This window comes from Hyperolius riggenbachi, chromosome 6 (assembly GCF_040937935.1).
Source record: "Hyperolius riggenbachi isolate aHypRig1 chromosome 6, aHypRig1.pri, whole genome shotgun sequence".
In the NCBI taxonomy this organism is placed as follows: Eukaryota; Metazoa; Chordata; class Amphibia; order Anura; family Hyperoliidae; genus Hyperolius; species Hyperolius riggenbachi.
The window spans coordinates 274713912-274786000 of record NC_090651.1 but is presented as its reverse complement, the minus strand read 5'-3'; the positions used below and the strand labels follow the sequence as shown (position 1 = coordinate 274786000).

At 45.9% G+C, this 72089-nt stretch overlaps 1 protein-coding gene across 2 annotated transcripts; it reads left to right on the top strand.

Moving 5' to 3' along the window:
- The first annotated feature begins 16255 nt into the window (after positions 1 to 16255).
- Positions 16256 to 61233, top strand: PAFAH1B2 (platelet activating factor acetylhydrolase 1b catalytic subunit 2). 2 transcript variants are annotated; one of them, XM_068240909.1, is made up of 6 exons: positions 16256 to 16356; positions 19315 to 19411; positions 35301 to 35390; positions 41965 to 42081; positions 44613 to 44735; positions 59009 to 61233. In XM_068240909.1, exons 2-6 carry the CDS (start codon positions 19331 to 19333, stop codon positions 59285 to 59287), a joined length of 690 nt encoding a protein of 229 aa, XP_068097010.1. In that variant the 5' UTR covers positions 16256 to 16356; positions 19315 to 19330; the 3' UTR covers positions 59288 to 61233. The 2 variants fall into 2 exon arrangements, with proteins under 2 accessions (XP_068097010.1, XP_068097011.1); XM_068240910.1 differs by lacking the exons at positions 16256 to 16356; positions 19315 to 19411 and adding an exon at positions 26095 to 26117.
- The last annotated feature ends 10856 nt before the right edge of the window (positions 61234 to 72089 follow it).

Genomic DNA, 72089 nt, shown 5'->3' with positions numbered 1-72089 from the left:
TTTTTAAATCTAGCAAAGAAGTTAAGTTCCTCTGCTAGGCTGGAGTTGTTATTGGCCAGAGAATACTATGGGCAAGCTGTCGCCACCATAGACCGTAATAGGAATTATGGCTATAGCGGCGGACAGTGAGTAACTTCGGCGCCGTCAGAAGACGGAGCTGAAATTACTTTTAAAACACTGTAATTAGGTATCCAGCAATAGCTGGAAGACGAAATGCATCATTCCCCACTATCCGCGTGGACTTAGAGGTTGAATAGTATTGAACGCCGCCGGGAACTTGTGCAGGAGCAGGATAAGCCATATACCTGCTGTATCCTGCGCCCAAGTCTCCCGGCGGCGAGATCACAGGGGCGCACTATGGGAGCCACTAAACTACCAGGGAACACGGGGGGGGGGGGGGGGGGGGAACACACCACTAAGCTAACAGGAAATACTTTATGGGAATGGGAAGCACACTAGACTAAGAGGGAATACTGTGTTAGTGTAACGATTGTGGAATTCTCGTGCGCTGACACTGCGGAAATCCTCCACGTGTATGATTTGAGGGAACCCAGCAAAAGGTGCAACGCACCTGTAGAGGGAAATTCCTGTCGGCAGGTGGAGCTGTGGAGTGCAGAGGAACAGCTCCTCTGCCCTGCAACAGATGCCAGACAGGAATTGTACGAAGGGAAGAAACGCAGGGCAAGATAGCCCTGAAAGAGAGAGATCAAAGCGAGAGAGGGTATGTGTGTCCACCAATCTAGTCGCCACCCTGCGACGATGAACACACAACCAGGAAGATAAAGTGAGAAGGCATTTGCCAGAGATGGCGATTGCTAACAGCGACACAAGACCGAATAAGCACAGATGAGAAATGTATGTATGTCCACCAATCTAGCCGCCAACCCGCGACGGTGCACACACACAACAGCAGAAACGAAGTAGGAAGGCAATCGCAAGAGAGGCGATTGCCAGAGGTGACACAAGGCTTAAGCAGGAAAGGGCATGAGAGTAGCAAAGGCACAGCAAATCATACAATGAGAAGATAAGGAAAATAACAAGCGCTAACTAAACGCGAACACCGCACTCATTCGCAACAGCGAACGCGTTTTACCACGCGGTCTCCGCGTGTTAAGCACAACAGAGACAAGCACGCCTAACTAACCACCGACAGACAAACACAAAACAAAGAACGCGAGCGCTTGCTTAACGGTTACCTCACCGAGCCTCCAGCAAGCGTTCGTATAAGACAAGACAGATACACGAAAACAGGAATAAGTGAGAGATACGATCCACTGCTCTTTCCGCCAGAGCGAGTGCGATCCAAGTATAGAAACAGAGCGAGCTGGATCCACTGCTCTTTCCGCCAGAGCAGGTGCAATCCGAGTACAGCAAGAGAGTAGGAGAGCAGGATCCACGGCCGCTAACCGCTAGAGGCTAGTGCGATCCAAGCACGACCGACAGATGAACAGAAGGGCCTACCAGTAACAACCGCTGCTCTGGTTAGTACCCCACAGACAGATAGAACAGGCAATACAATTAATACAATCCTGACTGCTCTAGCAAGGATGCCTAGTGCAGTCCCAGGAATTACTCTAAGCTAATCTTCAAACAATAAGCATGGCTGACACTCCAGGAGTGTTTCACAGGACAAACCGTTATGACCAGCGAAGGTCTGTGATATCACATGGTATATATATAGCAAGCCTACAAAGGATGTGGCTAGGCAATTTGCATGACAAACGTATGCAAATTCCTCAGCAGCAGCAAGCTGCAAAACTGACCAAAGGTCTATCTTCCAGAGACCTGCAGAATGCAGACCTGAACAGTGGTCAAAAAACTGCCTGCCTGTGCAGGCAGCTGAGCGGATCATTACAGTTAGTATGGGGGGACCATTAGACTACCAGGGAATACTGTGCGAGGATGGGGGTGGACTACCTGGACTACCAGGGAATATGGGGTGGGGACGAGGGGGGGCGCACTAGACTACCAGTGAATACTGTGTGAAGATGGTGGGACTGCCAGCCAACCTGGCATCAGGCCAGTCAGCCCACTATTAGGCCACCCAGCTGTTTTCTCAGCTGATTAGGAAATAGCGGTAGTAGTATAACGGTAAATTTACTGATATTCTCCTACTGGCTGGATAGTGCACTGGTTAAGGGCTCTGCCTCTGACACAGGAGACCTGGGTTTGAATCTCATCTCTTCCTGTTCTGTAAGCCAGCACCTATTCAGAGAGGAGACCTTGGGCAAGACTCCTTAAGGCCGGATCCACACTATAAGCACTTTTCGGAGTGCTTTGTGATTGATAGTCACTTTCATTATAATCGCGGTAAAAATCACATAAAAATCGACGCGATTGTATACGCAAAAAATTGTGGCGAATTTAATGAAAGTGAATTGGAGAAATTTTTAAAAAGCGCTAATCAATCACAAAGCGCCCAGAAAAGTGCTTATAGTGTGGATCCGGCCTAACACTGCTGCCTATAGAGCGTGCAATAATGGCTGCAGTTCTGGTGCTTTGAATCCATCAGAAAAAAAGCACAATATAAATGTTCTGTGTCTGTGATAAAGTGAAATATCAGTAATATTTGCTGATATTCATCTATGCCCAAACCTCTCCCTACTGTCACACAGAACCCCGCCCCTAGTGGTGCTTAACCTTAACCTTCCCCCTGATGGTGCCTAACCTTAAAGTGTAACTGTCGGGCATAAAATCAAAAATCAATTCTTTATTTTTATCTGTTAACATGTAATAAGGATGCTAATCAGGCAATCCAAAAGTTAAAATCTCTATTACTTTTCTTGTTTATAAATGATCATTCCCCAGTTTACCTGACTCATTTGGTACGTTGCCGCAAAAAGGAAGTTGCAGGGCATGCTGGGTTGCCCTTTTTGGCTTCTGTACATTAGTTAAGTCTGAAGGGAAATAAAGAAGCAAAAAAAGACAACCCAGCATGCCCTGCAACTTTCTTTGTGTGGCAACGTACCAAATAAGAGTCAGGTACACTGGTGAATGATCATTTATAAACAAGAAAAGTAATAGAGAGTTTAACTTTTGGATTGCCTGGTTAGCATCCTTATTACTTGTTTACCAGATAAAAAGAAAGAATTGATTTTTTATTTTATACCCGACAGTTACACTTTAACACCCCTGATGGTTCCTAATCTTAACATCCCCCCTGGTGGTGCCCTTAAACCTCCCTGGGATCCCTAAGCTTAAATGCTCCAAAGTAAACAACTAAACTTAACCCCTCTAACTTTAACCTTCCTGGCGGTCTATTAGAAACCGCCAGGGGGCAGCGCAACACTTACATTTTTAAAAAAAAAAAAATCATGTAGCGAGCCTAGGGCTCGCTACATGATAGCCGCTGTACAGCGGCATCCCCTGCCCGCTTCGATCGTCTCCGGCGATCTTTGATCAGGAAATCCCGTTCAAAGAACGGGATTTCCTGCAGGGCTTCCCCCGTCGCCATGGCGACGGGGCGGGATGACGTCTAAGGGAGTCCCGATCCACCCCTCAGCGCTGCCTGGCACTGATTGGCCAGGCAGCGCACGGGGTCTGGGGGGGCGGCACGGCGCGGCGATCTTGCGCAGAGCGGCGGCGATCGGAATGCACACGCAGCTAGCAAAGTGCTAGCTGCATGTTGCAAAAATAAAAATGATGCAAGTCGGCCCAGCAGGGCCTGAGAAATCCTCCTGCACGGCATAGCCTGAGCTCAGCTCGGGCTTACTGCCAGGAAGGTTAACCTCCCCCCCCCCTAAACAAATTTGGGCCACCACTAAATAGCAACACCAGGGCCGCCCACTATGTGAACTGCGGCTTCTTATAGCAGGCACTTAGCTGTTCTGTTTGCATCTGTTAGAGCCTTGTGTGTGTTCAGAGGCTAGTGTGTGTGTGGTGACTATGTGCCTTCTTTCTCATAGGACTTGGCTGCATAATACTTTTGACTCTCACTTTATACGTATGTTCGTTCTTTATACTTGGTGTGAGTCTTGGGGAAGTTGGTATCTAGATTTGTTGTGAGTAAGGGGCAGGGTGGACATGTCTCCCATGGGCTGGTTCTTTTCCTTTTCTGAAATAAGGGTGGGTTAGTTTGCAGAATGTTCCATGTACCCAGAAGTGACGTCAGATACCAAGGGAGGGCCAGCCAAAACCTTTTCACCTGCTCATTATTGCTATAAGTGGGGCAAAAGCAAAGTATGTCTGCCTACCTTTAATGGCAGGCTTTTAAAGGGACAGGCCTGCCTTGGTTCCCACCTTAAAAGGGACCTAAACCACTGCCTAATAGGGTATACTATTTCTCCCACAGGACTCACAGGAGCAGCAGTACCTGAAGTGGGGCGCAGCCCATGTCAGTAATTTTCAGGGGGTCTGTGCTTAGCAATGAGGGACCAGAGGACGGCACGGGTAGCCTATAGGATCCAGAGGATTCCCCCTTCCTAGGTAATTACTTTTTTCACGCCTCTAGTACACTTTAAATTAGAACTCCAGCTAAAGCATTTTCAGTTTTGTTTTGGCTAAAATGGGGAAGGGTTAAAGCCATGTTTTTACTGACAGTCCTCTCCACTGGGCAGACTTCCATGCACTTCCAGTCCTAGAGACACAACAGCATTCAATCTAAACTTTATAAGATTTACTGCACTTTTCATCGCAGTGCCAACTGGCGGAGAGGCTGGAAGTGAGGGGGAAATTTGACAGACATTTAATCCTTTCCCACTCTGTCTAAAAAAAGCAAATAAAGTAAATGTTTTGGCTGGAGTCAGAGTTCAACTTACGGATTCATTTTATTAAACATAACAAGCGAAATGCATATTTGGAAAGCAGGAGCATTTTTTTGTGACTATCTGTCTAAGGGCTGTCTCACAACGAAAGTACTTTTAAAGAAAACTTGTAACAAAAAAGGATCCTATTGAGGCTTCCCCCGGTTCTGCAGTGGTCTCGCTGTCCCCCTCCGAACAGCGAGCATGTAAATATTTCCTGCTCCAGCACAGGCGCAGTAGTGGCTCTCGGCTCGGGATAAGGCAAAAACAGCCGATCCCAGTCGGGTCCGCTCAACAGCGCAGGCACTGGGATCAGCTATTTCAGCCTTATCTCGAGCCGAGAGCCACTACTGCGTCTACGCTAGAGCCGGGAAAGGTAAATATTGCAGGCGCTACTGCGCCTGCGCCACAGCCTGACAAATTGTTGGCTGTGGCTTCAAAGGGGCCCAGCGAGACCACCGTGGGACGGAGGACGACGGGGGAAGCCTCGATAGAATCCAGTGGCTTCCTCCTCCCGAGGTAAATACCCCCCAGGGGGCACGTTTTTTTGTTATAAGGTCGATTTAAAGGAAACTAGAGACATTATAAAAAAAGGATTCAATACTCACTCGGGGCCAGTAGCGTTCCTACCATGGGGCGCAGGGGGGCGGGGCGCCCCGGGTGACTGACACCCAGGGGGGTGTCATCACGACCCCTGATGGAAGAGCAGCGGCTGCAGCGCTAGAAGGAGGGGGAGGACAGCGGCGGGGAGGGGGGACAGATTCCCCCCCCTCCCTCACCTGGGTCCCCTCCTTCTGCCTCTCTCCCCGGCCACTGCCCGCCCACTTCATCTCCCCGCAGCCCCGTGCGGGGACTGCCTCCCGGAGGCAGAGCAGGGCTACGGCAAGATGGCTGCCGAAGCCCTGCACTGGAGACTATTTGTGTCTCCAGTACAGGGCTTCGGGCGCCATCTTGCCGTAGCCCTGCACTCTGCCTGACTGTCAGCGCGGGAGATTTGGCTGGCTGCAGGAGAATCGTCGCTGGAGGATCGTCGGGGAGCTGCCTGCGCATGTGAGGTGAGTGAATTTTTTTTTTTTACAGGATTGTCTGGTGAATGCTCCCTGCATAACGATTATTTTCTGGTGATTGCTCCCTGCATAACGATTATCTTCTGGTGAATGCTCCCTGCATAACGATTATTTTCTGGTGATTGCTCCCTGCATAACGATTATTTTCTGGTGTTTGCTCCCCTCATAACGATTATTTCCTGGTGATTGCTCCCCGCATAGCGATTATCTTCTGGTGAATGCTCCCCGCATAACGATTATCTTCTGGTGAATGCTCCTGCATAACGATTATCTTCTGGTGAATGCTCCTGCATAACGATTATTTTCTGGTGATTGCGCCCTGCATAACGATTATCTTCTGGTGAATGCTCCCTGCATAACGATTATTTTCTGGTGATTGCTCCCTGCATAACGATTATCTTCTGGTGAATGCTCCTGCATAACGATTATTTTCTGGTGATTGCTCCCTGCATAACGATTATCTTCTGGTGAATGCTCCCTGCATAACGATTATCTTCTGGTGATTGCTCCCTGCATAACGATTATTTTCTGGTGATTGCTCCCCACATAGCGATTATTTTCTGGTGAATGCTCCCTGCATAACGATTATCTTCTGGTGAATGCTCCTGCATAACGATTATTTTCTGGTGATTGCTCCCTGCATAACGATTATCTTCTGGTGAATGCTCCTGCATAACGATTATTTTCTGGTGATTGCTCCCTGCATAACGATTATCTTCTGGTGAATGCTCCCTGCATAACGATTCTTTTCTGGTGATTGCTCCCTGCATAACGATTATCTTCTGGTGAATGCTCCCTGCATAACGATTATTTTCTGGTGATTGCTCCCTGCATAATGATTATCTTCTGGTGATTGCTCCCTGCATAACGATTATTTTCTGGTAAATGCTGCGCACATAACGATTATTTTCTGGTGAATGCTGCGCACATAACTATTATTTTCTGTTGAATGCTGCCCACATAACGATTATTTTCTGGTGAATGCTGCGTACATAATAGTTATTTTCTGGTGAATGCTGCGTACATAATAATTATTTTCTGGTGAATGCTTACCACATAGTGATTATTTTCTGGTGAATGCTGCCCACATAACGATTATTTGCTGGTGAAATGCTGCCCACTTTACGATTTCTGGTGAAATGCTGCTCTCTTTATGATTATTTTATGGTGAAATGCTGCCCACTTTACGATTATTTTATGGTGAAATGCTACTCTCTTTGCGATTATTTTATGGTGAAATGTTGCCCACTTTACGATTATATTATGGAGAAATGCTTCTCTCTTTACGATTATTTTCTGGTGAAATGCTGCTCTCTTTACGTTAATTTCTGGTGAAATGCTGTCCACTTTACGATTTCTGGTGAAATGCTGCCCACTTTACTATACAGGGAGCACCATAACCCACTGGTTAGAATGCCGCATTCACTTTTTTTTGGGGGGGGGGGGGGGAGGGAAGTGAGGGGGGGGGTGTCTTATAGTAACCAGCACCGGGTGTCAAACACCCTAGGTACGCCACTGCTCGGGGCTTCCTTCAGCCCCATAAGCACATGTGAGTCCCTCACCGTCCTCCCGCGGTCTGCCGTTCATCCGCAATCAGCTCCGGTAACTGGTTCAGTCGCATCAGTCAGGGTCTTCTGCACATGTGCAGCATGGAGCCACCTGTCTTTGGAAGCACTGGGCAACACAAGTGCTTTCAAAGCCTCCCAAGGGCTTACAGACGTGTAGGGGTGACAACGCTGGAATGAGGAAACCAAGAGATGCCGGGAAGGCTCTATAGGATCCAGAGCCTTCCCTATCCATAGGCAAGTATCTAACTTTTTTCAGCCTTTACTTTAAACGCTTTTCTTATTGCCAGGGTTTTAAAAAGCACTTAGACAAAGAAATCCTATGCACTATTTCACACTACAGAGAATGGCTTTTAGCAAAATTGCAAAAGCGCTGCATGTAGCATTTTTACAACGATTGCAATTCTGTTAAAAGTATAAAAAAGCAAATTTGCTGTGAGAAATGTTGTGGAAACACCTGGGCCCATATGCAAATAACTTTTTCTCATGAGTTTTCTCCTGGGTGATATTTTTTAATTTGTGAATAAAATGCATTTTAAGCCATCAGAAAGCAACAAAATGCTCAAAATAATTTTAATAGTCCTTTTTCATTAACGTTTTGGTACTTTTTTAGTTGAAAAGTGCTGGAAAGGTATTTTAATTTGAAGATGAAAAATTATCTCCTAGGAGAAAACTCAGGTGAAAAAGTGAATTGCGTTTGGCCCCTAGTATAAAAGTAAAAGTGTTTGTGATGTGACGCGATTAGTGAATTTTGGTGTAAATCAGCCCTTAAAGAGAGTCTGAAGCTTTAAAAAAATATCTATTTTTAAATTACAATTCCTATAGAGTAGTATGGCGCTAGCTGAGTCGCCGCTATCCCGCGGCTAATTGATGCTTCTTTGCCCTCTAAATCCCCAGGGCAAAATCCGGGGATCGCTTCCTGTTAGAGGCAGAGCTTTCCGCTTTAGCTCTGCCTCTGCTCTGTCAATCGGCGCTGATTGCCAGCGCCATACTACTCTATGGGAACTGTAAGTAAAAATAGATCTTTATTAAAGCATCAGAGTCTCTTTAACCTCCTTGGCACGCTGACGGACTTTTATAACTGTAACCCACAGTAGGGGAAGCAGTGTCAGGTAGTGTGAAAATAAGAGATGGTCTATTCCTTTGCCCTGCTCTCCCTAACTGACAAACTCATGCTGGGCAAACTCATGCGCTCCTCAGTTCCTCTGGCGTGGTTATATAAAAAAGCCCCTGCCACATTCTGTGCGCTGCAGGCATTGAAGGAGGCAGCTGTCAGCGCAGGCACATCTGCACAATGAGCCGCTCTCCCCCTTCGTCCGTTAGCTGCTGCTCTGCCTCCGTCTCCCCATTCATTCGCCGCTGCTCTTGATGACGAGGCTGCGTATTGAGGCTTCTCTGCTGCCCTGTAAGGATGCGCTTGCACAGTGCAGCTGAGTCGGCGTTACTGCAATGACAGATGCCTCCATCAATGCCTGCAAGAGCACAGAGTGTGGCGGGGGCTTTTTTATATAACCATGCCAGAGGAACTGAGGAGCACGTGAGTTTGCCCAGCTAGAGTTTGGTAGTTAGGGAGGAGAGCAGGGCAAAGGAATAAACCATTTGTTATTTATTCACACAACCTGACACTGCTTCCCCTACTATGGGTTACAGTTACAAAAGTCAGCCAGCGTTAATTCAGGGGACTGACAGATACAGGGAACAGTGACATGTGGATATTTAAAAGACCATGACAGAAAATAAAAAAAAAAATGCACTGTGAAGCTTCTGTGTGGTTTATAGAACTACTGTGGGGTTGCTTAAAAATGATATGTTTTGCGATAGTGGTCCTTTAAAGACATTAGTTAGCATGAGTCGGAGGAGAGGAGAGGAGGTGCTTCAGACGACTGCCTCGTTGCATCTCAGCATGGCAATTTCTGCTGTAAGTCTGGTAGTCTTATATACTAAAAGGCCGTAGTAATACGGTGTGGACGCAGTGCTGGGCACACATATTGCAACTGACTACTGTGCTCGCGGCGAACAGGGGCGCTCACGTGTGGCAGATTCTTTTTAACTGCTGGACATGAGAGTTGTGGCCATGGTTGCTACACCGCCATGACGTGAGGGTCAAGTCTGTGCACTGTGGCGGGTCAAACGCGTGTGCATGATCCCAATGGAGGCCATTGGGATCATGCACTCAGAGACAGAAGGGATTGGTGGAAGGGTACATACATGGTTTAAACGATCGTTCGCACCATTGTTACCGCTGTGGTGAAGATGGATCAGGGCACGATCGCTGGTGATCGCTGGTAATCGCTGATCCCCGATCCATCTGCATGTGGCTACTTATCCTGTACCTGAATGATGACTGTTACAGCCAGTAACAGTAATCATTCATAAAAACAAGTAACAATGTAAATAGTAAAGCTTTGTTGAAATGGTCATGCAAAATTGCACATAATGCTTCCTAATGGTGATGCACGTGCTCATTTGTTTTCCAGCCATGATTCACGCGCATAACAAAAAACTGATTTCACCATTGAATGAAATAGCAAGGCGTGTACGATTCCCATACATTGGTAGCAGGTGCTGGCAGTCTATGCTGGACGACGCACATGCGAAAAACGTGCAAAAAATTGTTCACGAGAAAACGTTGGTGTTTTTCGTAAACTTGGCCTCTCCCTTACTGTGCCTCTCTCACAGCAGTTCTGTGTTACCTTAGATTTGTGTTCTGAGGTGACAGAAGCTGCTTTGAGTGGGTTACATAAATTTGGGCACATTGCGCCATAGACACCCATGTAAAACGCCACTAATATTGAGATATTATAAGAGTATGTGCTAGCAGTTAAGTAGTGTCCTGAGTGAGAAAAGGTTGGATGCGAGATATATTTTTGAGTTGAAGATGACAGGAGCTGGTTAGGGAATGTGAGGAATAAAACAGAGAGGTGTCAAATGTTACCCCTAAGCACCGTGCCTTGGGAACTGACTTTATAGGGGTATTATTAACAATCATAAGTCCATAAGGTGAAAACAACCAACAGGATACATTGGTTATAGAATCGGGATTACTGGTGGTAAACTAAAAATCAGTAGGCTACAGGAAGATGCAATGAAGCACTACGTTCTCCTGTACACAAGAGTGTAATTGTAACAATGATATACCATGCAAATACTATGGGGCCCTGTATTGTTTGAATACACACAGTACATTTGATAAATAAAAAAAAATATGTTATATTTTAATTAAAGGAAACACCATAGCAGGAAGCAACAGGAAGAATGTATTTGTGATGGGAATAACTGAAAACATGCAGATTGTTCAACAGTGACCTCTGCTGGTCAATTCCAAAACAACAGGCAGCATCTAACATGCATAAATCTTATACTGTACAGTATATAGGGATGTTCAATGAGATGAAATAATTCCAGGTTGATGCAAGAAATTAGGCAAGTTCCATATGCAAATTTATGCAGCTTTAATTTTCACCATGGCAGGATATGATTGGTCCATTTTTCAAACTGTATATATTTGTTCATGGAATTAGCATAATCATGCATCAACTTGCAATTATTTGCATCTCATTGACCAGCCCCACTGGTAAACAGCTTTACACTAGTTAATCATTTCCAGCATTTTTCAAAATACTTGCTTAGTTGTTTTGTTTTCTTCATCCACCTACCCAGGTGTCCTTTCTTCAGTTTTGTAACTGCAAGCAGAGACTGGAGAATGTACCTTGTTACAGCTTTTTCGAATGAGCTAGCTCTGTACAGCGCAATTGGTAAGTGTGGCAGCACCAAAACATCTCCTCTTCCACATTCACTATGTAATTGCAAGGGCCTCTTGGGGCGGTTGGTCATGATCGCTGGTGTCTATTTTTTTTTATGACCTCCATAGTCTCTAGCCATCACAGATAATCCAATATTGGGCTGTCACTTACCTCCACTTACCTCCTTTTCTTCACAACTTTCAACCAGAGCCGTGACAAGGTCCTCCAGCACCCAAGGCTGAGTCTCAGAAGTGCACCCCTCCATCGCTCCTACCCCAGCCGTCACACACACCGATTGGTATTAGACTAAAAGGTACCCCAGGGTCCCAAACACCTTGCTCCCTGGTTATCTGGCTTGCAGTCACTGCCATGTATCCCCTTTTCTTATTTCTCTGTGCCTCAAACACAATGGGCTCTATTCATAAAACTTTACCGCAAGTTTTCCGCTCAAAACAACGGACTTTCCCGACCATTTAGCAAAGTGGGCATTCATAAAAGCTGTTCCCGCATGAAAATCTACAATCCCCCAGCAGAGCGAGAAATTTCCGCCTTCTGCAGTGTTTTTCTAGATTTATCTAGAAAAAAGTAACAAAATGGCCATTGATAAAGATTAGAGGAAGCGGTATGTGGACGGGAAATACCGCTTCCTCTGATGTAGTGAGAAGCCTGCGGATTACATACGAGTGAATGGGACAGACCTCCCTGAGAGAGCAGTGCACGGAGGGACTCTGTCGGCTTAAGTGTTTCCGCATGCCTTCCGGGGGAGATCTTTGCACTTGCATCGCAGCCGCCAACATTTTTATGAATGCCCACCAAAAAGTCTAAAATACCGATGCGGTATTTTCCCTCCACGAGTTTTTACGGCACAAATTTTTTTATGAATAGAGCCCAATAGAGGAATGATAGCTGAGAGAGTTGTGCACCTTCTCCTACACTGCGCTCTGAGCCTCTCTTGCCTCTGCCTCTACCCAGCCCCGTCTTCAACTACTGATTTCTTTACATGACAACTTTTATTAGACATGGTTTAAGTCAAACCTCAATTCTCAGGTTGTGGTCCAGGAATAACTATGCGGGTGTACAGCCACATGTACATAACAATGAGAACTGCCCACGTCATCAGTATGTCCTTTGCCTAACACAAACTTCCCTCACTCCATTGCCTAACACTGACCTGTAACCCTCTCTGATGCCTGACACCTCTACCCCTGCCTAAGGCCTAAACTCAATTTCCCCTCTGTAACCACTCAGCATGCGCAGAAGCCGCCACCCTTGCCGGGTCGGTGGATGCTACGGAGGGGACTCCAGGAGACTGGCAGAGTGCAGCCAAGGCAAGGGACACACAAGCTTCTAGGGCTGGAGGAAGCCCCTGGGAAGTAAATCTGATTTTATTTAATTTGCCTCATGCTTTAAGAATGGTCTCACCTGAGAACATCCATGGTAAAATCTATATATTACCTGAGCAGAACAAGAGTTTTGCTTTCTTAAAATAGAAAGAATATGCGATAATTCAGGTTGGAGTGAGCTTGAGACGTCTCCCAGTGCATCACTGCTGAATCAGAATCAGAATCAGCTTTATTCACCAAGTATGCCAGAGACATACCCAGAATTGTTTTTGGAGCACATGGTATGGCATTTGTACATACATACATAGACTTGCATACATATGGCATAGTGAGGGCTACATAAAGATGAACATTGTGAGGGGCATACAGTCAAGCGGGGGTTATATGCAGAAGGAGCAGAAACACAAGTTGTCATGTGGGGTTCGAATTCAGTTGGAGTACCACCTGGGGGAAGGTGCTCCGGCATCTGGAGGTTCTGGTGGGGACAGCCCTGTAGCGGCGGCCCAGTGGAAGGAGCTTGAAGAACCGGCTGCCCGGGTGGGAGGGGTCGGTCGAGATCTTGATGGCCCTCGTCCTCATTCTGGCCGTGTGGAGGAGATCGAGGGGTGGCAGTGGCAGTCCGATGATCTTTTCTGCAGTGCTGATTACTCGGTGGAGTTTGTACTTGTCGCTAGCAGATGCCCCTGCGTACCAGACGATGAGGGATGAGCAAAGGGTGGACTCCACGGTGGCAGTGTAGAAGCTCCTAAGCAGCTCGCGCGGGATGCCAAATTTTTTTTTTCAGTTGGCGCAAGAAAAATAACCTCTGCTGAGCCTTTTTCTGGGTAATAGTGGTGTTCTCCCCCCATTTTAGATCCTTAGTGATGGTTGTGCCGAGGAACCGAACGCAGGGGACCCTGGAGACTTCGGTATCCCTTATGAGAATAGGGTGGAGAAGGGGAGGGCGTCTCCTGAAGTCCACAACCAGTTCCACTGTCTTTGCTGCGTTTAATATATACAAATTAACCATTGTTGCCCTTAGAAGCTAAACACACCTCCAGAACCGCTGTAATGCAATGATGTGTCAGCTTGTTAATGTGTACAGAGCCATAATAATCCAACATGCATTCAGACTGTTTCGGATTGTTTGATCCTCATCAGTGCATGGCATGGACTAATTTGGCTCTATGGAGTAGGGCTTGTAACACCGAGAGGTACAGACTAACCAGCAAGCTCATGGTGAACCAGAACTCATTGGAGTGTGTGAGGGACTACAATGGTCCTAAAAGCCCCCTTACTAAAATACTAAGGAAAACAACAGTTTGCTTTCTTAAAACAGAAAGAATTTGCGATAATTCAGGTTGGAGTGAGCGTGAGATGTCTCCTAGTGCATCACTGCTGAATATGCAAATTAACCATTGTTGCCCTTAGAAGCTAAACACAACTTCAGATCCGTTGGAATGCAATGTGTCAGTTTGTTAATTTGTACAGAGCCATATTAATCCAACATGCATAAAGACTGTTTCGGATTGTTACTTGAGCATGTATTTTACAGGTGCGTACACACTCACTATTGCTCTACAAATTGTTGTTCAGTCCATAGGAATTGCACAATACAAGTGCTAACCGACACCTTGCTTGGCAAAAGGTAGGGCTGGTTCACACTCGGCACCTTGCCCGTGATTACGTTCAGCTCCACAATCGCGATTTGTGGCCAAAATTTCATGATTCAGCACAATTTGCGCTTGTGATTCCCGTTCAATGAAACGAGAATCAATGCGCCATAGCCCCTGAAATGCTGCATGCAGTACGTTTGCAATTACTCGAAATCGCAACCACTGCAGTGTGAATGTATCCATAGGTATACATTAGTAGCAGCTGAAGAATCGCCCCAGCAGGAGCTAGCCCAGTGGGGAGTAGGGTTGACAGAGCGGTGCACTAGAGAGTAGTGTCAATGCAGGTAAACAGAAGTGCAACGGGCTGATTCATTGCTTGCTGTTTAGCAATCTGGATATTTATCCCATGTGCAGATTCACAAAGAGGCAGTATAAGTACCCATTAACAGTATAATTTTTACTGATCGGTCATATTTTCAATCAGATAATTCAGATTGCATTGTAGGAAAACAGAGAAGCTGGTGTGCCCAGTTGATTCTAAATGGTCACATTATCAATCGTTTCATTAAAGAAATGGACAATCGGTGGATTTTTCATGCATGCAATAAGAACTGGTTTAGAGAAGTTTGCAAGATGTGGATCGAATAGATCCCAATATTTCCTTTTGATCTGAATGCTTTTGTAAAAAAATACGATCATTGGCTAAAATTCAAACTGCTAAGGGCAGCGGCGTAGCTAAGGAGCTATGGGCCCTGGTGCCGGGTTTACATTGGGGCCCCCCAAGCACTATATACATAACAATTGATATGACACACCAAAACCTGCTAAGGACAACCAAAGAGGCAGAGGAGCAAGGAGGGGATGGGGAACAGCTTGTTAGTGATTGCTACTAATTAAAGCACATATAGAAGTGATTATTTCCAGCACAGGACAAATAGAGAGCTAATTCTGTGCTTGAGGGTGGGCCCTACGGGGCCCCTCTGGCCCAAGGGCCCGATGCAGTCGCTACCTCTGCACCCCCTATTGCTACGCCACTCCACTGGCTAAGGGGTACCATAATACACCCATTAGCACTTTCTTAACTCTGTCCTTCTCTTCCATACAGTCACCCCATCAATCACCTGTGTAGAATAATTATGGTCTTCTCCACCTGCCGCAGCTATAGGTAGCCGAGCCTATGAAATGGTGCTGCAGTTTGGTTTAGCAAAAACTTTTTGGCCCGTTCACACTTGAAATCGCAAAATTTGATCGCTATCACCTAGCAATTTTGCACTGAGATGTTCCGAGATAATGGGCTCTATTCTCAAAGACTTCCCGCATGCGGTAAAGTGCATGCGGGAAGTTACCGACCAAAACAAAGCCACATTGAAATTCTCAAAATGTTCCGCATGTTTTTTCCGCATGCGGAAAAAGTGAGGTAAAAGTGCGGGATTCATGCGGAAAAATTTCCGCAAGTCGGTATTTTCCACAATAGAAGATCAATTCTCAAAAATGTTCAAGCGCATAATTTCGTCGTTAATTACCGATTTTTTATCACCTACAAGTAGTAGGTGATATATTCCGCATCCCATTGACTTTAATGAAGTCTGGAGGCTTGCTGGACTTTAACTTTTTTTGCATTAAACACTTTTTCATGCGACCTTTTTACCGCATGATTCCCGCATGAATAATGGCTGTTTCCGCATCTTTTTTTCCGCATGCGGCAAACATTAGAGAATGCTGAAAAAATGCGGAGTTTACCGCTGGCGGAAATATAGCGGTAAAATTTTGCGGAGGTTTGGTCTTTGAGAATTTGCTGCAATTGCATTTTGTTATTCTCCTTCCAGTAAATGAGAATAGCAATGCAATCACCCAGAAAATGCTGCATGCAGCGCATTTGCAATCAGCAGCAATCGCAATCGCTGTACTGTGAATAATCCCATAGGATTACATGTGCTGCAGCACTTTGCTGATTGCAAATGATCAGCAAACCGCTACCAGAAAGCGCACCACTGTGAACAGGGCCTTATCAAGCATACCTTTTTTTTAACCGCAAAGTTTTAAGCAATTAATTAAAATAAAGCGGCAATAATGCATGTAAAAGACTGTAATATCACTTAGGAATATGAATAACAGTTCCCACCCAGCACAGGAGTCCACTACTGCCATTCAGTCCTTCGCATCGTCACTTCCGTTAGCTGTCATTGGCCCAGCAGTCCATGAGCAGAGCAAACGGAAGTTGCGTAGAAGGAGACGGTCGCGCAAGCGAAAGCTGCACCGGGGTTTCTTTGACCGGAAGGGGTGGAGTTACCGGAGCACCGAGTGAGTCACGTTATGAGATTGCTAATGATGGTGATTGCTGCTGGGCTCGGAAGTATGAATGAGGAGCTGGTGTCCCGGCTGCCCCTCCCTCATGCTGCAGCGGGTGATGGCAGGAGGCTGAGCTGCAGGGGATGCGCTGCCTCGGTGTACATCACAGCTGGGCCGCCCCCATCTCCTGGCTGGCGGGCTGTGGATGGGATAGGAGACAAGGAAGTCATCTGCAAGGGGGAGATTATTCAGAGGGCTCCTGCTTATAGAGGAGTGATGCTCTGGTGCAGCTGGAGGAAAACGTGTCTGCTGTAGATGTGTATAGAAACCCAGTGCTCTTATCTGCAGTATACTATAGTAGAGGAGTCGCTGCATGAGGTCCCCTCCCCCTTGTGGTGACTGCTGTGGCCAAGATCTGAGGGGTCAAATAAGAAACCACCATGATTTCTCTCCTTGCAGCTACTATGACAGCCCCATTCCCCCAATAATGGCAGCTACTATGAGACCCTTCTTTCCTCTGCCTTAATAACAAGTGTATACATCATGACATCATTCTTCTCCCCCACCCCCCCCTTATAACAAGTGCAGACACCCTCAGGCCCATTTCCCACTTGATTACATTTTCAGCATCGCACAGTGTACGCGAGACACTGTTTCCAACCTTGCATTGCACTTTAGTGCAGTAATGCAAAGCATGGTTACAGTTCAAATCCCAGCCAGGTCAACATCTGCAAGGCGTTTATGTTCGTGTCTGCGTGGGTTTCCTCTGGGCACTCTGGTTTCCTTACACATCGCAAAAACATAATGATAAGTTAATTGGCGCACACACACACACACTCTGTACAGCGCTGTGGAAGATGTCTGCGCTGTATAAATAATAATGCAGTATGTTTCTATTTCTTACTAATGAATGGATTCTGCACTGCATTGGAGAGAATCCATGAACGTGGTGTGTGTTGCTACAGACACCTGGGTAGCCCTGCACAGAGTGGTGCAGTCCATTTTGTACATAAATGTAAGGCCAGCTGCAGTTTTTCTGCATTTGAAATTAGGTTAAATAAATGGTAGTTTATGGAAGTCGACCTGGAAAGTGGTCCCATTAAAAAAAAAAAAAATTGCATCATTGATGTACATTAAAGGGAACCTGAAACGATCAAATAAAAAAAGTTTTATACATTCCTGGGGCTTCCTCCAGCCCCCTTCTCGCTTAGTCCCTCCCCCTGTCTGCAGTCTCCGCAATCAGGCCCCGTAACTGCGGGAGTTGGGGGCTCACTGTGCATGCCACGCTCCCATTGCCTGAAGAGTGCAGAACACTCACAGCTGCGGGAGCGAGATGCGGGAGCGAACTTGACTGCACTGTGCCTGCGAAACTGGCCCCGAATTGCCAGGCCGGATTGCGGAGGCTGCAGGCGGCGGAGGAGCGTGATGAGGGAGTGATCAGGCTGGAGGAAGCCCCAGGTATGTATAAGACTTTTTTCTCCTTTGTCTCAGGTACACTTTAAATATCCACTAATGAAAGGTCCAATTGTGTATGTTACTGCTAAGCAGGAACCATTTTCCTGTGCTTCTTTTTTAAATCTCACCTCAGAGGCCTGGTGCACACCAAAAAACGCTAGCAGATCCGCAAAATGCTAGCAGATTTTGAAACGCTTTTTCTTCTTTTTCTGCAGCGTTTCAGCTAGCGTTTTGCGGTTTTGTGTAGCGGTTTTGGTATAGTAGATTTCATGTATTGTTACAGTAAAGCTGTTACTGAACAGCTACTGTAACAAAAAACGCCTAGCAAACCGCTCTGATCTGCCGTTTTTCAGAGCAGTTTGCGTTTTTCGTATACTTAACATTGAGGCAGAAACGCATCCGCAATCCAAAATCTGCAGCAGCCCGGGAGTATGCGTTTCTGCAAAACGCCTCCCGCTCTGGTGTGCACCAGCCCATTGAAATACATTACCCAAGCGTATCCGCAGCCGCAAGCGGATCGCAAACCGCAGCCGAACCGCTCTGGTGTGCACTAGGCCAGAGAGTTGTTTTTCAAATTTGTCTGATCCCTATAAGACACACCTAGGTTTAGAGGGCGAACACCAGGGAAAAAAAATATATAACAAACATGGTGCGCCTATGTTCCAGGAACATCTTGTAGATTTTCTCCCCCAATTGGTGTTGTCCTGTGTCCCCGGCTCCCCGTGTCTCTCCTGCTCGCCCCCCCCCCCCCCCCACCAGACTCTCCTGTTCCCCCTGTATAAGTAGAAGTGTAGCAGCAGCTGTCTTTCCTAATCCAGCAGCTCCTGTGGGGATCACAGACCTCTTATCTTCTGCACTTCTACTCTAGTGACAGCTTCTGCTGATCACGTCATCAGCAGAAGTCATTGTTAGGAGGAGCCGCGTGGGACAGGAGCTACTGGATTAGATAAGACAGCTGTCACTACACTTCAATTTAGATAGGGGAGTAGGAAACGGAGGGTGGCGGACACACACTGGGGACAGAGTGGACACACTTGGGACAGAAAGGACCATGCAGGGAGTCCCCGACATGTTTGGATTGGCGAGTGTTCATAAGTCGGGGACTCCCTGCATTCGCCCTATAAGATGCAGGGACTTTTTCTCCCCATTTTGGGGGGAGAAAAAAGTGTGTCTTATACGGCGGCAAATATGGTATTTAACTTCATGTGAAATTCACTTTTATTTACTTAAATTTCAGCAATGGTATTGAAAATATAAATGGTGCATGATATTTGTTACCATATACCTTTATTTATCACTGCAGTATTGTTAATGTGGAGCTCATACAGTATATCTGCATATTGAAAATGTATCAGCGTGGTATGCTTTTTCACGCAGCTGTATGGTTAAATCCTGTTGAATATACAGTCTGTTTTATGTCCTGAGCAGTAGAATCTACATTGGTGTTTTGTTTACTTATTACAGATTCTTCTGTAACTCGTACCTGTTGATATATATATTTTTTTGCATTTACAGGCAGAGTATCTGCATAATGAGTCACGGGGACACAAACAGTGCTGCTGTCCCTCATGCTGCTGAGGATATTCAGGGGGATGACCGCTGGCTGTGTCAGGTAATACACCACCTTACAGATACATGACTGTAACCAGTAATCTTTGGTCCAGGCTGGATAGTGTACTGGTCCTCTGACATAGGAGACCAGGGTTCATATCTCAGCTTTTACTCAGAAAGCCAGCACCTATGCAGTAAGGTGTCCTTGGGCATGACTGCATAACACTTTTTTGCAAAAAATGCGTGCAGCATGCGTTCCCGGACCACACAGGTCCGGAACGCATGTAGTGTGAACATGCACTGTCTGATGTAGTGCATGTCGGCCTCCTGCACGCGTTTCCAAAACGCAGCTGGAAACGCATGCAGTGTGAACGGGGCCTTAGTTGGAGACATTTCAGTAAAGGTTAAATCTTAATAAACCATTTGGCCTGCGACGTAGGCCATGTTTTAGATTTTGTCTCCTTACTTGATTGTGTTTGACACCCCTGCTTTCCAGTATAGAAACCAGGGGGAGAAAATTAAACCTGCAGGGGTGTCTTGTGGATCTTCTCCTCCAATCATTTTGTTCCACTTGTGCCTTATGTCCTCCTTGTACTTAGTGTGCCCTCCCTGTGTCCTCCTCTGTCCCCCTTATGGAAGGTCTCACTTGACAAAAGAATGTAGGCAAACTGGGCTTATTTAGCTTTGGAAAAGAGACAACTTAGCCTGAATTCCCATTAGTGTGATTCCGTCAGTTTCCCTGCATGCAAATTTGGATGCAGAATTACAACCCATTGAAATCAATAGGCTGTTTCCGAATTTGGGTGCAGGGGAAAAAAAAATCTTTTTAGACTTCACATCCGAATGCCATTAGCCGATTCACATCAGCACGGGTGTTGGAAACGGACATAGCACCCTAGTGGAAACTTGCTGAAGGTCTCTTTTCTCCCATCGTCCTCCAGGACGGCTGCTGCTGAGACATTGTATGTCTCCGGCGACACTGGAAACACCTGAAATAAATTTAAAATGTAAATGATGTGTGAGCCCATAAAGGAACTCCTCCCTCCTCAAGCCTTCAGTTTTTTGTTGTTTCCCATGCATGCTGGTCACCTGAATAGACAGGGAGTTTGTTATTTTGTTCGGATACAGGATTTTGCCTGGGGCACCTGTATTATAGATAGGTAGGTTACCTTATGGCGGTTGGGGTCGGTGACGGGATGTTGCGACCTTTTCAGGAGATTGTGCGGTATGTTTACCTGGCTTCCTGTATCTCTGAGGATAGGAGAAGCCGCCATGGCCGCCTACTCTGGGCGTTCGGGGAGCGTGCAGCCGGGAGTGGATCTGGCCGGATCAAGTCTCGCGCGATGAGACTGTACGCATGTCATTTCCGCTTCCGGGACTGGTGGAGGGCAGGGGGCGGCGCCTGAAACCAGGAAGGACGGCTATACAAGCCGCACTTCAGCGCACGAGGGACGCCGCTCAGCTGCATAATGGAGCGGGTGCAGTCCTCCAACAATGCAGAGGAGAATACCCCGGCGGCCATTCCGACAGATAAAGGCGCAAGTCCGCGGGTATGTAAGGAAGCTCAGCTTTCTATCTCTCCCCATGTGCTATCAATAGCTAGATTACTAAGCGCTGTTTGTTTTCTTTTGTGTTTTCTCCACAGAAAGCGGCAGCAAAGCAGAAAATTAGATGTAGGATTTGTAATGCTAGACTGCAGGAAGGAGCTACTAAAAATATATGTAGAGAATGTCATTTGGAATCAAAGAAGCCTTCGGGCCCTGGGGGGGAGGGATCCCAGGCTGCAAAAGCTTTATTAGATTTAATGAATACTGTTAAAGAAGAAATTTCAAACACGTTTACTGCTTTCAGGTCTGCCCTGTCTGTAAATCAGGAACAGAGCCAGACACTGGGACTGGATTCTCAGTCCTCAGCAACCATCTCAGAACCAGTGCAGGAGGTAGCTGGTCAGTCTTCAGTTATCCAAACACCTGGTCAGCAGTCTCTCATTCAGGTGTCTGATAACTCGGGGGAGGAAGGGGCAGTAGATTCAGATACGTCAGACAAATCGAAATCTGTAACATCGTCCCGATATTTGTTTTCGGCAGAGGACACAAATGAATTATTAAAAGCTATATATGACTCTGAACAGTTAAAGTCAGATTTGCCGATCACATCTGTTAGAGATGACATTTACAAGGGGTTAATTGTACAAACGATGAAGGTTTTTCCCATACACGACTCAATCAAGGAACTCATAAGATCCCAGTGGAGGGATCCGGAGAAACGGTTTTTTATTCCGAGATCTTTTAAAAGGAGATTCCCCTTTAAGGAGGAAGAGGAATCTCCTTGGACCAAGTGTCCGAAATTAGATGCTGCATTGGCGCAGTATTCAAAAAACTCTGACTTGTCTTTTGAAGATGCGGGATCCCTGAAGGATCCCATGGATAGAAAGGCAGAGGCGTTGTTAAAACGCGCATGGGACGCCGTATCCTTTTCATTTAAGCCAGCGATTGCTTCAATCTGCCTGGCTAGGAACTTGGTAAGATGGATTGATGGGTTGCAGAATCATCTTATTGCGGGGACTCCGCATGAGAAAATTCTCGAATCCTTGCCGGTTATTGCCAAGTCGGTGGCGTTCTTGGCTGACGCAGCCTCGGAAAACGTAAGGGCCTCGGCAAAAGCAGCAGCTCTCGTCAACTCCTCCAGACGAGCGGTTTGGTTAAACGCTTGGGAGGGAGACTCAGCTTCGAAACATAACTTGTGTTCCATGGAGTTCCAGGGCGAGTTGTTGTTTGGGAAGGACCTTGATTCGGTTTTAGAAAGATCCTCGGATAAGAATAAAAAATTTCCGGATAGAAGGAAAAAAATTCCTAAAAACCCTTTGTCAATAAAAGACCCCCGTCTCGATCAGAATCAACAACAAGGGGAGGTTTTCAGTCCAAAAGGTGGACATATAATGCAGGTAGGGGAAGGGGTTCATTTCTCTTTAACAAACCCCAAAACCCTACCAATAAGCAATCAAAGTGACTATCAGGCTGTGGGGGGAAGGCTGAGTTTCTTTCTTCCGGCTTGGAAGGAAATAACCAAAAGTCCGTACATTTTGGATTTAATTCAATTAGGTTACAGAATCGAATTCAGTTCAGTCCCTCCTCTCAGCAAGTTAGTAACAGGAGTCCCAAGGGACCCTCGGAGAGCGCAAGCTCTAAGAGATTCAATAATCTCGTTATTGGAAAAAAGAGTAATCGAAAGAGTCCCCCCCAGGAACATTTTCGGGGGTTTTATTCAAGAGTCTTTCTAGTTCCCAAACCCTCAGGAAAGTTCAGGATGATTTTGAACCTAAAATCCCTGAACCCTTACATTGTGGAGAAAAAGTTCCGCATGGAAAGCATCACCTCTGTAAGAAATTCGATGTTTCCAGATGCGTTTCTAGCAACATTGGACTTAGAGGATGCTTATCTTCATGTACCAATACACCCGTCGTGCCTAAAATACCTCAGATTTGCAGTTCAGATCGGAGAGTCAATTTGCCACTATCAATATCGTGCCCTGCCGTTCGGGATTACATCCGCCCCGAGAATCTTCACAAAGGTGATAGCAGAGGTGAGTGCTTTCCTACATCTCCACAATGTAAGGGTTCTGCCCTACTTGGACGATTTCCTGTTTCTGGCAGAAACAAAGGAAACTTTAAAGAAGCAGCTAGATTTTTCAATACAATGGTTAACAAAACTGGGCTGGATCATAAGCGAAGAAAAGTCCAAAATGATTCCAACCCAGAGGCTTGTATTTCTGGGATTGTTATGGGACACAGAGACTCAGAAGGTGGTCCTGCCCGAAGACAAGATCTCCAGATTAGTGCAGAAAGTACAAATATTCACGGGGGGAAAGAATGTGTCATTACGAGTCGTAATGTCTTTACTAGGGCAGATGTCCTCAACCTTCCCGGCAGTAGAATGGGCCCAGGCTCATTCAAGAGACACTCAGGCCTGGTTTCTGTCAGTTTGGGACAGGAATCAGAGGTCATTAGACGACTTGGTACAGGTGCCAGACCAAGTTCGAATGTCCCTCCAGTGGTGGACTTGTCGAGATCATTTGTCTCTAGGGAGACGTTGGTTTCAGACGGCCCCAATAAAAGTGTATACAGATGCCAGTTTAACAGGTTGGGGAGCTCATTGTTCAACATTTCAGGTCCAGGGTTATTGGGGTCAGGAAATGATGGACAGTTCTTCCAATTTCAAAGAACTAATGGCTGTGAGACTGGGGCTTCTACAGCTCCAGGACCAAGTAGTGGGAAAGGAAGTCCTGGTTTACTCAGACAATATAGTGACGGTATCTTACCTGAGGAAACGGGGGTACCAGAGTGGAAAATTTACGGGAACTTACGTTACAAATAATGTCCTGGGCGGAATCGAGCCTGATATCTCTGACAGCAGTACACATTCAGGGGATCAAGAACAGGTGGGCGGATTCACTGAGCAGAGGAATGACTATGGAGGCGGAGTGGCAGCTCAATCAAGAAGTCTTTTTACAGATAGTACAGAAATGGGGGTGGCCGGTAATAGATTTATTTGCGACCCCACAAAATGCGAAGGTAGAGGATTTCTGTTCCCTGTACCCCACAGTACCGGAAAATCGATTGGATGCCCTGATGGTGGATTGGCCTACGGGGCTCCTTTATGCCTTTCCCCCTTTTCATCTAATTCCCAGGGTACTGAGGAAGGTAGAAATATCAGATTGCAGTGTGATATTCATAGGTCCATGGTGGCCCAGAAGGACCTGGTTCCCACGTATACAACAGCTAGCGGTAAAGGGCCCATGGCATTTAGGCAGCAGAGTGGACCTGTTGATGCAGGAAGGCCAACTACATCCCAATCCTCAAATGCTGAACCTCACGGCTTGGATACTGAAGAAAGCATCCTAGAGGGATGGGGGTTTTCAAAAAAGGTAGTTTCCACATTGGTTAGATGTAGGAAACCTACGACTAGGAAAAAGTACGAGAAAATTTGGAAGGCCTTTTTACTTTGGAAGGAAAGAAATGGGGTCAGAACGAATGATCTAAAGTTTATTTTAGAGTTTTTGCAGAGGGGAGTGGATCTAGGGTTAGCGGTTAGTTCCCTAAGAGTCCAGGTATCTGCTTTATCAGTTTTTCTTAACCACCTGAGCGGTCTGGACGAGCTCAGCTCGTCCAACACCGCCGGAGGCTGCCGCTCAGGCCCTGCTGGGCCGATTTACATCAAATAAAAAGCAGCACACGCAGCCGGCACTTTGCCAGCCGCGTGTGCTGCCTGATCGCCGCCGCCCTGCGGCGATCCGCCGCGAGCAGCGGCGAAAGAGGGTCCCCCCAGCCGCCTTAGCCCAGCGTAGCCGGAACAAAAAGTTCCGGCCAGCGCTAAGGGCTGGATCGGAGGCGGCTGACGTCAGGACGTCGGCTGACGTCGATGACGTCACTCCGCTCGTCGCTATGGCGACGATATAAGCAAAACAAGGAAGGCCGCTCATTGCGGCCTTCCTTGTTTATTCTGGGCGCCGGAGGCGATCGGAAGATCGCCTCCGGAGCGCCCTCTAGTGGGCTTTCATGCAGCCAACTTTCAGTTGGCTGCATGAAATAGTTTTTTTTTTATTTAAAAAAAACCCCCCCGCAGCCACCCTGGCGATTTAATCAGAACGCCAGGGTGGTTAATAGACAGTTGTCAAGAAACAATTTTATTAAAAATTTCCTTTCCTCAGTAGCCAGGACTCAGCCTATTCCAGAGAAATTAGTCCCGCCTTGGGATCTGTCATTGGTTCTTGACTTCTTGACGTCGGAGAGATTTGAACCTTTGACAGACGTACCGTTGAAATTTTTATCAATTAAAGTGGCTTTTTTGGTGGCAATCACGACAGCAAGGAGGATAGGTGACATCCAATCCTTGTCTATTAAAGATCCATACATGATAGTACATCCAGACAGGATAGTTTTTAGGCCAGACCCAGCGTACTTACCAAAAGTGGCTTCGGCTTTCCATAGATCGCAGGAAATAATACTGCCTTCTTTTTCCGCAAATCCATCTAGTGAACGGGAAAGAAAATGGAGCACTCTGGACGTTAGGAGAGCAATCTTGATATACCTCCAACGAACAGCGGAGTGGAGGAGGTCAAGTCATTTGCTGATCTCTTATGCGGGATCAAGTAAAGGCTTACAGGCATCAAAGGGCACCATTTCTAGATGGGTGAGGGAAGTGATTGCGTTAGCTTACAAATCTTCAAATATTGCAGCTCCTTCCAGAATAACAGCCCACTCTACAAGATCCTTAGCAGCTTCATGGGCAGAAAGATCAGGTGCAAGTCTAGAGCAGATCTGTAGGGCTGCAACCTGGTCTTCGCATACCACGTTCATCAAACATTATCGCGTGGAGCTACTGTCAAGCCAGGACCAAAGTTTTGGGCGCAAGGTTTTACAGGCCATCATCCCTCCCTAAGGTAAACATTTCTCGCTGGTCTCAGCAGCAGCCGTCCTGGAGGACGATGGGAGAAAGTCCCAGCTGCTTACCGGTAGCCGTGTTTCGGCGAGTCCTCCAGGACGGCTGCCTGAGTTCCCAACCCTATATGATGTATCTGTGTATATGTATATGTTATATATATGAATGGGTACTCGGTTTTGAACTGAAGGCTTGAGGAGGGAGGAGTTCCTTTATGGGCTCACACATCATTTACATTTTAAATTTATTTCAGGTGTTTCCAGTGTCGCCGGAGACATACAATGTCTCAGCAGCAGCCGTCCTGGAGGACTCGCCGAAACACGGCTACCGGTAAGCAGCTGGGACTTTCCATATTAGGGTGATTATTATTATTATTTAGTATTTACGGTATATAGCGCCGACATATTACGCAGCGCTGTACAGTGTATATATGTATATTGTCTTGTCGCGAACTGTTCCTCAAAGGAGCTCACAATCTAATCCCTACCATTGCCATATATCTATATTATGTAGTGTAAGTACTGTAGTCTAGGGCCAATTTTAGGGGGATCCAATTAACTTATCCGTATGTTTTTGGAATGTGGGAGGAAACCGGAGTGCCCGGAGGAAACCCACCCAGACACGGAGAGAACATACAAACTCTTTGCAGACAGTGAACTGACTGGGATTCGAACCAGGGACCCAGCGCTGCAAGGCGAGAGAGCTAACCACTACGCCACCGTGCTGCCCATTGATGCTCAGTGTTTCTTTGCACTCAAATTTTGATGGGCAGTAGCAGCCTGTTGAAATCAATAGGCTGCTTCCGAATCCACATGCGGGGGCAGGGGGATGGAATGAAAAAGCAGAGCCCAATTAGCTCCGTGCTACTGCATCACGCTGTTTACCGATGGGAGCACAACTGCATGCACTCTTTGACAAGGGCTTTTTAGTGTTTTGAAGCAGCTCAGTTTGCTTCTCCATGTCCTGCTTTGTGGGTTGGCTTTTGAGGAAATCCCACATGTCGTCTAAGCTTTTAGGGGTGGTCACGTTTTAGTTGTCTGCTTCAAGGAGGACAAGGCCATCATGTCAGTCATGTGCCGTGTGGTTGGGCTTGTGAAATATATTGCTACTGAGGTGGTGGAGGTGAGCGGGGCTGCGGTTGCCTGTTTGTTACCTCGGCAATTCCCCTTCGTGTTGGGCATCTCAGCGATGGATGTTTGGTCAGCGGGGACCTCCATAATGGGCTGTGAGAAGCTGTTTGTCCGGAGCTCTGTGCAGAGACGTCTTTACAGCGTCATGTCCGGCTCCGCCCCCGACAAGGGCTTTTTAAAGAGGTCTGTGGGGTCCCCAGGCTGGATCGGTGGACACAAGGGGGACGGGGAATGTCTCTGGAATATTCAGAGACTTCCCTCTACTTTTCTTCAGTTTCACTTAAAGCTGACCCAAACCAAACATTTTTTTTAATTAAAAATATTTAGTTGCACCACTCTGACACATACAAAGATAAATAAACACTCCTTCAAGCCTATGAGCATTTCAGTGCATGCTTTTCACCCTTCTTTTTTCATAACTAGGGTTATACAGGTGGCAGCCATTACTTCTGAGCTCAGTAGGAGGTTTTAGATCATGGTTGTGTTTGTCATCAGCTACCCTCCCTCACAGGGTGCCGTCTATGTGAAATCTCACACAAGCTGAGATCACCTCCCCTGTGACATCATCAGTAGCAGCCTGTGTTTCGTTTTTGTTTTTTATCTCTTCCACCAGTCTGCTGAATTCTGTCCCGGCAATATGAAAGGAAGGGAGGGGTTCCTCCAATAAATGTAAAATAATTTATATTTGTCATCATGCAGCTGAAAAAAGGCTGCTATTATTATTAATATTATTATTATTATTATTATTATTATTTAGTATTTATATAGCGCCGACATATTACGCAGCGCTGTACAGTGTATATATATATCTTGTCACTAACTGTCCCTCAAAGGAGCTCACAATCTAATCCCTACCATTGCCATATGTCTATATAATGTAGTGTATACATTGTAGTCTAGGGCCAATTTTAGCGGGAGCCAATTAACTTATCCGTATGTTTTTGGAATGTGGGAGGAAACCGGAGTGCCCGGAGGAAACCCACGGAGAGAACATACAAACTCTTTGCAGATAGTGCCCTGGCTGGGATTCGAACCAGGGTCCCAGCGCTGCAAGGCGAGAGAGCTAACCACTTCGCCACCGTGCTGCACCTATTCATTATTATAAGTTAGAAAATACATTTTATTTCTGAAATCTTGTATTTTTAATTTGGGTCCACTTTAATGGGAAAAAAAACACCCAACACCCTTTTAAATAATATAATGCGAAAAATAAGACTTTTTTTTTTCAAAATATTCTAAAAAAAAAAAAGAAACCTTTGTGACCTACATCACTGATGGCGTATACCAGTGTCTGACCTCCTCACAAGTGGGGAGCTACGCATAGATCTGCCTTGCAATCGAAATTACGAGTACAAGTGTGTGGTGTGTGTTAACTTACCCATGTCGCCACCTATAGGCGATGCTCTCCACGTTGCGTTCCACATCATTTCCATGCTTCCTCCTTCAAGCCCAGAAGGAGTAAATATAGGAGTAACATGGAGTGCAATGGCTAGAGGTGGCGACATGGGTAAGTTAATCCCCCCACTACCGATACCAGCAAGTTTTACTCGTTACTTCGATTACGAACAGCGGAGATATGCGTAGCTCAACATTACTCCTCACGCAACACTTTCATTTTAGGGCTACCATTTTTAAACTGGTAATATTATTTTTTTTTTTAATTTATTTATTGTAACTTCTTAACAATAGGAGCTAAACAGCCAGCTTAACTAGCAGCCACAGTAGCACATGTTTATTGCTTATATGGTGGAAGGAGAGGTACGGGAAGGAGAAAACAATTGACATAATATCAACATTTCAATAGTTACATGTGATTTGGTGACCATTTATAATGTATGAATAAAAAGATTCTTTTTACCACAATTTATGTAACTCCTTGGCAATATGCCTCTGAAATTATTTTCTAGTCTTAGCAGATACAAATACCGTTTAAGCATCTTTTTTTAATGCAGTTTCCCATTGGGAAATGCAGCGTGCACCTTTATGCTGATAGAAAATAGAGCCCTCTTCAATCTTGTAGATCAGATTCTTAAGATGAGAAGCACGTTTAAATTCCAGCCCTTTGGAAGAATAGTATAAAATACAGATACTGTATCCCTTTATGTTGAGAGAAAGCATTTTGTAAAGTGAAACATTTGTGGTCAGAAGTGTCAGATTCCATTATACCGTAAAATCCCTTTATAGTAAAAATCAAGGGACCTGGCCAATTACCTTATTTTTGGGACTCCCTGCATTGTCCCCCTGTCCTCCTCTGCTTCCCTCTGTGTGCGGCAGCCGCATGTATCTCTCACCTCACCCGGGGGGATCAGCTGCTTTTGCTCTTCCTCACTCCCCTGGAGCCGGCTTGTGCTTATCGTGTCATTGCGCGACCAGCAGTGAGGGAAGAGCAAGGAAGAGAAGCAGCTGTTCACCACGGGCGGCCTTGGGTCAGGTGAGACGTGCCACTGTGAATTACAGCACACGGAGTAGAGGGGAGGACACGGGGGCACAAGCGTGTAAGACGTGCACATAGAAGGACACCAAGGAGCACAGAGGAGGACACCAAGGGGACAAAAGAATTACATCCAAAAGACGCTCCTGCACAATGGATGACCAGGTTCAGTGTATTTTTTTCCCCTGATTTTTGTCCTCTAAACCTAGGTTGTCTTATGGTCAGGAGCGTCTTATAGTCTGAAAAATATGGTAGTTTACTAAATTAGAAGTTTACTGTATCAGGATTGGTCATACATTGTATCTTCTTACAGGAGCATTGGTCTGGACCTGGTGACTGATGAGTTTACTATAGCCAGAGGTTTACTATAACGAGATTCTACTGTATTTATCATTTGTTTTTTATTACATATTTCTGTTTTTCAGAATGAGTAAAATAATTTAATTTGTAATAATGGTGTTAAAATGTAATTTTGCCTTCAAAAGAGAAGGTATTTGTGATTAATTCAGCTATAAGTGAGCAACTGGGGTTTCCCATGATGCATCACTCCCAAATATGCAAATCCTCTCTTTCTGCCCTTGAAAGCAAGGCTGCACATCCAGAACCGCTGGTGTATAGTGAGTCTATAGCGAATACATTTTAGAGAGCCACACCAATGCAAAATACATACAGCCTGTTTCGGACTTAGTGGTCTTAATCAGTGCACAGTATGAATTGATAGGGCTTGGACCTGTACTATAGTTCCAGAACCACCTGGAAGGTGTATATTCTAATCCTGCTTCCTTCAATAACAGTAGGTCTATATCTGGTATGAAAAATAAAAATAAGGTTATCGAAAGGAATTTGAATGCCTTTACCTTATATTTTAGAAAGTAACAGTGTTTTGAGCTCTATTTGAGGCGCATAATAAACAGATTTTGTTGGCGTCTATACACAATCATCATTTCCTTTTAACCTCCTGAGCGTTACGCCACTTAGGTTTTGCTAGCCTGAGTCCCACCCTATAAAAGCATTAATGTGGCTGAATAAGATGTTAGCTAGCACTAGGCTAGCTAGTATAAGTGTGCACAACCCCCCGATTGCCCCCGATCCAGCCGCTTACACATTACCCAGCTTGGTTCCAGCGATCGGCGCAGCCTCCCCGCACTGCTCCGGTCTTCTCTATGGGGAAGATTGTACATGACATCACCGACGTCATGCGCAGACTGTCAGGAATATAGCAGCTAGTTCTGAGGCTGATGATGTAGCCGGAGAGTCGTTCGTCGCGGCAGGGGCAGCAGAGCGGGGAGGCTGCAGACATTGCTTCTGCCAGCACCCGCTCTGCAGGAACGGCAGGATTCCCCTGTCGCGACGAACGACTCTCGGGGACACGCGTGTCCCCGCCGGCTGCTACTTATTGTATGGGAGGCGGGGAGAGGAGAGAGGCGGCGGGGGGGAGGGGGGGGAGGAGGAGAGAGGCAGTGCGAAAGCCGGCGGCTTCATTTATTACATTGCCGCCGGCTATATTTAATTCAATTAAGCAAGTTGTCATAAATTTGGCCGCAGCGAGACGGCATAAACATAACATTTCTAACATTGGTCGCTGCGCTGCGGCCACTTCGCACATTGGCCGGCCAGAACCCGAAGTGGCTGGCCAGAACGCTAAGTGGCCACACTTCGGGTTCTGGCCGTAACATATATATTAAGTTCTGCATTGTTCCACTTTTATCCTGGAATATTACATTATTATTTAATAAGCTTGACTTCTGCTGTACTAAACTAACACTCATAGCCTAGAGGAGACTGCAGTGTAGCTGTGTATAAGTCCATGCCTAATTGTATGCTTGAGCAACACTACCGTATGAGATTGTAATTGCATTGTGTGTATGGGGCACTTCTGCGCTCGACAGCCGAGTGGGAAGTCTAACAGTATCGTTCGGAATGACTGTTAGTGGTTTTGCTGCACGACAGTGTACCTTGCATTACAAGTCAGTGCCTGTTTGTGCTGTGTTACTGTACAACTGTACTGCGTGTGTGGGTGCGTGGCGTTCCCGTATTCGGCCTAAGCGCAAAGCTGACCCGAATACGAAAACACAGATTGCGTGTTGAGCACTCGACAGCTGAGTTGACGTGTCTAGCAACCGCTAGTGGTGGCAGTAAGAAGCTTTTTAGGGGTCACAGCCTTGTTTGTAGCTTGAATAAGGCTGCTCCCCACTTGATCTGGTCAAACCCGCAGTCGGGAACCGTATACGCAAGCGTGCCGCGGGCCGGTTCCTGACACAGACCAGATCCTCCCCATAGAGAAGACCGAAGCTGTGCTGGGAGGCTGTGCCGATCGCCAGAACCAGGCTGGGTAATGTGTAAGTGGCTGGATCGGTGGAAATCAGGAGGTTGTGCCCACTTATACTAGCTAGCCTAGTGCTAGCTAACATCTTATGCATCCATATAAACTAATAGTTTTATAGGGGGTGGCTCCTGAGGCAGCAAAACCTCTTGAACGGCATGCCCGACAATGTGTCGGGCATACCGCTCAGGAGGTTAATACTGTTGTTCAGTGATGTTAAGGTATTGTGGACTGTCTAAGGCCTCTATTACATGGGATGCTGAATTGCGCCAAAGTTGGGCAGTTCATGCCTGACAAGATTTGTAGCCCAAGGGGTGTCAGCGCTTGACGTGTTGTGGTTACTCAATAGTATCTGCATCATGTTACATCTGAGCATGGCAGCGCTCAAATGTTAGTGTGTTAGTCACCTCTCCACTGCCCATGCCAAGCCTAAGCAAGTGCCCAGCCAGTACACAGAAGCAGCTGGCAGGCGATGAATTCACTGCCTTCTGTAGTGGCTGTAAAGTGTACTGGTTAAAGAGACTGAAGTCTCCTGAAAACGATCTTTTTATTTAAAAAAATGTGCTTAACATCTTTGCCCTAACTAAACCGCCGCATCCCCGCCGCTGTACACTATCTAAATCCCTCCAAACTCGCCCTCCCTCTCCCCTGCAAAATCCACGACTTTCTTGGTCGTGGATTTTGCTGCTGTTGGAGGCAGAGCTATGAGCTGCAGCTCTGCCTCCATGCCCGTCTATCAGCAGCGGATCTCCGCCTTTCCTCCGCCAGTGAAAGAAGACTGAGAGGGGCGGGGGAGAGACGGCGATCTGGGCTGACAAACGCGCTGAGAGGCAGAGCTACGGCTCATAGCTCTGCCTCTCATGGAAGCACTGACCGGATTGAAACCCCCCCCCACCCCCCCCCCCGGCGAGTTAGGGGGGAGTTAGTTGGTGTACAGCGGTGGTTTAGGGAAAAGATGTTAAGCATGTTTTTCTAAATAAAAAGATCGTTTTCAGGAGACTTTAGAGTCTTTTTAAGGGCTGTGCCTCCGGCACAGGAGACCTTGGCTCTTCTGTACAGTAAGCCTATGCAGTGAGGAAACCTTGGTCAAGACTTCCTAACACTGCTACTGAGTGCACCCTAGTGGCTGCAGCTCTGGTGCTTTGAGTTTGCCAGGAAAAAAACGCATATAAATGTTCTGTGTCTTGTCTTCAGCCTCCCATGGGAAAGAATCCGGATAGATACCCACCTATTTGTGCTTCATTACCTAAAATGGTCACATCTGGTATCTATTTTTGCAGTGAATATCCATTCTCCACCTTGGCATGGATTGTTCCATACAGTCATTTTCATGGTACAGCCAATCCTCTTTTGTTCTCTCGTGTGGATCAGTTTTTGTTATGTTTTATTTTATGACATGTGGTGTAGTTTACCTGTGGCTTGGCAAAAGTGCATCCTGTATTAGGGTGAATGATGGGGTATACTGTGTGTATGTATGTATGTATGTGTATAGATAGATAGATAGATAGATAGATAGATAGATAGATAGATAGATAGATAGATAGATAGATAGATAGATAGATAGATAGATAGATCACATTTTGAATTGTTTCCTAGAAGAACTGATTGTTCAGAGTGATGGGTTTTTTCACAGATGCAATCGTAACTGTTTTCGATATTGGGAATGGTTTGAATTTAATGCTGTGGATCAATTCATATGATCTTTTTTTTCGCTTTGAATGATCTTATCAAAAATACGATTGTACGCTAACAATTTCACTGTTAATGTGCAAGGCTACAGTAGGCAGTCAAAATCTGGAACGTTTGGGATTAGTCCACGGCCTCATGGGGGATTCTCAGCTTTTTTATTCTTTACAAATGCACTTCCTGGAAAAGATCTATACGATTGATTATGCCAGCCAGCTTGCCTACTCGCTTGCCCGCTATTTTGACTGTTGGAGTAACTGTCACTTGGTGCTTTTGAAAATAAGGAAAAACCTTGAGAATTCCCCATGAGGAAATCTGTCAGATTAATAATGCGTACTGCAAGTGACCGCTACATAGGGAAGAAATACATTTTAGTGCTTTATATCCTGGAACAAATGTACATCTTTATAAGTATTCACATTTGTTTGTATACATTTGTACTTAACATTTTACATGTTTTATTGGTCATTTATCAGACTTATCTTACCTTTTTAAATAAAATGATCTTTCCTCTGTGAGATCTTTTTATAGACATGGGCCCAAATGCAGATTCTATTTAAAATAACTTTTCAACACTTTGCAACTGAAAAAGTACCAAAAAATAGGTGAGATAGTACTATAAATATATTTTGAGTACTTTCTTGCTTGCTGGTTTAAAATGCATTTTATTGTCAATTTATGAAAATATCACCTCTTAGAAAACTGAGGAGAAAATGTTAATTGCATATGGGCCATGGAGTAGCTGCTTAAAGTGAACTGGAGGTGAGGTAACTCTCTTTAGGTTAAAGACTTGATTATGTAGAGGGAAACTAGAAGTGAATGGAAATCATTGTGTATTCGGAGCATTAGTTCAACATATACAGTTAATTATCTCAAGGTTATTTAACGTTCATGTGTACACAGTTTAATTTACATTCTAAAGTAAACTTAACTTATGGATGTACACTAGGAAAATTTGGTTGACTTATAGTCTACTTTTCACCAAGACGTTGCGTTTTAGGGGACGTTATGGTCGCATAACGTGCCCCTAACGCAACGCATGGTGGTGTTGAAGTTGGACATCAGATTGAGCTGCGTTATGCAGCTCTCAAAGCAGCTGCTCCAGGTTAGTGATAGGAAGTCCAGATCTTTTTAAGGATTCTGATCATTTGAATCGGATCATTGAAAACATCCGGATCTTTGAACCAAATCATTAGAATCATTTTACTAGGGAAGCAGACTGGGTGAAATGACTAGCAGGACAGGACTTTCCCTGCACTGTACATTCTGTATGTTCCTTTTTCTTCCAGACAGACATCCAGTGTGAACCAAATCTTTCATTGTGATGATCCGGATGATTCGACTTACAAAAAAGATCCGGATCAAATGACAACACTACAGTTCCACCATGAGTCACCACAGTGCAGTGAATATTAATTAGCCATGTGGCTGGCTGCGGAGGAGGAGGGGAGACCTCCTCCTCTAACATTACTGAGCATGTGCAAACAGTCTAACGTGGCTTAGCCCAGTATAGCGTACAGCATGCAGCACTTTGTTTAAACGTGCTGCGTTACTATGTAACGCAACGTGTGCACTGTGAACAGCACATTGATTTTACAGTGCTGTGATTTAGGCTGCGTTACTGGCTGCTGTAACATGGGACTTTAACGTCCCACTGTGAAACCAGCCTTAAGGTCAGGTAACCTAGATTAAAAGCTCAGTGAGGCCCTAATAATACAGCTCAATGCTTTTTGTCATGCGTTTATCTACCTATACTCATAAGTCCCTGGTGTGTGTAATCTAACATCTGTTTACAGCTTGAATAACTTAGGTATATATGTACTGTAAAGTAGTAGTTTTAGAACTACAGTATTGTGTTGTATGAAAATTGCATGGTTTTGGCTAAATTTACCGTTTTAATATCTGGTTACAGTTTTATTTGACGGATGTTTCCACTTTTTCAGCACAACAGATTTGTATTAGACTGCAAAGACAAAGAGCCAGATGTCTTGTTTGTTGGTGACTCCATGGTGCAGTTAATGCAGCAATATGAGGTAATTAGCATTTTTAAATATTTTACCCCTTTCGCAGCCAATTTATTTAGAGGCTCCAGGTCAATTTATTTTAACACTTTTTTTATTTTTTACATTTCCTTGCTACTAAATAGTACTGCTGTAATGTGTATTTATGACCACTTGTCACTAGGGGGCAGTGTGAGAGAATAATAGTGGACTTCTGCTTTCAGTTTCTGTTAGCAGGGAGAAATCATAGCATTCAAAGTATTTACAGCACAAGTTCTTCTGAGGTCAAAAGCAGTACACTTATCTCCAACGAGATAACTCTATTAGGCCTCGTTCACATTACGTTCCGCTCGCGTTAGCGTTGGTTTTTTTTTGTCGCAATTTTTTTTCCGATTCCCAGCGCTTGGGTGGGCATTCCGTTTATACCCTGAAATAGTGTATAATTTGTATTACCGTAACTCACAATCTCCCTCCTAGTCAGTCTGCTGCCAAATTCCCAGCGGTTTCCACGTACCGATTGCGACCACAGATTGCATGGTCTGTGTGCTGAAACCGCTTGGAAGGCATTGTGCTGTCCGGCCACTAGGGGGCTTGTGATAGTGTTTGGCAGCGTTTGGGACCTGTGTTGTGCTGAAAGTATCTCAGATAGCGCTATCAAATTAGCCCTGTCAAGAAATGAAATAATTCGCTGGTGTTGTAGCTGAATGCAATATATTTTTTATATATACAGAGAGACTGTGTAGCCAGTACCCATCCCATTTCCCCCCCCGAAAAAAAGTTTTATGAACATGTGTCAAGCAGATCTGGAAAATCTTTGTGGAGCGAAGGGCATTGACATCCTCTGCAAGACAAAACAGGACCTTATAGTAGACTTGTACAGATGGGATAGCCAGCAACTGCGGGTGCTGGATGTGTCCACTGAGGACGACGCCGGCCCATCTAACTCAAGTCGAGGGGAAGCAGAGACTGAAGGTCATATGCGTACAGAGGTTGAGCATCCTGAGGGCCCTGCTACAACAGCTACGCAGGAGACTTAGTATGGACCCCAATCTCAGAGCTTCTCCAAGTACTCGCCCGGAACCGACCAGTAGTGGACTGTCCATTTGTGCTGACCCGGTAATGCAGCAGGCATTACAAAAGCTGATGGACACTGACCTGGAAAAGTACCTGCAGTACATGGCGGAGCAAAAGCGGGAAGAACGCCAAGCTGCTGCTGCAGAACGCCAAGTGCAGAGAGGAGCGGCAAGCTGCTGCTACAGAATGGGAGCGCCAACGACAGCATGATCTGAACATGGCCATGGAGCACCAGGCCAGCCGGAGTTCATCGCCCAGCTTCCCAGCTGCAGGAGCCGCACCACCTGTAAGTGCAAAATTTAAATTTGCGACTATTGAAAAGGACACTGATATTGACTTGTTTTTGCGATTTTTCGAAAAAGCATGCCGTCAGTATCGTCTGTCCCAAGACCAGTGGGCCAGACATCTGCCGACTTTGCTGCGCTCCAAAGCGCTTGATGCTTTCGCAGAGTTTCCTGCGGAAAAAGATACCGTAATGATTATGCGGCTATAAAAGATGCTATCATTACTAAATATCAGCTGACGCCAGAAGCCTATCGCAAAAACTTCAGGTCCTGGCAGCAAAAATCTACTGACTTTTATCGAGATGTGGTCAGCAGTTTACTCACCACACTCTGCCAGTGGACACTAGGCTTCACCAAAGGGTCTTATGATGTCCTGGAGGACTTAATCATCCTAGAACAGTTTCTGAACATTTGCCCTGCTGATATACGACAGTTTGTGCTGGAATGGAAGCCTAAGTCAGCGACTGTCGCTGCAGAACTCGCTGAAACCTTTGTGACTACCTGGGTGCCTGACACACGCAGAACTGCACCATCTAGCTGGAGAGGAGGTCAGCCCAATACCCTAGCAGACCCTACTGCCCCTGTGAGCCGTCTGCCACAGAGGCCACCCAGTGCAGCTGCGGCGCCCAGGCAATGCAGCACCTGAGGGGGTCACCTGTCACTACTGCCGCAAGCCCGGACACATCAAATTCGACTGTACTGAGCGGAGGCAGACACCACCAGCACCTGGATCACCTGTACCACCTGTACCTCATTCACAGCAGATGCAACCAGCCAGTGACCAACAGCCTGAATCATCAGACCTTGTTTTTTATGCCCGCGGAAAGGAAATCCGAACCGACCAGCAGCAACCTGTTAGAGTGAACGACCAGATTGTCACCTGATTCCGAGACACAGGAGCAGACGTCACGTTAGTTCACTCTCACCTTGTTCCAAAGGATAGCATCGGCTCCAACCGATCCCTTGCCCTTACTGGAGTAGAGGGCACCCTTTTTACACATAGCCCAAGCGAGAGTGAAGCTCGACTGGGGGGGTGGGGGTTCAAGAAAGGGTTGTTGAGGTTGTGGATTATCTCCCGGTCCCTGTGTTGTTGGGAACTGATTTGGGCAAGCTTGTGTCCTATTACGAACCTGCCTCGACGCTCACGGAAGGAGACGGACTCTCCATCCACCACCAGGTACTTTACACACTGGGGGGAGCACCAGGGGGAGGTGGGTTGAATGTGCCCAGTTCAAGGGTACCGGATTCAATAGTACCTGAGTCACACTTCTCACGGTTTAGGGCCCCTAAAATGCCAGGGCAGTATAGGAACCCCACAAGTGACCCCATTTTAGAAAGAAGACACCCCAAGGTATTCCGTTAGGAGTATGGTGAGTTCATAGAAGATTTTATTTTTTGTCACAAGTTAGCGGAAATTGATTTTTTTTTTTTTTCACAAAGTGTCATTTTCCACTAACTTGTGACAGAAAATAAAATCTGCTATGAACTCACCATACACCTAACGGAATACCTTGGGGTGTTTTCTTTCTAAAATGGGTTCACTTGTGGGGTTCCTATACTGCCCTGGTGTTTTAGGGGCCCTAAACCGTGAGGAGTAGTCTAGACACCAAATGCCTCAAAGTGACCTGTAAAATCCTAAAGATATTCATAGGACGTTGGGCCCCTTAGCGCACCGAGGCTGCAAAAAAGTGTCACATGTGGTATCGCCGTACTCAGGAGAAATAGGCCAATTAGACCGCAATACATTCTTTTTGACTAGACCCATGTTAAAGAGAATCTGTATTGTTAAAATCGCACAAAAGTAAACATACCAGTGCGTTAGGTGACATCTCCTATTACCCTCTGTCACAATTTCGCAGCTCCCCGCCGCATTAAAAGTGGTTAAAAACAGTTTTAAAAAGTTTGTTTATAAACAAACAAAATGGCCACCAAAACAGGAAGTAGGTTGATGTACAGTATGTCCACACATAGAAAATACATCCATACACAAGCAGGCTGTATATACAGCCTTCCTTTTTGAATCTCAAGAGATCATTTGTGTGTTTCTTTCCCCCTGCATCTCTCATGCACTGAAGTTTCAGGCTGCTTGTTTCTTCCTGCAAACAGCTTTGCCCTTGTCTGTAATTCCTCACTATGTGAAAGCCCAGCCAGCTCAGAGGACGATTTATCCAGCTTGTAAAAGATTATAGAGCAGAGAGAAGCTGCTCTAATCTAAATAACACACAGGCAGTGTGCATAGAGGGGCCTGGAAGGGAGAGTTCATAGCAGAACCACAACACTGAAGAACTTGGCAGCCTTCCAGACACAGGCCTGACAAGTCTGACAAGAGAGAGATAAGTTGATTTATTACAGAGACAGTGATAGTACAAAGTGCTGCAGTAAGCCAGAACACATTAGAATAGCTTTTGGAACTTGTAGGATGATAAAAAACAGGATGCAATTTTTGTTACGGAGTCTCTTTGAGGAGAAGGCCCCAAAAAATGTTACGTTCGGAAACTTGGATTGGTTTCCACCGAAAAGGCTGGGCATGGTAGCTTCTTGGATTGGCGGTTGCGTATTGTGTGGCATAACGGTTGTTCTCAGCCACAGTGAAGTCGTAGAGACCAGCAGTGATCAGAAAAAAAAATTCTGTCACTTCGGTGGGGCGGGTGAGGGTTTGGCCGGGTGATCAGAAGCCCGCAGGGGGCAGATTAGGGCCTGATCTGATGGATAGGAGTGGTAGGGGGTGACAGGTGATTGATGGGTGTCTCAGGGGGCGATTAGAGGGGAGAATAGATGCAATCAATGCGCTGGGGAGGTGATCGGAAGAAGTGCTCAGGGGGATCTGAGGGTTTGGCCGAGTGATCAGGAGCCCACAGTGACGGGGTGATTGATGGATGATCAGTGGGTGATTAGAGGAGAGAACAGATGTAAATAATGCACTGGGGAGGTGATCAGGGGGGGGGGGGGGGCTGAGGGTGATCTGAGGGTTTGGGCGGGTGTTTGGGTGTCCACAAGGGGCAGATGAGGGGCTGATCTAATGGGTAGCAGTGACAGGGGGTGATTGATGGGTGATTAGAGGGGAGAACAGATGTAAACAATGCACTTGGGAGGGTCTGCGGGCGATCTGAGGGTGTGGGCGGGTGATCAGGTGCCCGCAAGGGGCAGGTTAAGCTCTGATCTGATGGGTGGCAGTGACAGGTGGGGACAGAGGGTGATTGATGGGTGATTGACAGGTGATCAGTGGGTGATTACAGGGGAGAATAGATGTATACAGTACACGGGGGGGGGGGGGGGTCTGGGGAGGATCTGAGGGGAGGGGTGATCAGGAGCCCCCAGGGGGCAGTTTAGGACCTAATCTAAAATATAGCGTTGACAGGGAGTGATTGATGGGTGATTAGGGGGGTGATTGGGTGCAACCAGTAGTCTGACGGGGTGATCAAAGGTGTGTCTGAGCGGTGCTGTAGGCGATCAGGGGGCGGGGGGGCAGGATCAGTGTGCTGTTGTGCTTACTAGAAGGGCTTCCACCTCCCCTGGTGGTCCCTTGATCACTTTGATCACCAGGGGAGGAGGCAGCCTGTATAATACACTTTGTATACATTACAAAGTATATTATACACTTTGCATGCGGCAGATCGGGAGTAACAACCCGCCGGCGCTGCTAATTGGCCGGCGGGTTGACGTCGCTGGTGGGCGGAGCCTAATGCCGGCGGATGCCCGCGATCCCCGGCTTTTCAGTCCCCCAGGTGCCGATCGGCGTTATGCGGCCCTGGGGGTGCCACTTTGTCGCCGCCTGTTGGTAGTGGGTGGTTGGCAAGTGGTTAAAGCGGAACTGTAGATACATTGCAAACACACTGTTTCACTTACCTGGGACTTCTGCAAGCCCCCAGCAGCCATCCTATCCGGCACCGGTCCTCCGAGCCTCCATTCTCCCGCTGCCATCTACTTTTGGTTTCGCCGCCGGGCCACTGCGCCTGCACGGCTCTGGCTACGTGTATTCTTTCTTTGTGTTCCCCTCTGCAATAGCGCTAAGAAAAGATACGCTTGGCAGGGCTGTGCTGGCCTCGACTCAAGTCTAAGGAACGGAGCGGCGGCGGGAGAAGGGAGACTCGTGGAGGACCAGCGTGGGACATGACGACTGCTGGGGGCTTGCAGAAGCCCCAGGTAAGTGAAACCAGGGCTGTGGAGTCGGAATCGGAGCAATTTTGGGTACCCAGAGTCGGAGTTGGAGTCAGATGATTTTGTGCAAAATCCACAGCCCTGGTAAGTATTAGACTAAGGAGTCAGAGCCATTTTGGAGTCTGAGTTGGAGTCGGTGATTTCATAAACTGAGGAGTTGGAGCCGAAGATTTTTGTACCGGTTCCACCCTGAGTGTGTTTGCAACGTATCTACAGTTCCGCTTTAACTATGAAAAAGGAAGCCATTGGACGCTCCATGGAAGCCTTTGGACACCTGCACAAGTACGGCCGCGCCTGCATTGTAACTATGACAGGTTTTGAATTAGTAGATTCCTCAATGGGGATTATCAAATTTTTTCTTTATTCTTTTCAAAAGCACTATGTGGCAAAGAAGAAGATGATGGCCAGCCTGTCCACTTACTGCACACTATTCTGGACACTGATTGCACCGCTGCCAGCTCGGGAGTGCTTTTGAAATTAAAGGAATCCCCCATGAGGAGTTGGACTACAGAAGTCCAAAACCTATTAGAGCTGTTAAATTAATACCACCTACTGGACGTGATGGCTACAGAGGGAAAAATAAACCTACAGTGCATTTTACTTTGGTCCAAATATAACTTATATCTAGGCATACAGATGTATTTTAAATGTTACAATTTTTCAGGAGAGTGGTCATGCCTTGCACTGCTCCTGAGCTCCCTCATGTGAGTCATGTTATCTGTGGCACCAGGACATGTGCCTATTCTCTATGGCAGACACACATTCAGTGATACCGACCAACAACCATTCACAAGCAAAAGACTTGTTTCCACTCTTCAAATCAAAATGGGGATTTTCTTTCATCATCTTTTCCGTTATTGACATTTTAAAATAGGCAAGCCTTGCCTAGTGGCTAGACATACTTCAGCGCAATGTAAAAGAACAACTTTAGCAGATGTTTAATACAGATATTAACATCAGAGACATTGACAAATGAAAGAGAAACACTGATATTTGGTCTAAACATCTGGACTGTCCCTATGTAAGAGGAGGCATTTGAAGAAGTTCATTGATATAAGCTCTGATTTTCTTCCTCTTCATGCTTTCCATAGATTTGGAGGGAGTTGTTCTCTCCTCTACATGCACTGAATTTCGGTATTGGTGGTGACACAACACGACATGTCCTTTGGAGGCTTCAAAATGGAGAGCTAGAGAATATCAAACCAAAGGTAATATCGCACAATAAACAGCTTGTTTTTCATGAAAAGTCAGTTAAAATGATTAAATCTACTGTACTTGACAATTGTATATTGAATGGTACCTTTCTGTTTTCTTCTTAAAAAAGGGTTATTTTTTATTTATGCTAATAGAGGCACTCCAACAGTGGGAATTTTACAAGATGTCCTCAAAAGTAAACAGAAGGCCAAGGAAACAATGCTGATTAGGTTTTAGCTTTGAAAAGTTTAGATTCTAAACTTAAGAGGGTCATCACTTCTGTTGGTTTTGCAGCAGCATGAGGCCCCCCAGCAGCATTAGGCCCCCTGCACACTGCAAATTTAATTTGCGGTTCCGATGTCCCCTGGATGCTATCAAAAGAAAAATGCAGCATGCAGGAACAATTAAATTAAAAATCGCAAATCAGAATTGCATGTAAAATCGTGTCAAAATCGAAATCGCGTGTAGTGTGTAAGAAGCCTGAAGCAAATTTTACATCAAACTGCCACGGCTGCTGTTTCGAATTCCATCTTAAAGTGTACTTGAGATGAATAAAAAAAATTCATATCCGGGGCTTCCTCCAGCCCCCTTCAGGCTTATCAATCCCTCGCCGTCTTCCCAGGCTGCCTTGATCCACCTTGATTAGGTGGCCCCTTAAATCCGCCAGTCTGTGCGGTCCACCCGCGGGCGCTTTCTCCCATTGCACCTGCCCATTAGAACTGTGCAGGCACCTAGCGTCAGCCGGTCCACACATGCGCAATATGCCCTGACTGGAGGAGTTACCTGGACAGCTAGCGGAAGATCTAGGCGGCCCGGGAGGATGGCGAGGGAGCGATCAGCCTGAGGGCCCTTTTCCACCAGCGCGTTTGCGCTGGCTGAATCGCAAAAACGCAAACCGCTAGCGATTTTACAATCGCTACGGTTTGCTTTTTAACATAGGAATCGCGGTAGGTCATTTCCACTACCGCGATTCGTTTTTGCCGGGAACGCGAACGCGCGGCGGAGCGATATTTGCCGCGATTTTGCTATGCAGTGCATAGCATAGCAAACTCGCGGCCGCAAACGTCAGGGAATCGCCGGTAATTGCGATTCAGCAATCGCTAGCGTTCAGCGTGAACGCTAGCGATTGCTAGTGGAAAAGGGCCCTAAAGGTGGCTGGAGAAAGCCTCATATCTTTATACATTTTTTATTATTATTTTAAACTTCAAGTGTACGCGAGGCAATATGTGACACCGTGATTTAAAAGTGTATGTACATTGCAAAACATAATTAGGCTGTTTTTTTTTCTTATTTTGCTGCCTGAAAAAGTGAATTTTCAGGCATGGAAGTGACAGCTTCTGACGTTGGTACTTTGTTGGGAATATAGTTAATCTCACTGATACGCAACTTACAACCAAAAAAGTTTTTCTGACTGAGTACAACTTCTGAGGTCAGAAGAGAGATAGCAAAAGGTCAATGGTTCATGTGTACATGTATTTCAGGGATATGTAATAATCTGCCATTCATCAGAGACAATAAAACATTCAATCTACTTGGTAAATTGGTTTATTTAAAGCGGAATATAACCCTGCATTTCAACTTTGCTCTAAAACATTATTTACAGTATATTATATGCAACCAGCATTTTTTTTTTTACTAGACCAGCATTGGAAGGGTTACACAGTGCTTTAAATTTCCTGGAGATTTCTGCAGACGCATCCGAACTTGACATAGATACATTTTGTTTACATAAATGTATTTAAGTGTTGAATGTGACTCACTCTCTCTCACTGAGAAGGAGTTGGAGGACAGCCAAAGAGTGTGTAACATTTCTCAATAGATATAACTAAATAGAATGTAACAATCTGACCTTCTGCATATCTCTCCAGGAACTTAAAACCTCTGTGTTTAACCCTTCCAATGCTGGTCTAGTAAAAAAAAAAATGCTTTTTGCATATAATATGCTGTAAATAATGTTTTAGAGCAAAGTTGAAATGCAGGGTTATATTCCGCTTTAAAGTGTACCAGAGATCTGAACAGAAGAAGATTTGATACTCACCCGCAGCTTCCTCCAGCAGCATAAACCCACGCTGTCCTCCTGCGATCTGCTGTTCAGCTGCGATCAGCCCCGGAAACGTGCTCAATCGGGTTCTGTCTGGGTCGCATGCGAGGACCTCCCATGCATACGCTGTACTGTAGACCCCGACTGACGCGACTGAGCAAGTTACCTAGGCTGAACGGCAGGCCGTGGGAGGTTGGCGTGGGACTCAGGCGAGTTTATGCAGCTGGAGGAAGCTGCGGGTGAGTATCAAATCTTCTGCTTTTCAGATTGGTACACTTTAAGTATAAAATAAAACCATGAGATATCTAAACAAAAAAGTCATTTTTAGGAGTAGAAGGATAAATTGTTTATCTCATCAGTTTTTCACCTCAAACATTACATTGAAAATAAAAATGTCACTAATGTTCTATTTACGGTTAATACTACATCTACAATTGTCTCAAGTTTATTTTCAGTTCAGGTTTACTGTGAGTAATAAATGTATATTCCTTATCTTACTTACAGGTCATTGTTTTGTGGATTGGAACAAACAACCATGAAAATTCTGCACAAGAAGTGGCTGGCGGCATTGAAGCTATCATAAAACTTATCAACACATTACAGCCACAGGCCAAAATCATTGTCATGGTAGGCAGAACAATATCACAAGTACTGTTCATGAGGGGATTTTGTGCAGATACTTCAGTCCTATACTGTCTCTTGGGCATTAAGTTTAGGGGTGTTTCTGGCACACAGTATTAGGGCCCGTTTCCACTAGAGCGAATCTGCATGCGGTTTCTGCATGCAGATTTGCATAACCAATATAAATCAATGGGCCTGTTTCCACTTGTCAGAAATTCTGTGCAGTGGACTGTGCTGAAAAAATCTGCACAGCAGAGCCATCAGAATTCACCTGTAATGTATTTATTAGAAATTTGCATGCGTTTTTGTTATGTGAATTTTCCAATCGAATACGCGTATGTTTTCGCTTAAAATCCATGTAAAAGCACACAGGCACTGACATGGTTAAATTCGCATACTTACAGACAGTTGTGAATTTTAATGCATTTTTGCGTTAAAATTCCCATGCAAATTCATTTTTGCATTTTCCACAACGGAATCGCACCGCACTAGTGGAAACGGGCCATTACTGTAGTTTAAGTGCTGCAAGGTTTGAGGTCAGATAGGATCTAGAACCATACTTTTTTCTGATCCACTTCTGTATCATGCCTAAAGAAGACAGTTTGCTTGCAACCTCAGCTTTTTTTTTTTTTTTTTTTTTTTTTTTTTTTTTTTTTTTTGAACCTCCCTGGTGGTATGATTACTTATGGATTTTAGGGGCTAAAAGCCGTGCAATTTTTTTCTCATGCTTTTAGACCCTAAAGTCAGGAAAAAAAATCAGAGAGATCTGCGGCAGCCCAGCAAATTATTCACCTCCCCTGGATTCAGCACTGCAGTTCTCCTTCCATCCACCGGGTGGCGCTGTACCCCTATTGTGAGATTTCTGGCCGTCGTCATGATGACTGACGGCGATCTCACCAGAGGGATCTAGAGCCTTCGAGGACAGGAAGGAGAATGGCTGCCGGCGTCTGAATCCTGGAGAAGGCGAGTTACAAAGACCGTTGCGCGCAATGCTCTGCATCTACCTACCGGCGGCAACCACAAGTGCAGGCTCTGGGTTATCGCTCTGAGCTGCAGATTTCTCGGGTTACCCCTTAGGACAGTGGTTCCCAACCTTTTTGGAGTCGTGACACATCAAACCAAACGTTCAGATCTCCGTGACACGTAGACTAAATGCATGTAATGAGAGACAGCGTTTCCCCACTAAATGCACATAATAGACAGCGTTTCACCAGTAAATGCAGGTAATGACAGACAGCCTTTCACCAGTAAATGCACGTAATGAGAGACAGCGTTTCCCCAGTAAATGCACATAATAAAAGACCTCTTTTCACCAGTAAATGCACATAATAAGAGACAGCTTTTCACCAGTAAATGCACATAATAAGAGACAGCTTTTCACCAGTAAATGCACATAATAAGAGACAGCTTTTCACCAGTAAATTCACATAATAAGAGACAGCTTTTCACCAGTAAATGCACATAAGAGACAGCTTTTCACCAGTAAATGCACATAATGACAAACAGCCAGTTGTCCCCAGTATATGTAGCCAGGGGTATATGTGCCCAGTATATGTAGCCAGGGATATATGTGCCCAGTATATGTAGCCAGGGATATATGTGCCCAGTATATGTAGGCAGGGGTATATGTCCCAAGTATATGTAGGCAGGGGTATATGTCCCCAGTATATGTAGGCAGGGGTATATGTCCCCAGTATATGTAGGCAGGTGTATATGTCCCCAGTATATGTAGGCAGGTGTATATGTCCCCAGTATATGTAGGCAGGTGTATATGTCCCCGGTATATGTCCCCAGTATATGTAGCCAGAGGTATATGTCCCCAGTATATGTAGGCAGGTGTATATGTCCACAGTATATGTAGGCAGGTGTATATGTCCCCGGTATATGTAGTCAGGGGTATATGTCCCCAGTATATGTAGTCAGGGGTATATGTAGCCAGGGATATGTGCCCAGTATATGTAGCCAGGTGCCCCCCCCCCCCCCCCCCCCAGGAGGAGAGAGCGAGGGAAGGAGAGCGGCACCTCAGGGTGCTCTCGCTCTCTCCTCCGGAACAAGTGCGGTGGCTGGCAGAGGGGCGGAACTTACCTTCCGTGTCTCTGTCCCGTCTGGTCTCGTCGCCGGCGCGGGATGATTTGCCACTACTCTGGCCTGATCCAGACCAGAGCAGCGGCTGCAGAGCCAGAACTTCCGGCCGGCGCATGGAGCGACACGGAAGGTAAGTCCCGCCCACTGCCAAGTGCCGCCAGCCCGCCACAGTTAGTATCGGAGGGGAGAGTGAGGGAGGCAGAGCACCCTAAGGTGAGAGAAGGGGGGGGGGGGAGATGGCCCCCTTCTCCGCCGCTGCCCACAGTTCTTCTCCCTCCACTGCGCTTCCCCTCCGAGAGCCACGACACATACCCAAAGCTGCCGCGACACATGTATGTGTCGCGGCACATGGGTTGGGAACCACTGCCTTAGGAGGTTAACAAAGTGTATTTTTCCGGAACTTTTCCAAGACTAACACTGCACCACATACCATTTGTGTTGCTAGGATGAGGATTAAAACTTTTTGTGAGGATAAAGTATTGCTAGATAGTGGTGCTAAGCATTAAGTAGGAATGGATTAATTCTGGGAATCCAGCAGATTAGCATTGAGTATTAATCCAGGTAGGTGTTGTGGTGGTGACAGTGATGGATAGTGTTGTAACAAGAGAAAGGAGGTGCTTCCAGCTTTATAACTATTGAGGTATTTTTACCCTAAAGCTGTCACCTAAATGGCTAGATATGGCCCAAAGGCTTACCGGCTTGTCTCACCACTAGTAGAATATGTTTCTTCAGGCTGCAGATGATGCATCCCCACTAGGCATGTGTGAGTAAGGTCTGCGCATGTTCAGTAGAATGAAATGCTCACGCACAGAGGAAAGAGCAATGCACTGACACTTCAGGTGTACTTGAAAGCAAGTGTGAAGCCACAGGGGGAAAAAATGTTGATACCACTCTAAAGAGAGGAGCCTCTGCATGCTCCAGAGACTTACTTGATCCTCCATGTCCCCGTCACTGCTTGCTGGGACCTCTTCTTAGTGGCAGCGCTCCCCTCCGTGCATGAGCACGGCCCCTCCTCTACTGAGGTAAGTATTTGACCTTTTTTCCGCTTCAGGTATGTTTTAGAGAGAACCCAAGGTGGATCAGTAAAGTAAAATAAACATACCAGAAGCATTGTTCCTACCTGAGTAGATTGAGGCGCTCCTTGATGTCCCACATCGCTCTGTTTGTCTAACAGCAACTACTTAAATTTTTGTGGTCACAACGCTGCACAGACAACTCTGTGCTCTTCTCCGAGAGCAGAGGGCACACAGAGGCGGAAGAGGGGGCAGAGAGAGCCAGTAGGGTGGCCTGAGGGGCAGGAAAGGGATGTTATGCAGGAGTGCTTCTCCTGCTAAGGATGTCCCTTCCCCTCTAGGATTGCCAACTAGCTCCTTGTCGCTGCAATCCAAGAAGGGGTGTGGGGTGCAGGGGACTCGCAGAGCTACGTGGAAGGGACACAGAGGAAAGCCCTTTAAAGAGAACCCGAGGTGGGTTTGAAGAATATTATCTGCATACAGCTGCTGGATCTGCCTATACAACCCAGCCTCTGTTGCTATCCCAAACCCCCCTAAGGTCCCCCTGCACTCTGCAATCCCTCATAAATCACAGCCACGCTGCTGACAACCAGCTTGTCAGAGCTGGCTGTGTTTATCTCTATAGTGTCAGTCTGCTGCTCTCCCCGCCTCCTGCATAACTCCGGTCCCCGCCTGCATCCCTTCCCTCCCTGCTGATTGGAGGGAAGGGACGGGGGCAGGGACCGGAGCTATGCAGGAGGCGGGGGAGCAGCTGAGATTGACATTACAGATGTAAATACAGCCTCACAGCACGGCTGTGATTTATGAGGGATTGCAGAGAGCAGGGGGACCTTAGTGGGGTTTGGGATAGCAACAGAAGCTGGGCTGTATAGGCAGAGCCAGCCTCTGTATGCAGATAACATTCTTTAAACACACCTCGGGTTCTCTTTAAATGGGAACATGCCTCTCTGTGTCCATTTGTGCCAATTGTATTCTCCTCGGGTACATTTTGAGCGTGCGAGTTGGCGCGGGAGACTTGGGCGCAGGATACAGCCGGTATACGGCTGATTCTGCTGCTGCACAAGTTCCCGGCCCTGTTAAATACTATTCCCCCCTCCAGGCCGCCATGGATGGTGGGGAATGAAATTATGTGGCTTCCAGCAACTGCTGGAAGCCAAGTTATTGTGTTTTAAAAGTAACTTCAGCTCCGTCTCCTGACGGCGCCGAAGTTGCTCCCTGTGCGCTGCTATAGCCGTAATTCCTATTACGGCCTATGGTGGTGCCGGCTGCACCCAAGTCTCCTGCGCTGGATTCACTGTGTTCGCATTACCACTTAACGACCGCCTAACGCTGATAGGCGGCGGCAGGTCGTAAGTGGTTTTACAAGGAAACTGCCTTTCCATGTCAGTTCACGGAGGGTGTCTCCGTGAACAGCCTGCGAGCCTCCGATCTCGGCTCGCAGGCTACATGTAAACACGCGGGGAAGAAATCCCCCCGGTGTTTACATCATACGGCGCTGCTGCGTAGAAGCGCCGTAAAGGAGATCGGCGATCCCCGGCCTCTGATTGGCCGGGGATTGCCGGCATCTGATAGGCTGAAGCCTATCAGAGGCGGCGCAGGACGGATCGCTGTCCTGTAGGCCTGAACGATTTAGGAAAAAATTTAATTGAGCAATTTCTGTCTGAAATTGCGATTTCGATTCGATTCACGATTTCCTTTAAATCAAGCTTTGTTCCTTTCTTTGCCTTTTTGTTCCAACTCTGTCCCGCTGTCTCTCTTTGTGCCCCCTTCGCCTCTTTATGCCTTCTCTGGGTCTCTCTCTTGCCCCCTTTGATTCTCTGTGCCCACTCTGTTTCTCTCTGTGTCTCTCTCTGAGCCTTCTCGGTGCCTGCTCTGTCTCTATGTCCACTCTGTGTCTCTCTGTGCCTCCTCTGTCTCCCAAGCTGCATCAGTACTGGACATAGCTTCAAGCATGAGTCCAGCGGTGCCAGTCTATCCACTTCGCCTCCTGCAGGCTCTAATGCACGGAATACTTCCTGTATATCATGTGACATACAGGAACCCAGAGTTTTGCCAAGCACAAGAGCTGGCAGACAGCGGAAGAGGACGGACAGTATTGGACTCGTGCGGATGGTATGTCCAATGCTGCGCACGCGCTGGGACTTTGGGGAAGTTTGAAGCCACTTTTTCAAACTTCCCCATGTGGAAATGATGTGATCGCAATAATCGCCACTTTGACGATTCCTAAATTGTGATCTTGGTGATCACGATTTCGGTTTAAATTTGATTTAACTTTCAGGCCTTCAGTGCTGCCCACAGCCCCCCAGCCCCCCCCACCCGCTCGGCCACACAGAGCGGCGGCGATCAGAGCCCCCCAGCAGGTCATCCCCCTAGTGGGTAAAAAAGGGGGGAAGTCTGATCGCCCTGCCGCATTGCTGATCTGTGCTGTGGGCTGGAGAGCCTGCGCAGCACAGCTAAACAAATAGCCCGGTCCTTAAGTGGTTAAGGTTATCATGCCCCCAGCTGATTCCAAATCAGCTGCCTGTGAGCGTGGATAAAAAGTGTAGGCACAGCTTCATACAATGCCATCTACCAGCCTCTGCAGTAGATATAATCAGTTAGATGCTAAAAACTCCGGCTTGGATGCAAATAGTATGCAGCTTAAAACTGGCCAAGAAAAATGCATTTCTTGAGGTTTTTGATGGGCCCAATGCCACGATGCATCACATTAGCATGCAAGCCGTAATTACTAGCATCTCATTGTCCATCATTTGAGGCAAGTGACATGGTCACATGATAGGGTGCGTGAGACCTCATTGCCAAGGCTTCTCCAACTTTCCTAATGAGCAGTTACTACAACAGGGCTGATTTGATGAAGGCATTTAATTAGACAGGTTGGTGCCATGTACATAGATGGCAACCTGTCACCACAGAACCATTGTTCAGATTTTTCAGTTGCATCAAACATGTCATAAAAGCATTGCTAATACTCCACTTCCATCTGGGGTCCATAAAATCGTGCAGGTTGGGGCTTCCGTCACGCCAACTCACCCTATGAAACGGACAAATTGGAATATGTCTGAATGAATCCCATGCTTGGTCTGTTAATGAAACTGACCAATTGGTGCTTTAGTGTGAAGCCAACCGAAAACCTCAGTGCGGCATTATCAGTAAGATTGCTATATTGACAGCTTTACTGTTTGTGTTCTTTAGGTTTTTTTTTTTTGGGGGGGGGGGGGTAATAGTTTTTCTTTTCACCAGTTCAGGTACACTTTAAATCACCAAAACCCTCAACCCTATTGCGTGTAACTGGATAGAGCTCCCTCGATATCACACAGTGCATATCGATATGGGAGTGATTCCAGGACTCTTGAGCCATGTGGGGCGGTGAAGTCAGGACACCAATAATTCAGCTTCAGGACTCTTGTCCAGCTGGATGCCAGGGTCAAGATTTAGACCTTTGGAGCTAAATATCAGGGAATGGTATGCTTTAAATAATAATAAAGCCTACTTTCATGATTTTATTTTTTTACTTTATTGGAATGTTCTAGTCCTTGGTTTAAACTTTCGATCCAACAGCCTACCCAATTGTATCTGGAGCCAATCCCTGTCAAACCTTAAAGCCCCATCTACACGATACGATTCTTTGTGCGATTCGATTACGATTCTATTTACAATACGATTAAATCTGACATATTCGATCAATATTCGATTCGTTTCAATTCGATTTGCCATTGTTTTGCAATGGCAAATTGAATCGAATCTCAATCGGACATGTCGGATTTAATCGGATCGTAAATAGAATCGTAATCGAATCGCACAAATAATCGTATCGTGTAGATTGGGCTTAAGATGGTTGTGCAAGGCACTGTGTGTGTTGCTTCTCTATGATACAAGATGATTGACTGCAGCAGTCCTTTATGTTTGTGGCTCGTGTTAGATAATTATACCTTTTTTCAAATTATTCAGCAGCAGGTGCTGCGACTAAGAATAGACCATTCTTGCAAAATGATCTTGTTTTCTGAGCTTGTGACCTGCCACTTTGTGGTTGAGCTGCTGTTGCTCCTAGACTTCTGTACTTCGCAATAACTGTTTAAGGCCAGAAACCCACTAGGAGGGATTTCTAAGCGCTAGTGATTTGAAAAAGCTCTTGCTAATGCAATGCTATGAAGGATTTTTATAAATCACATCGCTCAAGTGGGATCACACCCATAGCATTACATTGGCAAGAGTTTTCAAATCACAAAGCGCTCAGAAAATCTTTCCTAGTGGGTTTCTGTCCTTATGTTTGGGGCAGGTCTAGCAGGCCAGGAATGTGGAATGGTGGCTTATTGGAAAGGTGCCATTTTTTTTTTTTTAAAGTGTCCCATTAATCGTTGCTGAGCTCTTCAGCACGAGTCGTTCTGTTGCAAACAGTTGTGATCAGGAGATTGTATAGCTTTATCCTTATTTTATATACTCGTTATTGCTAGGTGTGACTAGAACAGCCAAACCTATTAATAAGCAGTGTGCATATACCTTGAGGCCATGGAGTACAAGTCAAACATACAACTCAACTCAAACTCAAACATTCCTCACACTTGTGAGAGGATATAAATAGAGAAAATGCCATTCGCTGACTGTCAGGTGATCCAAGAAGATGCCGGCTGTTGACATATGACACCTGGACTCAGGACTGAGCAAATTCCTGTATTGTGGCCGATGAGCATTGGTGCGAAGGGAAAACTGCCTCTGAATCCCTTAAGACATTTTTCAAATCTTTGACAAAAACCTGATTAAATTGGACCTGAACTCTTGAACAGGACAGAAGGAGAGCCTAGAGAAATGCACCCTGTATGTATGTAGAGAGTTCAGCCTGACTAATGCCCCATCATGTGTGACTAGTTACAACTTTAATTTGATCTCTAAGCTGTGTCAGCTGGCTGCCTTGGCAGAGCAGCTAGTTTGTAAACACAGGATGTTAACTCTACTTCCTGCTTTAATGAAAGCAGGAAGGAGACACACTGCAGATTTACTGCAGGATTTGTATCAGCTGTAACAAATGTTTCTCTTGAAAGGTTATTATGCTGTTGCTTATCTTTTAAAGCAGAGTTCTGAATTCAGGTCCGCTTCAAATGTAGCTGATGACAGATGATCTGAGGCAGTTGCGAAATGGTACTTGATTAAATCTGCCAGAGATCGATGCCCCAACATGGCCACCTAATCATAATTTAATTATAGATCACTCTAAATGGAAACATTTCAATGGTCAGCTGATGGACCCCAAGTCTTATTCCATTTAATAGTGATCCCGGGGCCCTTGCAGAGTGCTCAGAACGCGCTCAGCTGGCGGGCCCCCTCCTGTGTCCTTCTGTCTTTTTACTTGCTTGCTGCCTGTTCTCTGTGACCCTGCAGCAAGCCACGTGACTACAGACATGCGGCATGCCACGTGACTACAGACATGCGGCATGCCACGTGACTACAGACACGCGGCATGCCACGTGACTACAGACACGCGGCATGCCACGTGACTACAGACACGCGGCATGCCACGTGACTACAGACACGCGGCATGCCACGTGACTACAGACACGCGGCATGCCACGTGACTACAGACACGCGGCATGCCACGTGACTACAGACACGCGGCATGCCACGTGACTACAGACACGCGGCATGCCACGTGACTGCAGACACGCGGCATGCCACGTGACTGCAGACACGCGGCATGCCACGTGACTGCAGACACGCGGCATGCCACGTGACTGCAGACACGCGGCATGCCACGTGACTGCAGACACGCGGCATGCCACGTGACTGCAGACACGCGGCGTGCCACGTGACTGCAGACACGCGGCGTGCCACGTGACTGCAGACACGCGGCGTGCCACGTGACTGCAGACACGCGGCGTGCCACGTGACTGCAGACACGCGGCGTGCCACGTGACTGCAGACACGCGGCGTGCCACGTGACTGCAGACACGCGGCGTGCCACGTGACTGCAGACACGCGGCGTGCCACGTGACTGCAGACACGCGGCGTGCCACGTGACTGCAGACACGCGGCGTGCCACGTGACTGCAGACACGCGGCGTGCCACGTGACTGCAGACACGCGGCATGCCACGTGACTGCAGACACGCGGCATGCCACGTGACTGCAGACACGCGGCATGCCACGTGACTGCAGACACGCGGCATGCCACGTGACTGCAGACACGCGGCATGCCACGTGACTGCAGACACGCGGCAAGCCACGTGACTGCAGACACGCGGCAAGCCACGTGACTACAGACACGCGGCAAGCCACGTGACTACAGACACGCGGCATGCCACGTGACTACAGACACGCGGCATGCCACGTGACTACAGACATGCGGCATGCCATGTGACTACAGACATGCGGCATGCCATGTGACTACAGACATGCGGCATGCCATGTGACTACAGACATGCGGCATGCCATGTGACTACAGACATGCGGCATGCCACGTGACTACAGACATGCGGCATGCCACGTGACTACAGACATGCGGCATGCCACGTGACTACAGACATGCGGCATGCCACGTGACTACAGACATGCGGCATGCCACGTGACTACAGACATGCGGCATGCCACGTGACTACAGACATGCGGCATGCCACGTGACTACAGACATGCGGCATGCCACGTGACTACAGACATGCGGCATGCCACGTGACTACAGACATGCGGCATGCCACGTGACTACAGACATGCGGCATGCCACGTGACTACAGACATGCGGCATGCCACGTGACTACAGACATGCGGCATGCCACGTGACTACAGACATGCGGCATGCCAAGTGACTACAGACATGCGGCATGCCAAGTGACTACAGACATGCGGCATGCCACGTGACTACAGACATGCGGCATGCCACGTGACTACAGACATGCGGCATGCCACGTGACTACAGACATGCGGCATGCCACGTGACTACAGACATGCGGCATGCCACGTGACTACAGACATGCGGCATGCCACGTGACTACAGACATGCGGCATGCCACGTGACTACAGACATGCGGCATGCCACGTGACTACAGACATGCGGCATGCCACGTGACTACATGCATGCCGCCAGGTCACAGAGAACAGGCTTTAGTTATTAAAAATCTATTTGCATTGTGTGGCAGCAATATATCAGAGAGCGATCTGTCTTTTGGGAACATTGGGCGGCCATTTGCCAGTGTATGGCCAACTTTGGTTTATCTGCCTGATATTATGGATAGAGGGTATATATAGGGATTCTTTCTAGCGACTATGGTTTTTCTGAATGGAATTTTAAGTGCACAAATAAACCAGTCATCCTAAGCTACATCCTGTTTTTATTGGATTTCATGTTTAAAAAAAGCTCTCTGTTTACTTATCACCTTACATGCAAGTTGAAAGGGCTGAGCTGAAGGTGACAGCAAGGCATTGTGCAAGTGGATTGGGAAAAACTCTCTTATGTAAGATCTAGTATCAGTCATTTTATGCACTACTTTGTATATTTAAACACTATGCTAACTACAGTATGTTGTGTGCTTCATTGTATATGTATCTTAACCACTTCATGCAAAATGGACATTTCTAAATGTCCTATTTGTGCACTAATTGGTGTAAATAGGATGTTTAAAGCAGCCTAAACTAAGAACTTACTCTCTGCTTTAAAAGATACGTAACAGCATAATAACCTTTAAAGAAAAACATTTCTTTTTTACAGCTGATATAAATTGTGAAAAAAAAATCTGCAGTGTTTCCACTTCCTGATTCATGGAAGCAGACATATTGTTAACTTCCTCTGCTTTTAAATAGCTTATCTGCCATCTCTGCCATAGGCAGTCATGTGACACAGGGGAGTGATCAAATTACAACTTGTGATTAGACACAAATGAGAGCTAAACTCTTTAAATACATATAGGGTGCATTTCTCTGTTTTCATTCTGTCCTATGCAAGAGCTCAGGTCCACTTTAATAATCATCCATTCTGCCAAAATGCATAGGGGTGTGGGCCAATTTTAACCCTTCAATGCATGGTGTGAAGTGCATTGACATGGATTACTACAAACTGCACACTGATCAGCAGGGCCTGTTCTCTCATGAAGCAAGGTGAAACATTTGCATCAGGCGCAGAGATTACAGGTACAGCATTTTTGTACTGTGTGTTTACATACACTTACAGCATGCAGTCAGAGTAGGAGAAGCGACAGGAAAGCATGGTGAAGAGGTCATCATTGGGGAAAAGTAGCTTTTTGTGCTGTGTGAGGAGTCTGACAGTGAGTGAGGAGGGGGGAGGCAGGAGAGCAGCAGTATTCGACTTGCACAGCAGAAAGGAGGAGGTGGCGCTGCTGTCCAGACTGAGGAGGAATGGAGTGGCCGAGGGTGAGCAGTTTGTCACAGACTCACAGCCAACCAGTGTGCTATTGTGTTGAGCTGCAGCATGTCATGAGAACATTAAATGAAACAGAGTAAATTGTTGGGTGCTGTTCGATCATTCTAAATCTTAGATCATTCCATCCTCACAGGTTTGTCTCAGGCAGCAAAAAGTCCAGAACTGGCCCTGCTGATCAGCCAAAATATTAAACACTAATATTGTGTAGCTTCTCCTTATGCCACCACTCAGCTTGGTACTACACTGCCTTGTGTCTGCCCCTCTGTAGTCTGACAATGGAGATGACAGGGTAATTGATGAACCCACAAGGAGAGGGATGTGTAAAACAGCATGATAACTACCCAGAAGGTGGCAGGCGGAGCCAGCACTTGTTTCTTATGGAAAGGACTATGAGAAAAACTGTAGCACAATTTTGCAGTAGAAAACTTGATACAAGTGAGTGCACTCCCAGTTAGCTGCATGGCTATGTCTTATCGCCAGGCAAAGGGATCACATCTAGTGGGTGCAGATGCCATTTTTTCCTTCCGTTCTCTGGTTCTTTTTGTTGACTGAGCCGTATAGAATTATTCATATGTATTTCGGCCTGATGAAGGGCACACAATAGCCTGAAATGAACATGTGTTATTGCCCGAATCAATCATTTACCATGTCAAGCCAGATCATAGTACTAGTCTCATGACGGTCTCTTATTCTTGTTCATGGATAAAATATTTTTATGTATATGCCAATTTTTGAATTTTTGTATTTGTGTCAATAAAGTTGTATCATGTTTTGTACTGCAAGATTGTGCTACAGTTTTTCTCATAGTCCTTTCCATAAGAACCAAGTGTTGAATTGGGGTGTGGTGGATCACCCGCTAAAGGACTCTGTGTTTTTTGCCCCTTCCCTTTGAAAGGGGCGTTCCCGACTAAAAATTAACCAGGCAGAGACAGCACACTGTTACTTACTTTACTGCCGTTAAGCTTGCATGAGTGCACTACCTCTGTTTTTACCATTTTTTTAATTTATTTTTTTAATAAACAGAGTTGACCTATGATGGATTACTATTTGACATTTCTCTGAGGTATATAGAACGAGGAAGTGGGTGGTCATCTTGCTGCAGTACAGGGCTGGAATAGGCGATTTGGAAGTGGTGGGTGGGCAGGCCATGTGACCAAAAACTGCTAGCAGTGACTTTCCATAATTAGAGGGTCAGTGTACATTGAAGAGTGAACACAGTGTGGGTGCTAGTGAAGGTATAGCATGCATAAACACTTGCCAGCACCTAAATTGTATCCACTGGAATTTGAACAACCCTTAAGCTGCAGCTCTGGTACAAAAGCACATACTCGCCTAAGAGGGAAGCCTCTGGATCCATACTCCTCCTGAAGCCCTAGCATGGCCGTAGTGCTCCTGCGGGAATCTGGCCGCACCTGAGCGACTCCGTGTTTGCAAGGCTGCTTTATGGCCACACTAATGCTAGAAGAGGAGCGCAGGCCCGATCTGCAAGCGGCAATGGAGGACCAAAGGACAGCAACGGAAGCCTCATTAGGGTTGGAGGCTCCCCTCCCGTTAGGGAAGTATGTGTTTCTGACTCCGAGCTTTGGCTCGAGTTCTCTTTAACATTCTACATGCTTTTCATGTTCAACTCTGCACACTTGAAGTCACAGGCAGGCACAACTAGATGTTACCACAAGAATGTCTGTATTGAACATCTCATTTACACTCTACTTCATTGCTGAATGTTCCAGTTCTTCATTGAAGCCCATGTGTCCATTATAGGTAGTTTCGATAGCGGACAGGACTCAGCATAAGCCCTCAGAGAATGGTTTGTGGCTGCACAGCAAGAAGTGATGCATTGTGTGGTTTGATACCTTTCACTTATGGCAACAGATATGTCACTATAGCTCGTCTGTAAAATCAGACTAGCCAGGTTAGTTTCCCATACACATCAGTGCACTATGGGCACCCATGAACTTGTTGCCAGTTGTCCTTGGACCACTTCTAGTAGTTACTAACTACTTTATGCCAGGGACAACCCACAATACCTGTCATTATGATCTGACCACATCTAGCAGTTATTCTCTCAACTCTAACCGCTAGCCCATTTTTCCTGCTTCCAATTCATCAACGTCAAAAGCTGACCATTCACTTGTTGCCTAAAATATCCCATCCTTTAATATGTTTATGTGTAATAAGATAAAATACAGATTATCTTGTTACAAAGACGCACACAATAAAGGTGGGGATATTTTCAGCAGCAAGTGAATGGTCAGCTGTTGACGTTGCATGTTGCGGTTCGTTAGGATAGATCTAAAGCTGTGTTTTGTAACGACTTAAAGGGCTATTATCGCAATAAAATTAAAAATGCATGAAAACCTAAATAAAAAGTACATTTCTACTAGAGTAAAATGCACAATAAGTTACTTGTTTCCCATGTTGCAGTCACTTCCAGTAGGCAGTGAAATTTGACACGGGATTTCCTGCTGGGCTTCCCCGTAGCCATGGCGACGGGGTGGGATGACGTCACCGACGTCATGGACGCCGGGACGTCACAGGGAATCCCGATCCACCCCTCAGCGCTGCCTGGCACTGATTGGCCAGGCTGCGCAAGGGGTCTGGAGGGGGGGGGGGGGGGCGGCGAGCGGCGGCGATCAAAATATGCACGCAGCTAGCAAAGTGCTAGCTGCGTGCAATAAAAAAAAATTATGCAAATCGGTCCAGCGGGGCCTGAGAAATCCCGCGCAGGTTACCCCGAGCTGAGCTCGGGATAACCGGCAAGGAGGTTAATTTTGCTAAATCTGTAGTGAGTTTCTTGATGTCTTACATCTTCTTTCCTTTGCAGGGATTACTCCCACGTGGAGAGAAACCGAATCCACCACGTGAAAAGAACTCCCAGGTCAACCAGCTGCTGCGCTCATGGCTGCCGCGCCTTCCTGGGGTGCAGCTTTTGGACGTAGATTTTGGCTTTGTTCATTCAGATGGAACTATCTCTCGAAATGACATGTTTGATTTCCTCCATCTCACAGCTGGTGGCTACGCCAAGGTTTGCCGGCCACTTCATGAACTAATTATGCAACTGCTGGAAGAGACCCCAGAAGAAAAACAAGTTACCCTGGCCTAATCACCACGTTACTTATCCTGTCCTCAGTGTTACATCATCGGCTGTGCCCCCTCGCTCACTACAATTGCCTCGGCTGTATATCCACATGCTCCAAGTATATACACTGAACTTGTGTACACCTACTCACCTGCTCAAATCCAGCTTCTGCAAACCATTTTTACTGTTTCGTGTATTATTGGCCATCGCTGATACTTCCCCCATGAAAGTCCCCAGTTGCAGGATGGGATATGGATTTCTGCAGGTTGCAGTGGTTGGAAACCAAAAATCGTGCAGTGATGTAGACTGGGCGTTTCCATGGCAAATATAGTGAAGAGATTAATTTGGCTGTGCAGCCATTGTGAAGCCTTTGTGTAGTGTTTACATATAAGCTGATGTTCAGGATCCCACTCCAAAATCAGCAAAAAAAATCAACATATTTAATTCAACACTTTATTTAGAATGACACCTTTCAGGTGCCAGCAGAGGTTTGCATAGAATAAAGTGTGTGCGACAGGCAGCCTTGGGGAGTAGAGGGAATTGCATACATTACCTAGGAATGAAATGGGTTGATTTGCTCTAGAGGCACTACAGCAAAAATTTGGGCTACTAAGATTACCTTCGTAGCATGTTTCTAATAGGAAGAGCTACACATATAAGGTAGTATACTGATAGTTTGAACAGAGGCGCCAATACAGGATACAATTTGATTAAAGACTTGCGTCCTCAAAGTAGACACCGATTCTGTTGGTCAACAATAAATTTATTCAATTACTCCACTGTGCAACACGTTTCGCCAGTTCAGTCCTGCTTCCTCAGGCAGCAACTTGAGCAAACTCTTGTCAAGCGCCTCTGTCTATACACATAAGGTAGTGTTTACAAAGGTCAGCTGGATAGAATAATGTATAGCACATGTACATATCCTGGCATCAGTAACATAGAAGCAGTAACAGGGAAGCGACGTCCTCCTCTACTCCATTGAGCTGTGATAACAGCTGAAGCTGATATCTCTTCTCTCAGTGCTGTGAGATCAAAGCCCGGTCTTGTAATGTAGGCTCAAAAGCATGAACTGAAATGTGGACAGTAAATAAAGATGACCGTCCACAGCACATACACAGTGCTTGCTGCTGATGTGCATGCATTATTACCACAATGGGCTTTGATCTCACAGCAAAGAGAGGAGAGATATCGGCTGTTATCACAGCCAAACTGAACAGAGGAGGACATCTCTTCTCTGGTACTGACGCCAGGATCTGTACATGTGCTATAAATTATCCTATCCAGCTAACCTTTATTAATAAAAACACAAAATATGTGTCGCTCTTCCTATTAGAAACATACTACTAGGGTAATCTCAGTAGCCTAAATTTCGCTCTAGTGCTCCTTTAACCACTTTATGATTGTGGAAGTTCCTGTTTGCAATTCTTCCCCTGCTGCCAGGGCAACCTGTACAATATTTAAAAAACCCTAGTTTATTTTATTATCTGGTAAAGTTTTTCTGTCCTACTGCGCAGTGCATGTGCAATCCTGGAAATGTGCGTGAATATGTATAAATGTATTGTTTGTATGAATCCTTTATTGATAAAGTGTCATTTGGCCAGGGACCAAAGCAGAAGATACTGAAAAACTATCCCTCCAAATTCAGATGATCATCTGGGGAATTGGGCTTAATGGGTTACAGTGTGTGGCTTTGTACCGAAGCATAGAGAAATATGTTATATAGCCATAACTCAACTATAAGGTATGCGGTTGGTGGAAGTTTACAGGCAAATAAAAAGCTGTGGATAGTTTATCTTGTAGTATTTTAAGATCTGTCTTTGCCTCTTAGATCTGTACAGGTTTAGAAATCATTTGTAGAATTTGCATCTTCAGAGCTTTTGCTTCTGTGTATAGCATACTGATTGGATTGCTCCTCCTTATTGTCATGTGTGTGTATGGAGAGATGTTATAAAAAAAAAATACCAAAAGAATTTTTGTGTCTGTGATGACTATTTTCGGCTAGCTTGTAAATGTGTATAACTGATGCGAACACTATCAGGGCGATTTTTCTGCGCTTTGCTGATCACCGGCGATCAGCAAAGAGCTGCTGGTGATCTATCCCTATGGATACATTCACACTGCAGCGTTTGCGATCAATCGCAAACGTGCTGCTTGCAGCGTTTTGTGGGTGAAATTAATGATAGATTTTTAGAGCACTGCACCATTAGAGGGTGTCGCCTCTCATGCAAATCTTGTGTAATCGGTAAAGCAATCAACAACATAAAAAAAAATATTTGGACAGAAGAAATCAAGTCTGTACACCCACAGTCCTGGACCAAAATATAGACTTACCCACTTTTGTTTTTTGAATGTAAGTCTCCTGTCCAAATTAGCTACGGTGCAGTTTCCTGGATGTGAGACTTGCATCCAGCACTAAGAGTTGCCGCAAACCTGTACATGCGCGCCCCCATCGCGTGTGCATGCGCATGCAAGTGCACTCTCACGCACTGAACTCATTGTGAATGATTGCTGTTAGCAGCAGTCATTCACATAAAGTTTTGGTGCGGTTTTCAGCCCCTACCAAATCAATTAACCCGTCGTGTCACCTATGCATGGCCTTAAAGTGGATCCGAGATGAAAAACTAACTATGACAAGTAACTTGGCCATATATCTTATCTAAAGTTTAGATAGTTTACACAGCAAATCTAGCTGCACACAGCTTCAACAGTTTCATGTTTATTCATTCCTGTGATACGACAGCGGCCATGTTTTGTTTGTCACATTACACACAGGCAAGCTGCAACTGCATCTCCAGCCCTCAGCTCACTCCCCTCTCCTGCTCCCTCTGTCTCTGGCTAGTAACCTCCTCCTGCCCAGTCTGAGCTCCCATAAGCCCTTGCTACATGGAGTGCCAAGGCACTTTGAGCTGTGGGCGAGGCTTGTTTAGTTTATAGGGAATTAGAGTATTAAAACAAAACAAAAAAAAAAGGATTTGGTTTGAGGAATGCCCTATAAACTATATTTAAAGGCCCATACACACGTCGTATTTCCGCGAACGACGGGTCGTCCCGTCGTTCGCCCGCTAAATCTGGCGTGTGTACAGACTGTCGTTCGCTTGATAAGAGTGAGTTTGAGCGATCCGCCGGGCAAGGAGTAAAAGTTTATCTCAGATCCACTTTAAGATTTGTAGATAGGGATTGGATGCGATCACTATGGCGATAGCTTGGGGACCCAACGCTGTATAGAAATGCTATTGGCTAGCAATGCATCTATACAGCACTGGGATCCCCAGCGGCCACATGCAATATCTACAGACACACAGGCAAGCAATAATTGTACGCTACATGCCCGACTAGTGATGAAATACGGCATGTATGGTGTAATTTTAGCCGTGACGAACCAAATAATGTATTTTGTGGTGTTTTAAAACTGTCACATTGTCATGTAAAAGGTAGGAAAGGGGAAACGTGAAAAAATGTGTAATTGAACGTGAAAAACGTGAAAAAATAGGTAATGAAAAGTTATTGCTGTATCAAAAGCGACACAGCTAATATGCCAAAATTGTCAGGAACCTTAAGGGGTAAAAACCCGGAACCTGAAGTGGTCAACATTCTTCACCCCACCACAGCTCAAGGGGGTTCAATAAGAACGTTCTCTTCCAATGCCATTCCCCTAAAACAAGGCAGCGGGATAGTGAAGTTCTGCTCAGTAACATATATTCACGTAAACCACTTCTATATTTTCACCGCGCACCTACTAGATTTAAAATATCGCTCTTTCGTGCCGGCAGATAAGTCTGCGCTCACCAAATTTGGCTGATGGCCACAGATCAGCAAGATTGGTTTAGTTTAATAGGGTATTCCCCTTCTTCTGTCCCCATGATCGTCCTCTCATGGTTGTCATATGGAATGAAAACATTTTCCACATGCCGTCATGCTGTTACAGCATAACCATCCCAAAGTGCACGGGTGCCGTGCCTTATGCCAGACCACGGAGCTTGGGATGCAGCGTGAGACGTCAACTAAACGTGGAGGAATTTATATGCGCATTTTATACAGTCCCTTTGTAAGTGCAATTCTTTTATATTTGTATCAAAATTAAACGTTATTACCCTATGGAAACTTCTCTTTCAGCTGTTTAAGGTGATTGCAAGATTGAGGAATAGCCCAGAAGGGGGTCAATGTGCAATTAGCTGGTCTGAAGAGCATCAGCCATATAATCTGGTCAGCGGCCTTAAAGGGAAGGTCCAAGCAAAAAAAAAAAAATGAGATTCACTTACCTGGGGCTTCTACCAGCCCCATGTAGCCATCCTGTGCCCTTGTAGTCACTCACTGCTGCTCCAGTCCCCCGCTGGCAGCTTTCTGACCTCGGAGGTCAGGGACATATTGCATACATTTTTACGCATTCCAGCTAGTGCAGGAACAAAACTTTACGCGTTTCACCACTAACGCGTAAAAATGTATGTGTTAATGTTCCTGCACTAGCGGGAATGTGTAAAAATGTACGCAATTCCGCCCTGACCTCCGAGGTCAGAAAGCTGCCAGTGGGGGACTGGAGCAGCAGTGAGTGACTACGAGGGCACAGGATGGCTGCATGGGGCTGGTAGAAGCCCCAGGTAAGTGAATCTCAATTTTTTTTTTGTTGCTTGGACCTTCCCTTTAAGTCTTTTCGGTGTGGGAGTGTAACCTTAAGCCTAGTACACACTAGCAATTTTGATGGATCAATCATTGGTCAATTTTACCACCTCCATGTAGTATGAGGGCCAAACAGATTTTCAATTCTATGCAGATTATATAGGTAAATGGTCATACTACATGGAGGTGGTAAAATTGACCAATGATTGATCCATCAAAATTGCTAGTGTGTACTAGGCATTAGAGTGTCACTGGTGCACTGCATGGGTTTTTACCAGTGGTATGGCATATCTTAACACTGACCTCCCCCGGGATCCAGGCGCCGGCAGCCATTCTTCTTCTGGTCCTCGGAAGCTCTGGATCCTTCGGGTGAGATCGCCATTTGTCGTCATGACGATAGACGGCGATCTCACTATAGGATTACAGTGCCGCCCAAAGGACAGAGGGGGAATTGCAACAATGGATCCCAGGGAGATGGGTCTGTGCAGGGGCTGCCGCAGATCTCACTGTGGTATGATTTTTTTTCCCCCCTGGTTTTAGGGTTTGAAAATGTGTGAAAAAATTGCACCGCTTTGAGACCCTAAAATCCGGAAATAATCGTACCGCCAGGGAGGTTAATGCCTACACTTTTGCTCAATGATCCAATGTCTGTACCGCCCCTGCAGGGCCATGTTTGGGGAGTAACTGACCTATCAGCATGTTTTAGGGTTGTGGGCAGAAATTCAGGCTAACCTAGGCAGAGCCTAATATAGTAATCTCCAATTTAGAGGCGCACCAGGTGGCATACATACACAAAACCTCATAGTGGCACACTGAGAGTGCTAAGTGTTTACATAGTAAGGTGGAATATCCACTGCCAAGTACAGAATCATCTAGTATTAGCATACTTGTAAATGTTCTAGAATATTGTCATAGTAAAATATGGAAACAAATGTTCAGTTAACCACAATCTCAAATGTTCATATTTATTAACAGAGTAAAGTAACATTTGTACTTACTACTGCTATAGTATATCCTGTGAAAGGGTCTTTTATAAAACTAGGGATGCCTAGCAGTTGATGTTAGATGCTGCTTTGTGGCATAACAAATGTTTTATGCTGAAATCGATCCGTAATCAGCCTTGGGACACCGTATCCGACACCTCGCCGGCTCGTCCCGCTTTCGCTCGTTACTACTGCCACACACCCAATCAAGCAAGTTGGCCTGACATTTTGCAGCATGTCCATCTGACATGCTCGCCCTGAAACTGATTGCATTATTGATCTGGCATTAGAATAATCTCATTGGATGGTCGATCGGCTGCCAAGTTGTCTGATGTTTGGCCACCTTTACTTACCTTATTTGTCCTTATCTGCTTAACCAGTTCACCCCCAAGGGTTTTTATCCTAACGGACCAGAGCAATTTTCAGTTGTCAGTGCTCCTCCCTTTTATTCCCTAATAACTTTATTACTACTTATCACAAGAAAATGATCTATACCTCTATTTTTTCGCCACCAATTAGGCTTTCTGTGGATAGTACATTTTGCTAAGAATTTTTTTATTCTAAATGCGTTTTAATGAGGAAAAACAGAAAAAAATTATTATCTCTCAGTTTTCAACCATTATAGTTTTAAAATTAAACATTCTCCTGTGGATAAAACAAACATGTTTTATTTCCCCAGTTGTCCCGATTATTAAACCGTTTAAATTATGCCCCTATCACAATGTATGGCGACAGTATATTATTTTGAAATACAAGTGTTATTTTTCTGTTTTTTTTTTTTTTTTTTTTTTGTCCTGGCCATAATTACAAGCCCCTGTGTAATAAATTAAAATTAATTTTCCCACATAAAATATAGATTAACAAAGCTAAGGCAACTATTTTTTTTTTTTTTGTGGGATGTATTTTTTCGGGGATCTGTATGTACTTGAAAATGTATGTATTTTGTAGGTGTAATATACTTTTTGGCCACAAGATGGTGCTAGTGAACACTCGTTATAGGAAGTGTTCACTTTTTTTTTCTTCACTTTATTTAATTGTTACATTTCCTGTTTTTGTGAATGGACGTAGCCGCTGTTCGCGGTCACGTCCATTCACTCCAGGCACTGCGATTGGGTAGAGGACCGTTCGGTCTTCTTCCCCAATCACCCAGCACGGAAGCTGATCGAAACAGCGGCGGCAGCGGTAGCGGCGCGCACACTGCGGTAGCAGCGGCGGGAACGCGCGACGTATTAAAACGTCATGTTGCTGTTAATAGCGGTAAGCATGACATTTTAATACGTTAGGATGTCGATAAATGGTTAAACGACACTTGAAACTAGAGGGATATGGAAGCTGCCGTATTTATTTCCTTTTAAAGTGAACCAGAGACGAAGCACCCTCATGTATTTTACCATGTATATCAGTGGGAACATAAGAGAAAACGCCTATCCTGCTCTCGGTTTCATTCTTCACTGTTCAGCCTGCTTGTTATGAGCCCTGATAAAATCCCCGACTGAGCATTCAGTCTGGCTTTGCTCAGGAATCATTATAGCTGTGTCTGTCTTCTCTCATATCTTTTCAAGCCAAAGTCTGCCCCCTTCTGGCTCTGCTATAATGACTCAGCTATTCTGATTCCTGAGCAAAGCCAGACTGAATGCTCAGTCAGGGATTTTATCAGGGCTGATTAGAAGCAGGCTGAGCAGTGAAGAATGAAACAGAGAGCAGCGTAGATGTTTTCTCTGATGTTCCCACTGATATATATGGTAAAATACATGAGGGTGCTTCCTCTCTGGTTCACTTTAACCCCCTTGGCGGTATGAAAAATACCGCCAGGGGGAAGCGCAACAGTTTTTTTTAATTTTTTTTTTTTTTTATCATGTAGCGAGCCGAGGGCTCGCTACATGATAGCCGCTGCTCAGCGGCATCCCCCCAGCTCCGGCGATAGGCGATCAGGAAATCCCGTTCAAAGAACGGGATGTCCTGGAGGGCTTCCCCCGTCGCCATGGCGACGGGGCGGGATGACGTCACCGACGTCAGCGACGTCGGGACGTCATTGGGAGACCCGATCCACCCCTCGGCGCTGCCTGGCACTGATTGGCCAGGCAGCGCTCGGGGTCTGGGGGGGGGGGGGCCGCGCGCCGCACCGGATAGCGGCGATCGGGGCGCGCGGCGGCGGCGATCGGGGTGCTGGCGCAGCTAGCAAAGTGCTAGCTGCGTCCAGCAAAAAAAAAAATTAAGCAAATCGGCCCAGCAGGGCCTGAGCGGCACCCTCCGGCGGCTTACCCCGTGTCACACACGGGGTTACCGCTAAGGAGGTTAAGCAATACTGGTTGCCTGTCTATTCTGCTGATCCTTTGCCTCAAATACTGTTAGCCATAGACTCTGAACAAGCACACAGCAGATCAGGTGTTTCTGACATTATTGTCAGATCTGACAAGATTAGCTGCATACTTGTTTCTGGTGTAATTCAGACACTACTGCAGCCAAATAGATAAGCAGGGCTGCCAGGCAACTGGTATTGTTTAAAAGGAAGTAATATGGCAGCCTTCATATACTTCTTGCTTCAGGTTCCATTTAAAGGGTACCTAGAATAAAAAAATGTCACTTACCTTGGGCCTCCTCCAGCCCACCATAGGCCGCGAGTTCTTCTGGCGTCGTCCTGGATCCCGTCCTTGTCCCTCCGGCAGCTCCCGTTACCGGCGACACCCGGGTGTTGGGCGACTCTTCCTGGATCTTCGCGCTCGTCGTTATCACGGCGGCCAGCGTGACAGATCTTTGCATGCGTGATTTTCTAACTCTAAACTGTGCATGCGCAGACCTGTCACGCCGGCCACCATGATGATGACGAGCGTGAAGATTCAGAAAGAGTTGCCCGACGCCCGGGTAATGGGAGCCACCGAAGGGACAGGAGCTAGGAGGACGCTGGGGGACCAAGCCGCCTACGGTGGGCTGGAGGAAGCCCAAGGTAAGTGACATTTTTTTATTCTAGGTACTGTTCAGGGTCACTTTAATTCTTGGAGCTGCAGGGACTACTGTGAGTACATTTACTTGTTTAAAATGCATAATGGTCAATAGACCAAGCTACAGCCACTAGCATGGCCAGTCCCAGAAATAATGGCTAACACCTAGTGGTTGTTCTCCACCGTTCCAAGGAGATCATGGCACATAAGGCACAACTCTAGACGAGGCAGGGTAAAGTTTCTGTTCTCTTACCTGGGAGAAACAATTGTAACCAATAACCTTTTAGGAACAAGAGACCTGGAAAACATCATATATTGTCTAGCCTTGTTCTCTTATTAAATCTTTATTTATTACCAGAGTAAAACAAATTGTCAAAGCAAGAGAATGTATGTACCGTAGATTCTCAGTTAGTTGGAACTCTCAAACAACTAGAAGAAGAAAAATCCCAGCTTTGCATCAATCACAATGCTATTTTTACAGTATTATACACTAATAAAGCTGTGTTACATTTACCAAAAAGATATGGATAACTTAATTGGCTTAAATTGGCCTTGATGGACATATGACTATGGTAGAGATTAGGTTTGTGAGCCGTTTTGAGGGACCGTTGGTGGCAAAACTATATACCTGCACTCTGTAAAGCGCTTCAGAAATGTAAGCACTAATAAATACTAAATAATAACTACTTTGCATGTAAACCTTACGGAACAGAGCAGTTGTGACAGTTTATCTATGTCTCTATTTAATCCTTAAAGTGAACCTAAACCGTAGGTGCAGTAAGAGAAAACCTCGTACTGCGCTTGCGCCGGACGATCTCGCCGACGAAGGATGGTTGAGGACCGGCGCGGGCACAGGACTGCTGCTGGGGGTTGGTAGGAGCCCCAGGTAAGTGAAACCCTTTTTATTTACTATGGTTTAGGTTCACTTTAATAACTTTACCTCTACTTATGACACCTGAATGATATACAGTATAATCCCGTTATAGTAAACTCCAAGGGTCTGGGAAAAGTGGTTTACTATATAAGAAATTGTCCTAGAATGACCCAACATGCTCTGGTATATTCTCTGCTGCAAAGGAGCAACTCTGTCCTCCCATTGGAGGTACAGTACAAACACACTCACATTTGGTGGACTACAAGGTTAAAGGACAACTGAGGTGAGAAGAATATGGGGCTGCCATATTTATTTCTATTTAAACAATACCAGTTGCCTGGCAGCCCTGCTGATCCATTTGGCTGCGGTAGTATCTGAATAACACCAGAAACAAGCATGCAGTTAATAATGTCAGAAACACCTGATCTGCTGTATGGTTGTTCAGGGTCTATGGCTGAAAGTATCAGAGGCAGAGGTTCAGCAGGAGAGCCAGGCGGAACATATTGCTGGTATAGTATCCAGGGCTCCTTAAAAATTGCAGCTGTCACTGAACAGAGGCAGCTGCTCGCTTACAGTGGTCCTAACATTTTTCTGTCTGCAGTATGATTATTTCCAGATTCTTTTTCCAAAAGCGATGCAATTTTTTTAACAAGCTTTTAGACCCTAAAATTCATATTGCTTGATAGATCTGCTGCAGCCCTGCACATTCTACACCTCCTTTGGATCCTACTCTGGATTACTGCTCAGAGCTGCGGATTTCCGTCCCGAGCCTGACTCGGGGTTACCGCTAGGGAGGTTAAACAATTATTGCGCACTAGTTCTAAAGGTTTTGGAATCAATAAAATGACAACAGTGCCCAAATTTATGCACCGGACTAATTTTATTTAAACAAATATTGCACACTTTCTGTAAATCCAATAAACTTAATTTCACTTCTCAAATATCACTGTGTGTGTCTCCTGTATGATACATTTAACTGACATTTTTTATTGTAACAACCAGCAATTTATACAGGAAAATCATGACGATTAACAAGGTTGCCCAAACTTTCACATCCCACTTTAATTATAGTAAAAATGAAGCTTTTTTTTAATTACATTATTCTCACTGGAGTTCCTCTTTAGGCATCTACTCATGGTCCGCCACTTTCCAGCAACTACAACCACTCTACTAATCTAGCACTCACTGCATAGCACAACTAGGTTCTCCTTAAATAGATAGTTCAATGTGCCCTTAATTACCCCCCATCTTCCCCAGTGAGGGACTGTAACTTTCTTTTCACAACCATGGCTCTGGTGTCCCTCTAGCATACAGGGCCGGAGCCACCATAGGAAAAAATGGACAATTGCCCCAGGGCCCCAGAGCCTGTAGGGGCCCCCAAGGTGTCCCTCCCCATCTTAACTGTTTCTCCCCAGGGACTCTGCAGAGTCTGTTAAGTTGGGAGGTGATTGGAGGAGGGTAAGCAGCCAGCTCTTGGGCCCAGGAGGAAAATTTGGCTGCAACAAAGGGCCTCTAAAGACGCTTTTTGGTCGGTGGGTGTCTGTTGGGGGCCCCCCAGGCTAATTTTACCCTAGGGCCAAATTGTTACTTGAACCGGCCCTGCTAGCATATATGTTGAAATGTGACATTGTGCCTATTCCGATATGGAAGTTGAAGCTGTCCCCTCTCATGCAAAGGGTTTGACTTTTTATAAAGTCGCCCTTTTCCATCTGTCCCCTCTTATGGAACATGCTAACCAGTTTACAGGCAATTGTTTGGTCAACATTTCAATCTCCTCTGCTGAGCATGACTTTTGTTCAATTTTCCACTTCGATGTCTCATCACGTTATATTTTTACTGATGCTTTCAAACAAAGAAATTGTTGGAAGGCTAAAAGGATATGTTTATGACAGCCTCCATATCCCTCTAAGGTCACTTGTCTTGTAATATCTAAACTGCTGACAACAAAAGTGAGTGCACCCCTAAGTGAATTGTGTCAAAAGTATGCCCTACTCGTTTCCATTACAGCTGCGCTGTCACTCCTGCAGAGGGAGGGGGGGGGTCCTGGCTTGCAATCCCATTAATTATTGAATGGTATCGCGGGCTGAATCGCCCCGAAATGCAGGCAACCATGTGCTGCAATTCAGCAGTATATCGCCGCGCATGAATGGAAACGGCAGAAAGTGCAGTCTATGTACTGTCTGCACTATGTGCAGTCTATGTACTGTCTGCTGTCTCTGCAATCGCCTTTACATAAGCGCGCCTGAAAGCGCGCTATATGGAAACGAGCCCTCACACATTCTCTCTCCCTAGAGTCATGGCACTCGTTAGTTTTACAAGGTCTCAGGTGTGAATGGGAAGCAGGTGTGTTAAAGAGGAACTCCAGTGAAAATAACAATGAACAAAAGTGCTTAATTTTTACAATAATTATGTATAAATGATTTAGTCAGTGTTTGCTCGTTGTAAAATCTTTCCTCTCCGATTTACTTTCTGACATTTATCACATGGTGACATTTTTACTGGTGGAAGGTGATGTTAGTAGAAGTAGCTGCTGCTTGCTTTTTTGGCAGTTGGAAACAGCTGTAAACAGCCGTTATTTCCCAAGATGCAACAAGGCTCACAGACAGGAAACTCACTGTGGGAGGGGTTTCAACACAATATTAGCCATACAGAGCCCCGAGGATCCGTTTGAGAAAATGTGAAGATTTCTCATGGGAAAGGGGGTATCAGCTACTGATTGGGATGAAGTTCAATCCTTGGTCATGGTTTCTCTTTAAATTTGCTGTTATCGCTCTCACATTCTCACTCAGCAGGGCACCTCATGGCAGAGAACTCTCTGAAGTTCTTCAAAAAATAATTGTTGCTTTACATATAGATGGCCTGAGTTATAAAAAGATGGCCAACACCCTAAAACACCCCAAAACTGAGCTGCAGCACAGTGCTCAAGACCATGCAGCAATGTAAAGGTTTCTAATAATACCCTGAGCACTTACAGCATATGAAATCAAATCAGTAAGGCCGGCTTTACATATGGGAAAAGTGCCGCCCCCCTTGCATCACACCGCAACGCCAAAAACTCAATTCATAAGACCCTGCAGCAGAGTGCACCAACGGTCATATGCATAACACTACGCCCTCCCTCCCCATATGCCCTTTGTTGCCCCTCACCCAGTGATGTACTCCCTGCTGGACAGGAAGTACGTCACTGGGATTCCCGGCTTCCCTGTTGTACTTGCGCTGTTCCATACATGTGCGTTTAACCGTCGCCGCCAACAAAATTTAAATTATCCATGTCGCCCGTGGACTTCAATGCTTCTGTCACTGCGGAAGTCGCACGGTATCGCAATGTTGACTTTGCGGGGGATCAGTGAGGAATTGCGTACTTCCGGCATGATGTGATGTGATTGGTGTACTGGGCTCCATACACTTTCTTTGCT

Excerpts from the sequence above, each read along its gene's own strand:
- PAFAH1B2 (XM_068240909.1), top strand. The coding sequence starts at position 19,331 with ATGAGTCACGGGGACACAAACAGTGCTGCTGTCCCTCATGCTGCTGAG. Across the intron at positions 35,391-41,964 it reads AGTTAATGCAGCAATATGAG|ATTTGGAGGGAGTTGTTCTC; the intron begins GTAATTAGCATT and ends TGCTTTCCATAG. Across the intron at positions 44,736-59,008 it reads AGGCCAAAATCATTGTCATG|GGATTACTCCCACGTGGAGA; the intron begins GTAGGCAGAACA and ends TTTCCTTTGCAG.